The 64634-nt window shown below is 61.4% G+C and overlaps 4 protein-coding genes across 4 annotated transcripts in view; all 4 read right to left on the bottom strand.

Moving 5' to 3' along the window:
- Nucleotides 1-380, bottom strand: part of TMSB15B (thymosin beta 15B) — a 2640-nt gene extending 2260 nt beyond the window's left edge. The window contains exon 1 of the mRNA XM_044452687.1: nucleotides 304-380. The gene's annotated coding sequence lies outside the window, so the exon portion shown is untranslated. The remainder of the gene's footprint in view (nucleotides 1-303) is intronic.
- Nucleotides 381-1627: 1247 nt separating this feature from the next.
- On the bottom strand, nucleotides 1628-2488 carry SLC25A53 (solute carrier family 25 member 53). The gene has a single exon (XM_044452709.1). The coding sequence runs from the start codon at nucleotides 2486-2488 to the stop codon at nucleotides 1628-1630; it is 861 nt and encodes a 286-aa protein (XP_044308644.1).
- A 1947-nt stretch (nucleotides 2489-4435) lies between these two features.
- Nucleotides 4436-11399, bottom strand: PRPS1 (phosphoribosyl pyrophosphate synthetase 1). The gene is made up of 7 exons (XM_044452671.1): nucleotides 11205-11399; nucleotides 10641-10824; nucleotides 9960-10058; nucleotides 9316-9440; nucleotides 6718-6891; nucleotides 5891-6050; nucleotides 4436-5771 (listed from the first exon to the last, which is right to left on the bottom strand). The coding sequence occupies exons 1-7, from the start codon at nucleotides 11324-11326 to the stop codon at nucleotides 5679-5681; spliced, it is 957 nt and encodes a 318-aa protein (XP_044308606.1). The 5' UTR covers nucleotides 11327-11399; the 3' UTR covers nucleotides 4436-5678.
- A 2573-nt stretch (nucleotides 11400-13972) lies between these two features.
- Nucleotides 13973-29427, bottom strand: FRMPD3 (FERM and PDZ domain containing 3). The gene is made up of 14 exons (XM_044452708.1): nucleotides 29280-29427; nucleotides 28927-29029; nucleotides 28553-28598; nucleotides 27997-28101; nucleotides 26489-26596; nucleotides 25894-26025; nucleotides 24832-24951; nucleotides 24307-24443; nucleotides 23452-23578; nucleotides 23046-23135; nucleotides 22222-22401; nucleotides 20194-20344; nucleotides 17641-18495; nucleotides 13973-16752 (listed from the first exon to the last, which is right to left on the bottom strand). Exons 1-14 carry the CDS (start codon nucleotides 29425-29427, stop codon nucleotides 13973-13975), a joined length of 5082 nt encoding a protein of 1693 aa, XP_044308643.1.
- Between the last annotated feature and the right edge of the window lie 35207 nt (nucleotides 29428-64634).

Genomic DNA, 64634 nt, shown 5'->3' with positions numbered 1-64634 from the left:
CCCGCGACGCCGGCCCGCCGCCCGAACTGTCAGCGGCCCACCGGGCAGAGCGCGCCGCAGCGCCGGCCTCGCCTCGCGGGAAGAGCCGAGCGCCACGCCCGAAAAAACAAAGGGCGACGCGCGAAGGCGCGCCCGCAGGACCCCGCCAGCGGCGGCAGCCGCCCCCGCCGCCGCCCCGTCACGCGCCGCCGCTGCCGGCGGCCTCCCTCGGGGCGGCCCGGGCACGGGGCCAACGAGGGGCACCCCCTGCCCCCCAGCAGCGCGCCAGCGGAAGATGCACGGGCGCCGCCGTCCTGCAACTACCTGCAAAGCGTTCCCAACTTCGGACCCTTCGAGTGGCGCGCTCTGAAGCCAGGCTGTCTGGGGAACCTTTTATATCCCGCAGCTGCGTCGCGCGGCACACTGGGAAACGTAGTTCATCTTCCTTGGCCTGGCTGCGGCCGCTACGCCAGAGGAAACTACGCACCCCAGGAGGCGCCAAGGAGCACCGCCCGCCGCTTTCTCCGGAGGGCGCGGCTGGGCTGAGGAAGGCGGCTGGGGCGAGGCGGCGGCGAGTAGCAGATGCGGCCGCGCCTGGCGGGCTGGTCCGCCGTGGCAAGACGGCCGCCCTTTGGCCAGCGTGCCCACTGGGCCTGAACGTGCTTCCCGCGTCGAGCACGGGCTGGCAGCTTGAGCCAGGCTGCTGCGCGTGCACGGCCACCTAGTCGAACACGCCTCCCAACGGTCTTGTGAGGCAGGCCTCGTCCAGACTCCGGGGAGCGTGCCGTGCGCTTCGAGCGCGGGATTTCGGCCTGATCCGGCGGCCAGGAGCGACGCGCGCGCAGCCAGGGCGCCTGCAGCAAGCGGCTGATGGGGCCCGAATGTCAGGGGGCCGCTCGCCCCGCCGCGGGCTGCCCCTTCCGCGCCGGCGGCGCCCTCGCCCCGCGGCCGCCGCGCTGCCGCGTTGCGCCCCTCTGGCGGCGGAGCCTGGACATTCCCAAGCCGCCTCTCCAGTTTCTTTCTGTCACCTTAGAAGGTAAAGCGGCACCTCCTGCCCACGCAAGAAAAGCTAAGGGGCGCCTTGGCGGATAAGTACGACCTCCAGCAGACCTGGTGCAGAGCGTCCCGTGTGTATGCTCTGTGGGGAAGAGGGGCTGAACTGGGCCGGTCCTGCCTGTGTGCTTTCCCCGCAGCGTTGGTTGGCTGCCCTGGGACCAGGCCCTCCCCAGCGGCCCTTCTGCCTGATCCAGTATCAGCCTGCCGCCTCAGCACACACCTGGCTATTTCAACAAAGCAATCTCTACCACTGTGCATTCTAATTCTGTGCCTTAGTTTAATTCATGCCAAAAGGAACAAAAGTGACCGAATGTATTAGCAAAGAAAGGTCTGCGGCCATGGTACGATTCCCTGTTTACACCTGAAAGACTGGCAAGCGAGGTCCAGGCCCAAAGGGCCAAAGGTAAGCTCAGCTGGTGTCTTGACCATCTTCTTCCGCCACAGTTGCATGTACTTCCTCAGCTCATCTGCAGCCCGGGGCCTGCTTCCGCTGGAAGAAGTCCCCCAGTTGGCGCTTCCGCCCACCTCCCAGACCCCCGGTCCAGCGGCTTGACTCTGGCTGACCTTGAGAAAGGTGGGCAGGGGGACATCCCTAGCCCACGACCTCCAGCAGGAAGTCATGCAGGGCTGTGGTGAGACCCCACGTGAGCCCTGACCGAAGAACCAGGAGGGAGGCCCCTCTGTAGAGCAGGATGGCTTTCCGGCTCCGCGTCCTCCAGACGGCGGCCACAGCTGCCTGGAGGTGGAGGGTCTCCCGCTTGCCCACCTGGGACTGCACATTGACAATGAGGACACTGAGTGGGGAGAGTAGAAGGGAGACGAGTGCGCCGTTGAGGCTGCCAGACACGAGTGCGGGGAGTCTGCTGGGCACGCCCTTCTCCAACAGGCTGTCGCGGAGCGGGTCCTTGAAGGAGAAGTACAGGCAGCTGCCCAGGCAGTTGCGGATGGCGATAAGGCCAAGGCCACGGCAGTAGCCCAGTGTCAGCTTCTCCCTCCCAGCATAGGAGCTGAACTCCTTCAGGATGCTGCCAGTGGTGGGGAACCGCTTGTTCTTCTGGCCATCCTGGAGCACATTCTGCACGCGCTCAAGGGGCCCGAAGACCAATGCTTCCAGGAAGCCTGACAGGAGCCCTGCTCTGGCTCGCTCTCCCAGCGAGAAGGGCCCGGTGGACTGGCTGGAGAGGATGCGGAGGAAGCTGTCGTGGGTGCCGAAGAGCACTGTGCCTTGCAGAGTCTTGGCCAGGAGAGGTGGGAAGACACCCCGGTAGAAGCGGGGCAGCCCCTCCTTGCTTAGCTGGCAAACAGCCTCTGTGATGGAGCAGGCGTGGAGCTGCTGCCGGAAGACGGTCTTGTAGATGGGGAAGGTGGCCAGCGTGGAAAGGAAGCTGGCAGCGGCTCCCACCGCATAGCTTCTGAAGCTGCACTTTCTCTCGGGGGGAGCACTCTCCTCCATCTTCTCAGGGGTGGCCCCACTTCTCTTTCCTCAGGGCTGCTTCACTGCTGCAGCTGGAACAGAGAATGGCTGTCACAGTTTGTGCACATGTATGGCGGTTCAAAGGCCAGATTCCTTGGCTGATCAGAGGACACCACCATCACGGTGGAGCAGGAGGCAAGGGAGGCTCTAGGAAGGAAGGCCCCCGGCCAGAAGCAGCTGCTGCAGGAGGTGTGCTAGAGCCACTGTCCAGATATACTGGGGGAAGGGGGGTTAAAAGCAAAATACAGAGCGCACGGTGTATGGGGAAGGCCCCAGAGCATTCTGCATGCACCCATCGGTCTAATGTCCATGGGCGAATGAAGGCTGCTGGGGATGTTTGCAGGATGCAGCCCTGCAAATGGCCTTCTCTGGCCTCATGGGCCCTACTCAGTGCACTCCTCCAGCTGAGGCCACATTTCGCCGGCCACCTCCATTTTGGTGCAAGGTAGCCACAGCCTCTGCCCCAACAAAGCCCCGCGGTGTTTGCTCTTGCGGCGTCCGTGACGTGAGCAAAGAGCATCTTGCCTCCCCCAGGGGTGCAGCCTCAGACCAGCAGTGATGCCCAGGCAGGGGAGAGCCCAGCCCCTCTCGCCAAAGAAGAATCATTCGGAGTCGGTGGTCCGTTACCTTCTCCAGTCACTGCTGCACATGTAGCTCTTGCGTCTCATTCCTCGCCGTGACTTTGCAGCGCAAGAACGCTCTCCACCCTCCTCGCTGCACCCGTCCGGGACTCCACCCCTCATGGCTTCCTGCAGCCAGGTGCCTCTTCAGCAGCAGAGATGCTGCTGCTGTAGCCCAGGCTTTGGGGTGGAGCCAGCCATTTTGTCACGGCAGCTTCCAATCGTATTCACGCCCGGGATGGGTAGCAGAGCTCCCGGAGGAGGAGACTCACACGCATCATAAAGGCCAAGCGGGCCTCCCAGTCTGCCGGCTGCCGTCCCTGCAGCTTTGGCGCTCTGTTCAGCCTCTGATGAATCTCACAGGCATGGAATGTTTGGCGACAAGCTGCAGCCAATTGCTCCAAATCTGTATCGCTACATCTTGTTGAAGTGGCTTTTGCAGCTGAAATTTAGTCTTTCTTTAGGGGTTCTTTTTTGGATCAAAAGGCCATGGAGAAATCATTCCAGAAATATGTTCCTTAGGCTAGAATGCACAGCCTAGGAAATGTGACCTCCCCCTCCAGCCGTTCTGCACATGCTCAGGGCATTTTTGAAGACAATGTGGCTGGCCCATCTGCCCGCATGTGAAAGGGAAGGTGTGCACAGGGGCTGCTCAGCCCCCCCCCCAAGGGTTAGCTGGGCTATCAATGTGCTGAAGTGCCTATTCTGCAGGCGTTTCCGAGGGGGCACATTTCACCCCATAAGGAATGGAAGGGTTGTAGCTGGCAATGTATGCTTGCTTTGTGTATTTCTGGAACAGTCCTGACCAGTGTCCAGGTGGCAAGCTCCACGTCCCAAGGCGTGTGGGGAGAACTTCCTTAGCAGGTCTAGAAGGGCCAGACCCATGACAGCCTTGGCCTGTGGGCACGCTGTCACGTGTCCCTGCCCCAGCCACGTGGGTGTGGAGCTCCAGCCCAATGTGCCACAAACTCCAAGCCAGCTTCGTTTACCAATGAGAAGCAGCCTGTGCTACCCAGTCAAGGGAGCGCCTTTGTCTATACCCGAGAGGCTGTTTTCTTAAATCACCCATCCATTAAAGCACGAGCTGTTTTCTCCTTGCTGCGCCTTTCGCACCAGCATTTTTTGCCTGATCCCACAGAATGCAGAAAGCTAACCACTGCCCAGCCTGTGCCAAGGCTATACACAGGCACCGTCTCCAGCACCCTTGTCCCTGCCAAGGCCTCACCCCCCCTTAGCCTGCCTTCCTTTTCTCAGGAAAACGGTGGCAGCCCCCTGCAGAAACAAGATCTGAGTAGTATTCAGGATGTTTTTGGTTTTAAATAAAAGTTTAATTCCTCTTTCATTGAGGTCTCAGATAACACAAATGTCAGGGAACCTTCTGTTGCTCCTGCGTCCTCCCCATCCGATTCACACCAGGGTGGAGTAGAGGCAGGAGCTGGAGAGAGGCAGCATGAAGGACCCAAAGCAAAGAAGCAACACACATGCGCTCATGTGCCAGACAGACACAAAGCAGAAAACCACAGACGTTCACAATGGTGACTCGACAGGGTGCCAATCTTGGAAGGGGGCTGTTTCATTCAAAAGGCACCAGGGCCAGCATCTGGAAAGGGCAGCCCCACAGCTGTTCTTCAGGTACCTCTAGTTCTATCTTCTGGCGCTCTCGAGGCCGGAGGCCAGGAGCAAGCGGCTTCCTTGGACGATTGCTCGTCTGCAAAGCCAGGCTGCTCGGTGCAGCCTTTGTTCTCCCCGGTACAGAGGAGAGGAGCAGTGGCTCCGAGCCCAAGCCTCTGCCACTCTCTGCTCTGCAACAGCTGAGCTCTCCCCAGCCCCATTGTGAAAGGGTCAAGTGAGCATTAACAGGTAGCAACCCAAAAGCATCAATAAATAAACCGACCCGCGCCGGCTGCCTCACTGTGGAGTCAAGTGGGTGGCGTGTCCCCTCCCCAAAGCTTCTGAAGATCCACAAACACCTCTGGGCAGCAAAGCGAGGCTGATGTGGGCAGAAGGGCTAATACTAGCAAAGCCTTAAACAGTAAACGACTGAATAGGGAAAGGCTGAAGGACGCCCTCAGCTCTTCTGAAATGGACTGGACAAGAGGCAGAAAGGCCAGGCTGGGCCAGCAGGCAAGCAAGGCAATGTGTCTCGCGACAGGCAGGATCAGCCACACGACTGGCCCCCGTCCGCACTTCAGAGACAGGACTATTTTCTGCCAAGTGGTGGCTGTTCACCTACTGATACAACACACTCCAGAATTTTTGCATGCAAAAAATTCTCACCCCCGTAATGTGTGGCAGTTTGCAGTATCAGTTCTGTTCTCTTCTGATGGGAAATGATTGAACAATTTCGTGAGAAGCCTAAGCTACAGAAGAGCCACTGGATGGTGGTCTAAGCGCTGGAAAAGGTGGCCCTTGTCTCTCAAGCTCCGAGAAGCACGGAGGCAGAATGGAAGGGAGCTGCAGTCAAACAAGCAACATCTTCTACTGAACCTTAAAATGAATTTTGGGGGGCGTTTTTTTCCAAAAAGCCACACAAACAGCAGCATTGATTGTTATAAAGGGACGTGGCTGAATAAGTAAGAAACAGATTCTCCATTGTGAGTCCTCCTGATGGCCTCGGCCAAGATCATGGAGATGTCAATCACCTGCGGAAGCAAGGAGGACAAGTCATGAAAAGTTTGGGGGTCAACACGGCCCTCCTCCCTCCAAGACCAGACCTTGCACACAGACGCTCTTTCCTGCTGCATCTTAAGAGCACGCATACCTGGATTTTGGGGCAGTGCTTCATCTTGTCCTCCTGCGGGATTGTGTTTGTGACAACGACTGCCTCAAAGCAGGCATTGTTGATTCGGGAAATGGCTGGCCCAGAAAAGATCCCATGAGTCAGAATGGCATACACTTTGGTGGCTCCAGCAGAAAGCAGCCTGTGAGGAACAAGATGACGTGGCAAGAGTTGCGCTGCTAGCTAGGAAGAGTTTGAGCTTCTCATCTTCAGAGGGAAAGCCAAACACCTGAGCATGGAACGAGGAGCTAACCGACCTCATGCCGTGAACCACCTACTGGTACCCAGCAAGCGCCCTGGGCTTACAGAAACTCAAGTTGATGGAAACTTTAATTAAAGGTATGATGAAAAATTAAAGGAAGACAAACTCAGCAGGAAAGGATTGTGAATTCCACCAGACAAAGGCTGACTAACAGTGTAAGTGCGGCACTTGTACCAGGATCCATCTTGTCCAGAATCCTGTTCCCACAGCAGCCAAGCAGCTGCCCATGAGAAACCGAAAGCAAGAAGTTACCTGCGACAGCACCCTTCCACCCACATTCCTCAGCAACCCGCTCTGAAGAAACCTTTTTGCAGTTCCTCCCAATCCCTTTTGGTTTGAACCCCATAAATGATTTCGTGTTATCAGCACACTGAGCCATTTCACTGCTCACCCAAGGCTCTCTTCTGATCAGTTACAGGACCAACTGGTCCAGAAACATTGGGTGTCGGGCAACCCAATTTCAGGATTTCCATCTGAACCCAGGATGGAACCCGCCCCAAAGACGTCCCAAGAAGCCACAGCTGTCGGGAGAAAAGCCTCCTCTTACTTGTCTGCTGCATGGCAGATGGTGCCGCAGGTATCCGCCATGTCGTCCACGAGGATGGCCACCCTATCCTTCACATCGCCCACCAGCACCATGCGATCCACTTCATTCGCTTTCTTCCGCTCCTTGTGAATGAGGGCAAAGTCCACATTCAGCCGATCAGCAATGGAGGTCACTCTGCGGAAAGAGGACAGTGCATCAAAGGACCCTGTTCGAAGAACAGGTGAACTCATGAGGGAGGCAGTAGACTCGCTGGCCGGGTGCCCCCTCCCCCACCTGCCTGCGTACGCCAGCCGCTGAGGAGCTTGGGCAGGCCTTGCGCTCACCCGTGCGTGCCGGGCGCTGAGCTGGATGGACCCTGGGTCTGATCCCGCATGGCTTTTTGTATGTTCCAAGGAAGGGCGAGCCGTCAGGACAGGTACCTGGACTTGACAGGCACAGCACAGCACAGCGAGATGGACTACAGTCCCTTCTCACCAGCCAACCCATTAAGCAAATATTTCCTGATGGGTCCATAGCATCAAAGATTAGAGTTGGAAGGTGCCAGAAGGCCACTGGGTCCAGCCGTCGGCTGTTGCAGGACGCCACGTCACCCCATGCCATTTCGATGACTGTCCAAACACTTTTTGAATGTCCCCAGTGAGGGAGAGCCCATAATTTCCCCACGTAAGAGGCTCCGGTGTCGTACTGCCCTGACAGTCAGGAGGTTCTTCCTGGTGTCTAGTCTAAATCTCGCTTCTTTTAACTTAAGTCTGTCATTCTGTTGTGAGCCGCCCTGAGGCTTCGGCGAATGGGGCAGCATAGAAGCCTTCTAAGTAAATAAATCCTATGTCCTGCACTCTGGAATGGATGAGACGAGAGCTTGTCCCTCCTCTTTGTGGCAGCCTTTCAGGTAATTGTAGAGTGCTATCATTTGTGCCCTCAGTCTTCTCTTCCCGAGGCTGAACATGCCCAGTTCTCTCAAGCTTTCATTTTGCCCCCAGTTCCCGAATCATCCTTGTTGCCCTCCTCTGCACCCTTGCTAGGTTTTCAGCATCTTTTTAAAATTTAGGTGCCCAGAACTGGATACAGTAATCCAGGTGAGGTCTGACTGGTGCTGAATACAGTGGAACAAGAACTTCACATGTTTAGGAAGTGATGCTTCTGTTAATGCATCCCAAAATAGCATTTGCCCTTTTTTGCAGATGCATGACAAAGTTGGCTCATGTTTAGCACATGAACTAGTTTGCGAAAGTGCCACTGATGAGATTTTGCAGCCAGTTGTGGATCCATCCAATTGCACTATCTAGCCAGCTGTTTGCTAGTTGGTAATCAGGATGTTGCTGGGCCCTTTGTGGAAGGCTTTGCTAAAGCTAGATAATGTCCACAGCATTCCTGCAGTCCATTTAGGAAGTTACCCAGTCAAAAAATGAAATTAGGTAAGTCTGGCAGGATTTATTCTTGAAAAATCCATGTGGGCTTCTAGTAATCATTGCATTGTCTTCAAGGTGTTTGGAAACTTTATTTAATAATTTGCTCTAGAATTTTTCCAGAGATTGATGTCAGTCGATCTGGTCTATACTTCCCAGGTTCATATTTTTTGCCTTTCTTGTAGATAGAGACAACCGTGGCCCTTCTTCAGTCATCTGGCACTTTCCTGTCTTCCGTGAATTCTCAAAGATGCTAGACCGCGCTTCTAAGAGTTCTTCCGCTAGCTCCTTTGTGACCCTGGGAGGAAGTTCATCAGGGCTTGGAGATCTGAACTCATTTAGCCCAAGCAGAAGATCCTTGACCATTTGCCTGTCAATCTTGGGCCACCTTTTTATCCATTAATTAAGCTCTATAATGTCTCTTGCCTGACCTCCTCCCACCCCAAATCTGCCACCAGTTCCATGCCAGGAGAGAAAAGAGCGTGAGATCCACTTGCTTGTGTCAGAGAGGCAAAGGGATGCCACTTCAGTCTAGCTCAGGTATGTCCAACTCCATAGCCTGCAGGAAATCCCCAGAACACCCCACAGATGGGGATATTGGCTTTTGTGGCCCCTGCGGTAGCCTGGCAGCAGTGATGCTTTCAGGCTGTGGAGGGAGGAGGCAGCTTCAGCCCACCTTTCCTCATGACCACAAATGCTCCCCCTTCTTGTGCAGAATGGCCATGATGGGGCAAAGTTAAAGGTCCCCAAAAGCACATGCACCCCCTGCACCCCCACCAGCATCAGGCATGGCATGGCTCTCAGAGCCAAAAAGGCCCCCATCGTCTACCTGTGTGTTCTGGGGGAAGCACACCTGGGGGAAGTATCTGAACCACCAACCATATGAAAGGAAATCAAGGGGGTGCTCCCAAAAGACCCATATCTGAGACCTGTGTTTACACGATGCTTTGCAACAACAAGCAAACAACCATCGCACGTTCAAAACCCACAAAATCTTGTCCAGATCCGGTACAATACAGCTTCTTCTCTTGGCATCCTTTTAAAGGATCACAGCATGAAAAGGCAAAAGTAAATGAGCGTACAAGGTGAGCTGGCAGCGCTACAGGGCACCACCCTGAGGAAGTCCTGCCGCTCGACATCAGTGAGGCGACGGAGGGCCCTCCCCTCCCACAATGCTCTACAAATCCGTCACCTTTTGGCTCCCCCAGCATCTGGTGAGACGATGGTACAATTCTTCCACTCAACAATGTTCTCTTTGATCCACTTGAGCACAGCAGGCTCGGCATACAGGTTGTCCACGGGGATATCAAAGAAACCCTGGAGAGAGAGAAGGAGAAGCCCCGGTGCTCAGCCCAGAACTCACAAACCAAGCACTGCCCTGCATCTTCAGCCTGGCTTGTTGGTTGCATTACTGCTAGGAAGAGACTGCTCCAAGGCTCCAGCAGCAAGGCAGACTGCAAAGTGGTGCTGCCCAGGACTGATTCTGTAACAGCTTCCACAGGGAGCAGCAAAGAAAGGAGCCACCCCGTTGCACCTTTGTGCCCTCCACTTCCAACAAACAAGCAAGGGCAAGGGTCAGGCTCTCCTCTTCTCTTGCCCTTTCCGGAATCACCACCACTCCCTCCAAGATGCTCCATCCTCTATCCCAGATGCACTGAAAGAACTGTGGCTCCCATCCCGGCAGATCAACCCCCCTGCAGCCCCACAGCGGCTGCTGACTTGGACAGAGGGTGGCAAAAGGAGTGCTGTCCCCCCGCACCATTCCCACAGCTCTGACTCCTCAGAAACACCAGCTTGGCAAACAGTCCAGGCTCTCCAGGGTCCCGTAGTACAAACCTGGATCTGAGAGGCGTGGAGGTCCATCGTGATGATGTGGTCTGCACCGGCAACCGAGAGCATGTTTGCAACCAGCTTGGCAGAGATTGGGGCCCGGCTCTGAAAGAGAAAATAATGTATCAGGCTGGAACCTGCCTCTGCTGGGCTACAGTATACAGTACAGGGGCAAGCACTGTGGCCTGCCAGATGCCTTGTCCCCTAACTTCCATCAACCCGTGCCATCTCACCCAATGGAGCGGAATGAGAAAATGTGTAGGCCAACATTTGGATGATCCCAAACTGCCCTCCCCAGCAAACAACTTTTTTCCAGTTAGAAAAAGAACTGAGAAAACCACAACACTCTGGAAATACACCTTGCTTTTGCTTCTTTAGCAGAAGCATCAACAGACTCATCAGACAGTAAACCTAGACATACTGAATGCAGCTTCAGCATCCATCTAAGATGCTGGTGGAACTGGCTGGGTCTCTAAGGCCAAGGAAACATGGAGGGAGCCAAGTATGCTCTTGAGTAAGCGTAACAGACAAGCTTGGCGCAGAAACACAGACAACTGGCACTGCCTCTCTCTCTGCTTTTTACCGAATAAAAGCTTTTGAAGGCCCTCCATCTTTCCCAAAGCACTCAGCACAATGGTCAGCAGCCATCACATAAAACCGATGCAGCTGCAGCCTTCCCAGGCCCACCTTGTCTTTCTTGTCCTGGCGAGCGTAGGGGAAGCAGGGAATGACGGCAGTGACGCGGCTGGCCGAGGCGATCTTGCAGGCATTGATCATGATCAGAAGCTCCATCAGGTTGTCGTTGATCTCCCCACAGCCGCTCTGCACGATGTACACATCCTCGCCACGAACGCTTTCGCCGATCTCCACGCTGCAGCGGGGGAGAGGCGCCCACCGATCAGGCCCAGGAAGCCGCGGGGCTCGTGCTGCCGTCCGGGGCTGCCCGCAGCAACACCCGAGCAGGCGGAGGCGCCCACCCGACTGGCCCCCGCGGCGGACCCGGGCGCCCGCGCTGTCTCCAGCCAGGGCTCCCACGCCGGGCCGCAGCGCGGCGCTCGGCCCCACCACCGGGGCCTGCCTTGGCGCCCCTCCAGCCGCCCAGCGCCTGGCCAGCACGCCTCCCGCTGGGCTCCAGGCCGCGAGTCCCGCCACCCTTCGCGGGCCGCGCCTGAGGGGAGCGCCGTCCGGAAGGCGCGGGGGCCGCCCGAGGCGGGAGAGGGCCCGCCTGCCCGGCCCCCGCGCGCCGCTCACCAGGTCTCCTGGTTGGAGAACTTCTTGGTGACGACCTTGCCCAGCTCGAGGCCGAGGCGGTCGGCGATCTTCTGCGAGAGGTCCTGGTGGGAGCTGCCGCTGAAGATCTTGATGTTGGGCATCCTGCCGAGGAGCGACAGCGACGGCGAGAAGCAGGCCGAGGGAGAGACGGGAGGGCCGCCGCACGAGGCGGCCCGCGCCTCGGCCGCCCTGCCCGGCCGCACCGGCGCCGCCGCCTCGGCCGCCTCCCTGCGCCTCTCCCCGGGGCCGGACGCCGCGGCGCCCCCGGCGCGATCCAGCAGCCGCCGCCGCCTCCGCCCTGCTGGCGGCCCGCTCAGAGAGGAGGAAGGGCGGAGCACGAGCGCCGCCCAGCCTCCGCCGCCATCTTGGCACTTCCCGCCCCCCCCTCCGCCCCTTTTATCACTTCGCGCCCGCGCCGCACCACGCCCCCTGCGCCTCACCATGGGTCACACGGCAACGCGCGCGCGCGCCCTGCCGCCCACAGGCGGTGCCCCTCCCCGGACAGCGCGGGGGACCGCGCCGCGCCCCGCCCCCGCCCGCGTGCTGCGAGGAGCAGCCAATGGGCGCTGGGAAGCTGCGCGGGAGGGGCCGTGCCACGCGCGCCACACGCCCCCTCCGGAGAGCGGGCGCGGGCGGAGGCAGCCCGCCCGCCCGGGCGCCGCGCGCGTGAGCCACCGCGGGTCTTTCCGGAGAGGCGGCCGGAAGGGCGCGGGTCGGGGCCGGGCGGGCCCGTTGGCCGCCGGTCGGCCTCAGCGAGCCGCAGCGGCGCTGCCCGCCCGCTCCTCCGCATGGCGAGGCAGGCCGCGCGGGCCGCTGCTCCAGCCGCCCCGCGCACCAGCACCGGCGAGGACTGAATCCGGACCTCTTGCGTGCGCGGCGTGGGCCCCACTCCGCGCCTCCGCACGCTTCGTCTTTGCCTCCTGCTAGCCTAACCCCAGATGTTCCTCTGAAAGGGCGAGAGTAGCATCCCTGGTCGCTCCGGCCGGGGTTGATGGGATCTGGAGCACCAGGCACAGGCCTGCAGTAGCTTCGCCTGCAGGGTGCCGCTCTGGGCACGCGTGCCTGTAAACAGGCGGGCGCGGCGCGGCGCTTGGCACCGTTACCCTTCTCTGTACCGTCTCCCGTTTCCTAATGCTTTTTTTAGGACGGAGCAACCCGAAGTGTCCCGGGTTCAGCCGCAAAGTGAACATTCCCAGCCCCGCCCCCCACCTGTCCCGCCTCCCGAAAGGCTTTCTCTGACTTTCACCTTGCTCTTGGCTAACCTGCCCCTAAAATTCATGGTACTTTAAAAAATCTCAGACAAATGGTGTTTGTTATTAAGAGTAATATATATTTCATCTTCCTTGTTTGTAAAACAAGACATAAATTTGTATTATATATGTATACATATATATAATCTTATATAGTCTTTATTATGTATACTTTATACAGACATTTTAAAAAGTTTCCTCCGTGTCAGCAGAGAAGAGGCTTCGGGAAGGAGCCACAAGCAAGGGGGAGGGGCTCCGGGCTGCTGGACAGACAGCGCAGAGCATGCTGGTCCCACACCGACGGTGCCCCCCCTCCTTGCAGACGGGACGGGGCGACGCGGGCCAGAGCGCGTACCGCACTCGGTGGAGGATGCCATTAAAAGCAGTGTGCGCATCTCCGTCGGTCTCATGAAAAAGTAACTATTGCAAATGTACCTCGTATTAAAACTGGAGAGGGGAGCCAATCCATGGTGGCGAGAGGACCCCCCCCCGAAAATGCAGGGCCATTTTCTGAGCAACTGCCCACATGCCACATGTAGAAGCACCCCAGAAAAGGGTGCGGAGTCCCCATGGGTGCCCCCTTATGTGCAGAGTGGGATCTGCCATGGCTTCCAGGCAATCACACCTTCGCGTTCTCTCCGTTTCAGGGGAGGGAAAGGCGCCCCCCTTACAGGGCCCTGCTTGTTTGCATCAGGAGGCAGGACTGGTGGGTGTCGGGGCATTAACTGAAGCACAAACCAGCTAGGCACCGTTTCACCACATAGTCAAACGAAGAAACCCCATTACGAAGTCACATTTCTCCAAAACCGCATAGTGCCTGGGGGGGAGGGAAGGTGGTTTGTGAGAACCTGCTCCCTTGCCCTCCAGGTGGGGCTTGGGAGCAACGCCCACCTCGGGGGCGCTGTTGCAGTGCTGGGCCTGCACTGACCCAGACCGGCTGCCCCTGGCGTGATGCCCCCGCCTGCACACCATCCAGAACGGGCAGGAGGCAGTGGCAAGGGGGCTGGCGTTGGGCTTGCAGCCTTGCAGGTGAAGATGGGAGGGCTGGTGGCTGCAGGTCTGGCCTGGAACAAGTGTGCGGACGCCAGCTTGCTTGCTCAGCGAGCAAAAGGGAAGGCGGGGGCCCTCTGCGGGCCCCTTGGGGGGCCGAGAGCCTTATGCCCGGAATTAGCCGACAAGCAGGGAGGGCAGCTGCAGGCGTGCTCGTGGGCGCACTGGCTCGCCCCAGCAATGGCTCCAGGCTGGTGGCGCGAGCACAGGCGGGGCGCCCAGGCTCTGCCTCACATGCCTGGGCAACGGCCACAGGCCCTCAGCGAAGCAGAGGCACTGGCAGGTGGCTTCCTCTGCCGCAGGGAGAGCAGCTGGCCCTCTCCATCCATCCTGGGCGCATCTGATACGCACAGCTGAGCAGCTGGGCTTCTCCTGGGACGCCACCGCCTGCCCCGGCCCCCCGGAGCTCTCAGCACACAGCCCAGTGGGAGCCTGCCGGCTGCTGCCTCACTTGCTGATGAGTGTCTTGAAGGAGCGCGTGAGCGAGCTCATGACGGAGGCCACCGACTGCCGGCTGAGCTGCTCGGCCACTGGGTCCCCCCCCCGGTGGCTGGCTGTTCTGGCCGTGGACTCCTCGGCCGCCCTCAGCAAGAACGTGTAGTTCCTCACGACCTCCTCCACTTTGCCCAGCAGCGCCTGCCGCTGGGCCTCGGAGCGCACCACGAACATCAGCCGCACGAATGTCTCGATCAAGCCGCCCAGCACCTGGAAGCTGGCGGCGATGGCCGAGAGCATGTGGGCTGGGCTCTTGTCCACGGCGGCGACCCTCCGGCAGGAGGCCCGGAACTCCTTGAACTTGAGGGCCAGCTCCTGCTTGCACTCGACCAGCCGCGGCAGGGAGGGCCGGCCCTCCCACGCCTCGGGGCTCGCCACGCACTGCCGCAGGATGGCCAGGAGCTCGCCAGTGTCCAGCCGCACGGCCAGGAACCCGTCAGGCAAGGCGTAGGAACGGCCGCGCAGAGCGTGGATCTTGGCCAGGCTGCCCTCAAAACTGGAGGACCGCAGGTCGATCTCCTGGGTCTGGTTGTCGTCCGGGCTGCTGCAGGCGGTGGCGTCCAGGACTTGCAGGGTCCGGCTCACCACCGGGACAGCCTGGCTGTCGAGCTTCATGCCCGGGAGGAGCTGCATGGGGATGGAGTAGGAGAGCTCGTCCTTCTCGCTCCCGTCGTCGGCCACGTCGCACTTCCGGTAGTAGAAGCAGTAGCGGATGGAGCAGCACTTCTCGCTGTCCTCGGGCTCCTCCTCCGGCAGTCGGGCCGGGCTTGGGTACGTGTCCTCCTGGAAGGGGAAGGTGGGGTGCTCCTTGGCGCATTTCTCCTGCGCCGCAACCTGCATGTAGGAGGGGAGCTCTGCCCCCGCGGCCAGGGCCGGGGGCTCCGGGGCCGGGGGCATGGTGTCCCACTCCCGCTGCCAGGGCTTCTGCCTGGACAGGTGCACCCGCCGGTCGGTCTCGGAGGCCGGAGGAGTGTGCTCGAGCGTGTCTATTTCGCCGACGCTATACCTGCGCGTCAGCTTCTTGTAGTGGGGCGCGCCCAGGCACTCCCCGTGCGAGGCACACGTGGTCAGGCACGACGAGCCGCTCTCGGGCTCGGAACGGCAGTCTCTGGACTCGAGGCTCGTGGACCGGAACCGGCTGCCCTGTGAGGGGCTCCCAGAGCCGCTTCCCTGGGGCGCCCCTGCTGGCTGCCGCTGGGCGCTCTCCCTGCCACGCCTCTCCAGTTCGGGGGCTGCGAGTGGGCTGGGCTGGGGCCGGGCCCCCCGGCCAAGGCGCTTGCAGTCACAACTGCGCCTCTGCTGCCGTGACATGCCGGGCACCGTCTGCACCGGGCTGCTCTTCAGCTGGCAGGCGCAGTGCCCGGGGGCCGGCGGGAGCAGGTGATCCGGGAGCAGGCTGTCCCCTGCGGCCTTCGGGCGCAGCAGCTCCTCCAGGAACTCCAGCTCGTACTGCTTCACCTTCTGCAGCTGGAGCTGCCGCTCATCCGTCTCCTTCCTGAGCCGGGTGGGGAACGTGGCGGAAAAGAGCTTTCTCAGGCGGAGGGAGGCCTTGGGCACCTTGGGCTTTGCAGGCACGTCCAGGGGCTGCGGCGCGGGCTCTGGGCCCTTCTCGGCTCTCTTGGCAGGCACCGTGGTGCTCGCGGCTGGCCCCCCGCCCCGTGGGCTGCGGAAGGCACGGCCACTCCCAGCCGCAGGGGACCGGAGGCTGCCTGCTTCCTCCTGCAGGCCCCTGGCGCACACCTCGCCCAGCCCCTTCTGTCCCTTGCCGAGAGCAGGCTGCTTCTGGCCACCCGGGCTGGCTGCCTCACCCCTGCCCTGCTGTCGGGGTGCCTCTCGGTCCGGCGGCAGCTCCGGCTCCTGGTGGCCTTTGGGCTGGCTGCTCCTCGGGGCCAGCCTGTCCTCGCCCGCAGCGGAGGGGGAGCGACCGTCCACTGGGGCGCCTTGGGACGCCCTGGGACGAGGAGAGGCCTCTGCTTGCTGCTTCTGGGGGCACCGGGGGACGTCCAGGTGGGGCTGGCTAACTGTGGGCATCCCCTGGTGGCCACAGGGCTTGCCGCTGCCTTGTGGCCAGCAGCCAGGGCGTCCGGCAGGAGCAAGGCTGGCTGCCAGGGGGTCCGCTGCGGAGGAAGGGGCCTTGTGGCCAGCCACCGGCTGCAGAGCTGTGCTAACAGCAGCCGGAGCGGGCCCGCCCTGGGTGCCCAGGCCTGGCTGGGCCCTGGCTGGGCCCTTGTCCACGCACCCCTCCCCCTGCTCAGCGGCGCGCGAGGGCGCCTCGAAGGCTGCCGTGGGCGGGCTGGGGCCCCAGGGCTCAGGGGCCTGAGCTGGCGTGCCTCTACTCTTCGGCTCCCCCAGCGGCGGGGCCAGCAGCGGCTGGACAGCCAAGGAGTAGCTCCTGGCCATCTGCGGGGCGCCCTGCGGGCTCCTGGCACAGGCTGGGGTGGAGTTCTGCTTGGGCAGGGCTGGCCTGGGCGAGGGGTGCGTCTCCTGCGGCCGAAGGGCGTACGGCGGAGCGAGGATGCCCTGTGCAGAGCAGCTCTGGATGCGGAACGGCAGGTCCTTGCGGGCCAGGAGGCCTTCTTTGCTGATGTGCTGCGCTAGGAACAGGGTCGCATTCTGCTGCTGGTGCTTCATGGCCGAGACCATCTCTGAGACGTCGGTGATTTCCGAGGAGTTGGTTTCGTGGCCGGAGTCCAGCGATGACTCAGGGGTGATGGCAGCCACGACGATCAGCCCTGCGGAGAAAGAGGCTTGGCGCCGGAGTCGGATACTGCATGGGGGAGGATGCTATGGGGGCAAGCGATGCCCTCGCCTTGGCGGTGGTGCTGGGAGCAGAACCGGCGCCAAGTTCTGGGCAGCCGTTCCAAGGGCGCTGCCGTTGAAAGGGCACCCCTCTGGCCCACTGTGGGGGTTTTGGATGCACCCAAGTGCCCCCTAACCCCTTTTACATGAGACCTGTGCTAGCACCCATCCCAAATAGGAGGGGTTTTCTTTTCAGAAGGGGCTCAATCTCTGCCAAGACGGCTTGGGTCCAGGACCCCTGAAGGAACGTCTTTTCCCTGTATGCCCTCCCACCCCTTCAGATCTGCAGCAGAGGCCCTGCTCCGGGAACCCTCCTTGAAGGAGGTTAGGAGAGAGTATGTTTTAATTATGGTTTATTCTAAATCGTGAATTATGGGTTATTGTAAGTATGTATGGGGTGTTCTGTTTGTAAGCCATCCAGAGATATGTCATAACTGGACGGGATAAAAATACCCAAATAATTTTTTTTAAAAAGTGCATGCATGTCTTGGACTCCGCTGATGTCTGGAAGGCCTGGGGAGAGGGAAGCTGCGTCTCTGCGGAATACACAGGCCCTGCCCAGGGACCCTCGGCTGCCAAGTGGGGCCCTGCTGTCCTCCAGGCGCTCAGACTCCGTCCCCTTGCAGCGTGGCTATCTGAGCAGCTCCCCGTCCCTTGTTTTCCGAACCAGTGGCCCATTTCTGGGCACAGCTGGCCTTCTAGAAGAGCGAGTCCCACAGGGCTTGCCTGGCGCAGGGTTGGCAGGCAGAACAGGGATCGCCGGATCGCTCCCTCCCTGCCTGCATGGCTGCCCTCTGCCTTGGCGTGGCCGGGGCCCATACCTGTCGTCTGCGGAGGTGGAGGGTGTGGGCCGTCTTCGGAGGCAGCCAGCGCCTCCAGGGCCTGCAGGGTCGAGACCAGGGCGTCGTCCAGGTCCTGGGCACGGTCTCGGACGGTCCTCGTCTGGACGCTGTCAATGAGTGTCACGGGGATCTCATCGCAGAGGATGCCGCAGAGATGGCGCCCCTGCTCCTGGCACTGTGCCGCTGCCGCCGCTGCCGCCGCCGCCCGGCGCTTGGAATCGTCCTCGTCGGAGCTGTTGTCCCGGAAGCCCGGAGGGGGTGCGGCAATGGCAGGGAGCAGAGAGGTGGTCTCATCCCCTTCCTCATCGCTCCCCGGCGGGGGGAGGGATGTCAGGTCCACCATGTTGTCGTGCGCCGCGCCGGGATTGCAAGCCCTGCGGGAGGGGGGCTGCCCGCCCTTCACTCTGGCCTTACAGGAATCGCAGTAGAGCTGCCCGGAGCGGCTGTGCCCGTGCCCGCCCAGGGTGTGTGCCCTGGCCCGGCCAGCCCCGCGCTCCCGCTCCGGACCCTCCAGGTTGTCGCCGTGGGTGACCCCGCTGCAGTCCTGCCCAGAGCTCTTGGGCGTGGGATCTGACTTGGTCCGGGGCCGCGACTCCTCAAAGAAGATCAGGTTTTCGTTGGCGTCCGTCCGGCTCTTGCGCTCCTTCCTCTGCTCCCGCATGTGCAGGGAGCAAACGCTGATGAGCTCCGAGTCCGAGGCCACGGGACCTCGGGGGCTGCACGTTCCGGGGCTGGAGGCAGCACCACCCAGGAACCCGCTCTCCTTCTTCCCCAGGAGCCCCGCCGGGGCGGCAGCGGAGGCTGGCCGGGGGTTAGTGCGCACGCAGGCATAATCTGGAGCAAAACGGGCATCGGGGCGTCAGGGTGCCGCCTGGCAGGAAGGCTTCCCAGTGCTCTGATCTGTGCAAGGCTGGGCTGGGCTGGGCTGGGGGAGGAAGGGATGCTGCCCCCCTTTTCACCTGCGGGCCTGGAGTCCGGGGGTGCAGGACCCTTCGCTTGGCAGCACTGGTTCTGCCAGGGCTTTGCCTAATCCAGACGTGGCAGCCTCTAGCAGTTGGGGTGCCTCTTCCAGCTACGACCCTCCAAAGGCCACCCCTCCGCACTGCCACCAAATGCCTGTGCTGTGAACACTGCAGGGAAATGAGGCGGCTGTGATCCAGCTTGTCCTGCCAGCCGCGTCCCCGGCCTGCTCCGTTTCCTTGCAAGTCACTCTGATGAATGAAGTGGGGGCAGGAGCTGCAGACTCGTGATGGGGCACCCGGGCAAAGTGTCAGCCACACCTGGCTGGAACCTGTCTTGGGGGGGGGGGGGCTCGGGAGCCCCCGATGCTGCTGGACTGCTCTGCTTGAGACTGCTGGGCAGGGGTGGGCACAGCACCACCTCTCAGTGGAGGCTTTGCCCGTCCCCTCATTCCGTGCAGGCAGGGCTCTTGAGGCCGCCAGACAAGCAGCCCTCCTCGCTGCCGGGGCGCAAGAGGGGCTTCTCCTGCCACAGCCGCTCTGGGGGTCCCCTGCGGGGCTCAGGGGCCCTGAAGAACCCGGCGGAGCAAGCTGAGACATCCAGCAAAAAGGAGAGGCTGTCCTGGCCCAATGCTGGCGCGCCCGTCTCCATGCGGGGCCACATGTCGCTCTGCTGCGGCAGGACGCGGCACTGCGAGAGGCGTGGCAAAGGGGCCGAGGGCTCGTGGCTCCCGCAGCCACCAGGGCTGGGCCTCCTCCACTTGGCCGCCCCTCTGCTCCCACAGGGAGCCTCCCCTCGCACAGGTGGGCCCCGACACTGGGATCTACCTGCCGCCTTTCTATCCTCGCCTACAATGCTGGGGGCACAGTCAGCCTGAGAGGACCGCTGGATGCATCCCGGGTGGCCACTCCCCCACCCGGCTGCTCCACGGAATCACTCGGGCCATTAATTCACTCTCACGGTTCATCCCAGGCGCCTGCGGGTGCCCCTGACCTCTCAGTCCTCATCCCAGACGCGGGTCTGGGCCCCAATCCCCATGAGCAAGGAAGCTGAGGAGGGCGGCCCCCCAGGCGGGAGGGGGAGCATCTCTTGGTAGGTGAAGGTGGGTGCACCGCCCAGGTGCTGACCGGAACTCGGGTCTCACGAAGGACTACCCAGCGCGCTTCAGTCGGTCTGGTTTGGGTTTTAGGATTTGCAGGCAGCAAAGACACGACAGCGGCTGAACGATGTCAGGCCACAAAGTGCTCGCACGGCGCTTTCTCTCGGCACCGCTTCCTCGGGACTTTCCTTTGAACTCCCAGGGGCTGTTCGATGTACGAGGAGCGGGAACGACTCAGGCTGCTCAAACTGGGACTGTCTCTTCGCTCCTGGCACCCCTTTGGAGGCCCCCCCCCCACAGATGGGCAGCATTCCCCTTGGGCCTGGGCGCTGCTGAGGGTCCCTGGCCCACGGTGCCCCCAAGTGGGCTGGAATTTGGGGGAGGGGGCAAGGGCCATGAGGACAGCAGGAGCACCAGAGGGCCCAAGTGGGGCGCCAGCCCGCATAGGGATGCTCTCCGAGCTTGAAACGTACCTGCCTTGGTCACTGCAGGCGGAGGCGGGGGCAGCTGGCTGGTGGGCCGGGAAAAGACCATCCGTTTGGAGTCCACCAGCAGTTGGCAGTATCCGGCCGTGAGGCAAGCAAAGTTGGTGGCTTCCGGCCACTCCATCAGCAGCACCAGCGGCTAGAAGGGGAGAAAGTGCTGTGAGAGGCTGGCTGGGCCAGCGAGGGCAAGCAGTGGCCGCGGCTGGGGGAGGCACCCGCCGGCGCCTTCCCTCCTGTGGATGCCGGCCTGCGCAGTCTTCCCCGGGCTGTCTCCAGCACAGAGGGGCTTGTGCATCCATCACCTTCAGGACGGTGATGCGGTGTTGCCGACGGGGAGGTTTACGCGCCTGCCGGTAACACAGTCCCAACGCAGCGCACCGTTAAGTGGCAGTGCAGCTGCGTCGAAGAACCGTGGCAAGCCAGAATGGAACCGCGGCTCACGTCAGGGGCGCAGCAGCCACGCTGGGCTGCAAACGTGGGCCACGAACGAGCTGCAGCGAGCCGACGTGCCAGTCCCCAGCGGCTGCTGACACCCAGAGGCTTTGCTGGCTTAGAGTGAGGTGCAAGCCCAGAAGGGCGGGCGGGCGGGCAATGCTGAGCACACCTGGAAGCTGCCACTTGTGCAAACTGCAGCAGTCTGGCTATAAACGGGGACCAGGCGCCTGAACAGGCGAGCGCCGTTCTGGCTGCCTGCGCAGGCTCCCCGTGTGCTTGTGAGCCTCGGCCGAGGAGCTGCTTTTCGCCTGGAACTGCCTGCACAGCACGGGCAGAGCGCTGTAGGTGGCAGGCGCAGACCGGCTTGCTGGAGGATGATCCCCCTGGCTCCGATCCCCTGGAGCTGCCCGAGTTGCTCGGCTGCTCAGCCTCACCAAGGCCCGGCCCCTCCGGCGGAAGCAAGGCTCTGGTGGGCAGGGAGCGAGCAGGCCGACGAGGGCCAGCAGTGAGACGCCAATGAGGTGGTCCAGCTGCTGCCACCATAAATAGCAGGCGAATGGCTTCTCCGGCCTGGCCTGCCCGACCCGCCAGCACCTTTATAAATAATGCGTCCCGGTGTTTCACTCAGTTGGTGAATGGCTGGCCCCAGGCAGCCTCCCGGCTCTTGCTGAGGGGACGCTGTGTCCGTGACAACGGGGAGGGCCGCTGAGCTGCAGCCGCCCATTTCCCCCGCGGCTGGGGCAGCACCCCAAGAGGGGCGTGCAGGGCCTTCTGGGGTGACCCCGCTCTTCGAGTGTTTGCAGCAACCCCATGCTTTGCGGTGCGTCCCACTGCCTGAGCAGCAGCCCTGCGGCCACCTCGCCCCTCAAGGCACGGAAGGGGCACTGAGCGTAGCCAGAGCGAGGCCCCTCCAGACCAGCAGCAAGCTTGCCCCATGGCCAGCTGGAGGCCTGCGCAACACCCACAAGTGGGGTGTGAACGCAACACACCCCTCTGCTTGTGGAGTCCCATGGAGTCTCCTCTCATGCCTCTGCTCCTCTTTCTTCAAGCCCAGCAGGCCCAGATGTGCTGCCAGAGGAGCCAGCGCCGAGGGGCTCCGGGGCGGCAGGGTCCAAGCCTGCTGTGCCGGCCCGGCTCTTCTTTGTTCCACAAGTCTTTGCAAATGACGCATGGAGGATTAATCCTGCTCTGCCGACTGCGAAAACTGCTTAGGAATCCATTGGTTTGATTGTGTTAATAGGCTGCACTTTCTTTAGCTAATGCTGCGAGCCCCAGTGCAAATTATATAGTTAAAAGCACTATAAAACCATGGCAACCGAGCAAAAACTCCTGACAAGAAGCATCCGTCACTGCACAGGCCCAAGAGGGGGAAGGCGGGTGGTGGGAGCGTCTGTCCGCTGGAGGACCAGTGCCCTGGCTGAGCCTTGCCTCAGAAGCTCTGCTGCCCCGGGGGCCCGTACGGAGCACCAAGGGCCTCAGCGCCAGCGGTTCTGCTCAGGCCCAGCGGCACGGGGGGCTTGCGGTGGGGCTGGTCTCCCGCCCGGAGGGCTGGGCACGCAGGAGGCAGTGCGGGGCACTTGCCTTGGCCTCCAGGACGCTCGTCTCCACCCGGGCCACGCCCTGGTTCTCCCTGAACAGCTGGATCTTGCTGATCTTGCTGAACTCCGACAGCACCGTGGTGAGGTTGGTCTTCAGGTCAATGACGTGGCTGATGCCGTGGCGGGGGCCCACCAGAAGCATGGTCGCGGGCTGCTTCTCATCCTGTGCAACGAGGGGGGGCAGAAGCCGGTTGGCAAAGGGGCCAGTGGCCCACTGCCCGCCCCCCACTGAGGCAGGCCTGGGGCTCCAGCCTGTCTGCCCCCCGGGGAATAAACCGGGAAGGCGGCTGCAGCAGAGGATGGAGGGTTGTCTGCACTGACTGGCAGCCACAGCCACGCAGGGCTCCTGTCGGACGGGCCTGAGCCGCTGCACGGCGAGCAGGGCCTCTGCCCTGAGCCATGGCTCCTTGCGGGTGGGGACTGGTGGGGGAGCACGTGGAAGGCGTCCCTGCAGGAGCCGTGGGCCCAGCAAGAGTACGGCGCCATCCCAGAGGTCTGAGGTGGGGCGGGAGGGGGACCAAAATGGCGCACGGAGCAGCGAAATGCCCCCAAGGGCTCTGTGTGGGGGCAAAGACCACTAGTGGATGGAGCACCTGGGGCAGGGGAGAGAACAGAGGGGCAGAGGGCCCCACGGAAGCAAGAGGCGAGAGAGGAGGCTGGGGGGCGGGGGCTGGCTGTCCCCAGGGATGCCCCTGCCTCCCCTGACACACGGCCTTGGAGCCACTGCGATCATGGCCCCGCAGCCCTTGTGCCGGGGGGGGGGGGCAGGCTGCTGCTCCCTCCCCTCCCCTCCCCAGGTTACTGTACCAGCCCCACTGTGTTGAAGAGGACGCCTGCGAAGGTGGGCAGCTCGTTCAGAATGCGCAGGTACTGCAGCTTCGCCTGGGTGGTGGAGACCTGCGGGGAGACGCCACGCCTCAGCAGGAGCAACGACAGGGAGCCGCGGCCGCTCCGGGGGGAGGCGGGACAAATGGCGTGCCTCCCCCTCAGAACACCCAGGGGTTCAGAGCCCAGAACCGGGGCCCCCGCTGAAGCCGCTCCCCCCGACCCAGGCTGGCTCCCGCACCTGGGCTGGCGGGGCAGGGGACTGCAGCGGCCAAGCAGCCTCCCTGCAGGCTGGGGCCCCTCGGGGCTGCGCCCTCCAGGCCGTGCCTCCCGGGGGGAGCAGACAGGCAACCCCCGCAAGCCCGGCCCGCCCAGCACTGCCGCTTGCCTTGGTGCCACATGGGGACTGGCTCTGGTGGGCCTTCAGCTGCCGGGAGAGAGCGTTGCGCAGGCTCTTGTCCTTGATGCCCTGGAGCAGCGACGGGGGCAGGAAGGGCTCCAGCCCCCACTCCTTCCTGCAGTGGGTGGGGGGGGAGAGCAGCCGCCGCTGAGCAGGGCCCGGCCCCCGGCTGTGCCTTCACCTGGCGACCTGCAGCCCAGCCGCCCCGGGGAGGGGAGGGGTTGGGGGTGCGCTGCAGAGAGGGGGAACAGGAAGAGCCGGGAGATGCTCCCAGGGCAAAAGTGAGCCGTCCAGGGGAGAGGGCGGGAGGCTGCGGGGGTCGGATGGCTCGCTCCAGGTGCCGCAAGGAGCAAAACGCACACTTGAGGCGGCTGCAGAGGAGGCTGGCCGGCCAGAGGCGTGCCTGGCCCATGGGGGGGCGTGAGGCAGAGGGGTCCAGCCAGGTGAGGGGATGCGGAGCAGCGTCGGTGGCCCTTGGGCCCACCCTCCCTCCCAGCATTGAAGGAGCGTTGCCCGGCTGGCCACCCTCCCTGACCGCTTTCTGGAGCGCCTCGGCCCCGCAGGGGATCCAGCCACCCTCTGCCCTGTTGCAATCAGCACTTCCGGGAGGGTCCCGGGCCCTGTGCTGGGCCCTGCGCTGGGCACTCCAGGCGGCACGTGGCGCAGCAGGAACGGGGCTCCCCCTCGCCGCCACGTCCTTCTCGCCAGCGCCTTCCCCGCCTGCTGCCGGCCTGGATTCGGCATCCCCGCCACCCAGTGCCCCGCCGGGATGCGGATGCGAGGGGATGCGGCAGGAGGCAGCTCCCTGCCCCGGGGCCCAGCCTGGGCAGGGGCAGAACTCACTCCACGTTCTTGAGGGAGACCTTCTGGCTGGGCCGCGTGGCAGAAACGGTGATGTAGATGTGGAGGGCGGTCAGGCCCAGCAGCATCTCTGGTTTGGGCTCCATCCCGGAGCGCTCCCGGATCACGTCGTTGCGGCTCTGCTGGGGGAGGGGGCTGCTCAGTGCGGGGCAGCCCCAGCACTGCTCCAGGACGGCTCTGCGGAGCCCGCCCCACACTCTGGCCTGCGCGGTGCTGGGAGGACCCTTGCCTGCACCGGTTCTCGGGCCGCCACCCAATCCCCTCCCGGCCAGCCCCAGTTCCTGGAGACTGGGCTGTGGGGACAGGGCAACGGGGCAGGGCGAGGTGTCCCTCTGGAGGAGACTCACCTGGGGTGGCCACCGCATTGCACCAGGGCGACAAAAGCTGGCCGGCGCGCCACAAGGAGGGATGCATGGGAAGCTGTGTCAGGCCGAGAGCAGGAGCGACCAGGTGGGGTGCCCGGCTGGGCCGGTGCTCACCTGTCCTTTGGCCTCCGGCTCCCCTTACCTGGATATACAGGTACTCGAAGGCTGCAGGATCGCGCCGCAAGAGCTCCACGGGGTCTTTGGGGAAGAAGCTGACGCGGAACAGGCAGCGCATACCCTGGTAGTGGGTCCTTTGGACGACCTGGGAGAGGCAGACGCAGGTAAAGCGGGGCCACTAGGCATGTGTGGGCACAGCCTCCTCGGGCAGCGCTCCTGGCAGTGCTGACGGGGCCCGTGGGGAGCCGGTGGGGAACAGCGTGTGGGGCCTGGGGGTGGAGGCGCCGCTTGTTCTGTGCCCTGCACCCCCCTCCGAGGACCGGGGAGTGGCAGGCATGGGCTGAGGCGGAGAGACCCCCCCCGGCACTGCCACTGCCACGCAACGGGAGAAGCCTCGGCCAGCCCACGGGCGTGCGCAGCCCTGCCCGCCTGCCCAGCAAGGCGCCCCTGCTGCTCCCAGCCGAGGGGAATGGATCCCTCCGAAGGGGCTCTGCAGGCAGGTGCCTCGCCAGAGCTTGCCAAGCGTGCCCTGCGGAGCCCACTGGGCACGGAATCTGCTCCGGTCCGCTGGACGGCAACGCTGCACCCCAGGCAGGCCCAGAGGGCCGGGGTGGGCACGCTCCAGCTGGCTCAGCCCATCCGTCAGGCTGCAGACAGGTGCCTGGGCTGCGCCCGGAGGCTCTCCCACTATTGCTTGGTCTTTCACAGGGCAAAGAGGCATAGTAACCCCGCACCCCACACACACCGACATGCTGGCTGTCTCGAGCACCCACCGAGTGAGGGAGCTATTGCTTGGCCGGTTCTGCGCTCAAGAGCGAGCAGAGCAGCAGGAGCGGGGCCCCGGCGGCCCCCTCCTGCTGGCGGTTGCTCTGCAAGCAGGCCCTGCCTGGCGCAGAGGCTGCCTCTCGGCGAGGAGGGTGGGGCCCTGCGATCCTTCGAGGGGAGCCGCAAAACCTTTCTCAGTGTTGTGGACAGGAGAAGCAGAGCCAGTTCCAAACCAGCTTCAGGCCAGCTGGACCGGCTTGCCCGCTGCCCGGGCTGTCGTGCCACAGGGAGAGGCGCAGCGGCCGCCCCACCACTTGCTCACATGGGCCAGGGGCTGCTTGTCCTGGAGGAGAAGGAATTTATGGCTCTGCTCCGGGCTGGAGTATTCCAAGACCAGGGAAAAGTGCTCAATGTGTCTGAGGGAGAGCCGGTCCTGCAGCGTCATCATCACGTCCTGGCCAGGCGGAGAGAGAGAGGGAGGGGGGGAGAGAGCACCACGCTGAGAGAGGTGCCGGAGCCGAAGCGGGGGGGTGGCTCAGCATGGCCCCAGCGCCTGCTCCTTCCTGGCCCGGGGTGCTGGGGGGGTGCTGGCGAGGGGAGGGGAGGGGAGCTTCCCAGGGAGGGCTACTCAGCCTGGGGGCCAGGCAGCCCCCACAAGCACCTTTCCCAGCGGGGGGAAGGCAAAGTGCCAGCACCCCCATGCGGCCTCATCGACCTGCCTGCCGCCCCCAGGGACCGGGCCAAGTGCGTGCGCACCGGGGATGCTGGGCCAGGGGAGCGAGTGGCCCGGAGCAGAAGAGAAGCGCAGCCCCTTTTGCGGGCAAAGCCCATGGACGTGTTGCCAGGGCAGGAAGAGGAGGGGGCAGCCGGGGCCTCCAGGGCCTGGCCACAGACCCCCCCCCCCCGCGGCCTGCTACCTTCACGGTGGTCCGGCCGTCGAAGGTGAAGGACTTGATCTGCCCATTCTCGAGGAAGACCTTCAGCACGTTCGGGATGAGCAGCAGCGCCTCCTTCTTCAGCATGTCCTGGGAGGCAAAGGGCACAGGGGCGCCCCCCAAGTCCAGAGGCAGCGGACGACCAGCACGGCCGAGTGCGGGGGGGAACGGGGCAGCGAGGGAGGGAGGGAGGGAGAGAGGCCTGGTCAGTCGGCTCGCGCCAGTTCTGCCCCAGGGAACAAGGTGCCTACAGCTGGGCTTGTGGGGCAGCGGACGGGGCATCCACACGTGTGCCACGTGAGCCGGGCGGGGGGGGGGTGGCCTGCAGCGTTTCCGCCAAGGATTGTGCCTGCTGCCCCCCCTCCTCACAAGCCGACAGATTCTGGCCCCGCAGGGCGGTGGGAGCTTCCCAGCTCCACACAGACCGGCCAGGAGGGCAGCCCACCCTGGCAGAGGCTTGCAGTGCGGGCGGCTGGTCCACCCCCTCTCGTGGCATCCCACACACGGGCTGGGACTGGGCCACCCACCCGGGCACACAGCAGCCCCCCCCCCTGCAGGACACGCTTCTTTGTCCCTCGGCCAGTTGGGGCCTTTGCCGTCGCCCTCTTTCCTCCTGCCCGGCCCTTGCCCACCTTCTCCCACCCACGGCTGACCTCCCCGCCGGTGGAAGCACGCACAAAGCCCGAGCACGGAGCAAGCCTCTTGGCCGTCTGCACGAGGCTCCCGCGGGCCGCCCAGGCTGACCTTTCCGGCCCCGGACGTCTGGCTCCAGCCACGTGGCCTGAGCTAAGCCTTCCAGTCCGTGATGCCTGTGCTGCCTGGAAGGCCCTCCGTCAGACGGGGCAGCAGCAAACTCTTCGGCACTGGGCCAAATCTGCTGACTGAGCAGGGCCTCTGGGACACCCCGTCCTTCCAGCCTCCAGCAGCAGAGCCACCCGGAGGAACACGAACACGGAGCTACTCAAATGAGGTTGCTCAAAGGCCTCCGCCCGCACCAGCTGCTCGCGCAAGCCAGGAGACAAGCACAAGCTGGCAAGGCACGGGCTCCCAAGGCGCGGCTTCCTTGGGCCAGCCTGCACAGCCTGGCAGCAGGCAGGGGGCAGGCACGCACCCAGCCCTGGCCAGCCCCCCCCCCGGGGGGGCTGCCTCGCCCGTCCTCCTCACAAGCCACGGCAAATGCTCCCAGCCCTCGGAGCTAATCCGTGCCTGCCCAAGACCTTGCAGCCCCCTCCTGGACACAGAAGGAGCGACCCCCTTCTTCTGAGCTCTCCAGGAGCCTCACATCAGCGCCCCACACCACAGCAGAAGCGATTCCCCGCTGGCCTCCGGAGTCTGGCTGGCAGCACTTTCAGGGCCCGAACCCGTCTGCAGCCTCTCCCCAGTCCGGAGGGGCAGCCCTTCCTCAGGCAGGGGCACAGGGAGGCGGGGAGAGCAGGACGTGGGGGCGGAGAGGCTGGCGGGAACAGCGAGGAAGCTCCGGGGGAACTCACTGGATCGCTCTCGCCAATGGTGACCTGTTCTGAAAAGCGCACCTTCACGGGGTTCGAACGCAGCTTTGCCTTTTTGGCCGCGCTGATGAAGGCTGACTTCGGGGACTGGAAAGAGAGCACAGAGCCAGGTCAGGAGTGGCACCAGGCCGGGGAGAAAGCCGCAGGGGGAAGACGCGTGGGCAGCTGCAATTCCCTGGCGAGGGGCTGAAATGTGGGTGCCTTCCCTGCCCCATAACACCAGGCTCTTATGCGTCCCTGCAGTGTTCCTTGGGCCTCTCTAGTTCCTCTCCAAGGGGAACCACACGGAGAAGCTCCTTGCCACTTCCAGGTCAGGGAACTTGGAATGCAAGCTCATCTGGAAATGTCCGAGAATGCTGCCGTTTTTAATGGCTGCCTCAGCCAAGGCAGAACCCTGCAGGGAGGGGGCCTCTCCCTTCCCCATTCGCAGTGAACTGGTGGAGCGGAAAACACGCATGGCCTTCAGTAGAACAACAAGGTCTAGAACCTCGAAACAAGCGCTGCGCTTTACAGCCTCTTCCACGGGTCGGGCTCTCACCTGGTGGGTCTGCAGCACAGTCAGGACGATGGCCTCCTTGGCGCCTCTGTGAGGGAAAGGAGAGTGACCCATGTGGCTCCTGGTAGCTGCAGGAGGGAGACCCAGGAGAGAGTCGGGCCGGCCTCCTCTCCCCCTGCCCGGCCTGAGAAGCAGCGTCTCAGCCCCCGCCCCCTGGCTGGCGGGGGCGTCAGCGGATGCCCAGGGTCCGCCGGGGCCAAATGCAGCAGCACGGTTCTACACGGGCACTGTACTGTGGCTCCGGCAACACGGGGGGGGGGGTGTCTTACGCCAGCGAAGGGCCAAGCTGGGCCAGTGGCCAGAGCATGTGGCCAGTGCCAACCGTTCCCCCTCCATCTGCCGGCCTCCTTTCTCACCTCACCAGCTCTATGAACCGCGCTCTGGGGGCATCGCTCACGTCTTCATTGTTGATTGCCAAAATCTGGTCACCTGCCAAGAGCTTATCCTCAGAAGGTCCACCTGCCAGCAAAACGGTTGTTGGCAGCAGGCCGCTGGCTGGGGGGGCTCCTGCCCTGCTAGGGCCCCACGCTGCCCCTCACCCCCTCCAGAGGGGTGTGCGTGCCTGCCTCTCACTGCCCACAGCTTTGCTCCTGCCCCCCAGGGCCTGTGTGGGGCCCCAGCCCCAGCCCCGGCCCCTCAGCCTTCTCCGGGAAAGACCCTGCCCATGCCTCCCCCCACCTGCGTGACCCCCAGCCACCCCCCAGCCCACCTGGGGTCACGGAGCGAACCACAACTGGCCTCTCGCTGCCAGCCACAAAGCCAAATCCGTAGAGCGGGTCGCGGTGGATCTTCACCTGTCGGAGGGCATCTGCCGGCAGCCGGCCACATTCCATAGCATCCCAGGGCCCCTCCTGCATCACATGTCTGGCAAGCGGCAGAGAGACAGCGGAGCCGGTCAGCCCGGGCACAGGCTCCGCCAGCCAGCCCCCGCCTGCCCTCCTGGCCTCCGGCTGGCTGCTTCCTGGAGCTGGGAAGCAGCTCGGACCCTGCCCGTGCCCCCACCCTGCACGGGACTCTTGGCGCCATCTTTGCCCCGCATGGCGCCCCAGAGGGGGTTGGGCCATGCCTGGCTCCGCCTTCCCCAACTGGGGTCCTTCCTTCCACGGCATTGTCGGGCCCTCCTTCGCTGCGTGGATGGGGGGTGGCCTTGCAAGGGCGGTGGTGGCCAGCCTCAACCGCTTGGCCCAGTCTTCCTTCCCCCTGCCAACAAGGGAAAATGAAAGGGCCACGATCCATTGCATCAGGCTGGCCCTGGGCTTGCAGCATGGCAGGACTGGGCCCTGCAAGCGGCCCCCGCAGGCCTGTGGGGAGGCGCACTTCCCTCGCTCGCTCTGTGGAGGCGAGGCTCTGGTCGGCCAGCTTGCCGCCGAAGGTGGGGATGCTGACAGGGCCCGAGAGCTGCAGGGTGTCTGCTGCAGGCCAGAGCCTGGAAGGGGGGACGGCGCTCCGGCAGGTATGGGCCCTGCAGAGCAGCTGCTGCAGCAGGATTTCCCCCCCAAAGTGCCTCTGGCCCTGGGGCAAGACCTGGCGGCCTGCTTGGGCCGCCAGGCAGCTGGGGGAGCCCCTCCTGCCAGAGGACATGCTGCATTTCCACGCCGACGTTCTTCACTGGGGAGCAGCACCCAGTCTGGAGAGGACCAGACTTCCTAGGACCTGTCACGACGAGGAAAAAAGGCCCCCAAACTCTCAGGGGTTCCTCTGAGTGAGAGGCGGAGGATCCGGCTGCCCGCCTGGGAGACAGGCGTGGGAAAGGGCGCAGTTGTGGTGGAAGCCTTCCTCTTCCTCCTCCTCCTCTGCAGAACAGATCAACCCCAGATCTGGGCTGGCAAGCAGCTGTGGATGTCCTGCAGCCCGCCCCCCCCGCCCCATCTTCCTCCTCACAGGGCTGCGTGGCTTTTGTGGGCTGCCCCCTGACAGCCACCCCTCAGGACACTGGGTGATCCAGTGCAGAGGGGCTTCCTATCCCAGACAGCCTCTGGCCAGAGCTGCTCACCAAACAGCGGCTGTGGGACTCCCTGGGGGCGCGTCCTGGCCTGTGGCGAGACGCCTCACTGCATCCAGATTGGCCGATGCCTCCTCATTCCTCGTTCAGCACAGCAGTCGCAGGACCGAAGGTGGCGCCTCGTGAGCAAACTGGGCTGCCATTATTTTCCAGGCAGGGCTCTAGCGCCTTTAACAGCTGCATGAAAGATGCTCAGATTTTGGATGCATTCAGCGCTTTCCCTCCAGGACATGACCCACCTCAGCAGAACGGGGGGGGGGCAGTGGGGGACCTTGCTGCAGGGCCCTCCTGGGCTCCCTGCTGCTCCGCCTTTGAATAACGCGGACAGATGTTCACCTCCTGACGGCTTCCAAAGAAAAGCCAGGCTCTTAAGCACAGCCACCAGGGTGGCAAGGAGCGCTGATGGCAGCAATTCCTCCTTTGAAGTCTCCCGCTGGAGCGTATGATGATAAGTACTTAAGGGAAAGTAACGATTTCATAACATATGGAGACACGATTGACCAACTTGGAGGAATTAAGCCACGGCAAGAACTAAAAGATGAAGGGAAGAATATAAAATGGCTTCTTTCTGGCATCAAGACTGAAGAGAGAAATCCAAAGTTGGAAAGGTACTATAGGAGACCTGACAGACTTTGAAAAGCTGCTTACACAGCAAAAGAGATCATGTACTGGGGATGAATCCATGAGCAACTCCTCCAATATGATACCGAGGCTGAGCAAGTAAAAACGTGCATTTTTACAAACTGGGTGCAGAATTTTCAGGAAGAAATGTGGTCCCATCAGTGGGAAACCTTGTGTACAGAGGATATAAAGTGTACAGCCAGTCAAGCCTTGAGGGAAAACTGGTACAAGATGCATTTCGAGGGGCATGTTACTCCAAAAGGGAGAGAGAAAATGGGCAGAAATTACATCAGGAAGTGCTGGAAATAGATGCATTAGCAAGTAGATGGAAGGTTTCACCCTATGTGGTCATGGGACAAAATAAAAAATGGGAAGAAATACTTGGGGAAATACAGAAAATTTTGAGAATTTATTTTCCCATGGCTGCCAAGACTAGGTTGCTGAGCACTGTACCAGGAAATCTGACAAGGGGTACGGTAGGGTTATTCAAATACATGATGACTGCACCCAGAGTCATAATTTGAGATGGAAAGCAGGAGAAAACCCAACTACTGAGGAGTGGAAAAAGAAACTAGCGCGCGATGCAGAGATGGCAAAACTGACTGTGTAAACAGAAAGCCAGCCAAACAATATAGTGACCAGTGGAATCTGTACTATGCACTACTGGCTTTATAATGGGAATAACGAGAACAGCAAAACCCACGTACAACGGAGTGCCAGGCTTGGCCTCACCCGCCCAGTGGGACTCGGGCGTTCCAGGCTGAGAATGGAGGCACTGAAAGGCCCAAGAACTTTGTGCAGCGACTTCCCCTTCCCCTTTCCTTCTCCAGTATAATTTTATCTGGTAAAAAAGATGAAGTGACAGGGAAATTCAGCAGGGCTTCCAGTGCAAGCTGAAATCATCTGGGCCCCTCTGCATTACTTGGAGGTGGTGGTGCGACTGAAGGCAAAAGCTTCCTCCGGAGGCTCTTTCTGTTTACATGGCACATGGCAGAAGAATGTCAAAGACAAGGGGCAGCGGAGAACAGGCGTGGGGCTGATGGGCATGGGAGGCGCGCCCAAGCCATTCCAGGGCCCGTCATGGCTCCTGGAGGGGGCGAGGGTGTCCCCATGCGGGGCAATCCCTGCTGCTGCCTTTCTGTGGAGGACCGGCAAGACCGGCACCGCCGAAGCGCTACGCATGCCGCTGGCCCTCTCGCCCCTGCACGCAAACAGCTCTGGAGCCTCCAGGGATCCCAAAAGCTCCGAAAAGCTGCGCCCTGCCGCTCTGGAGGCAGGGGGCTGTGGGCTACTATGTATAGACGTGGGCTGAGGGAACTGAAGGACACGCCATGCCGGCAAGGTGGGGGCACACGACAACGGCGAGCAGGAGCGCCCCTCTGGAGGCGTGCTAGGAAAAACAAACGCCATCGAAGCGCGAAGACGCACCACGCGGGCAGAAAACCCTTTTGCAGCTGTTCTGGAAGAGGAAACCCCCCTGCTTTTTGCTGTGCTTTCCTTTACCATTTTAAAACTGTTTTATTTTAAAATGCCCAGGTATGTTGAACTAAAGGCAGTGCTGAAATGTTTTAAATAAATCAGAAACTGGAAACTAGCCCAACCAGCCCTTCTCCATGCAGGGCCCTGCGCACAAGCCAGCAGGGCCGGGCTATCCCAGCTGACCTGGGCAGGAGCTGCCACGGGGGAAATACTAAGGAAGGCCAGGATAAGTGAGGGGATGGTGAGTGGAGGGGCGCTGGCCAGGCTGAGCTGGGGTGCTGTCAGGATTTGGGCAGCTTCAGGGCTCCTCCCACTGCTGGCCAAGCGTCGCAACTACAGCCCCAGCAGTGGCAGGATCGGTCCCGGGCTGTGCTGCACTGCCAGGGCCTTCAAGAGCACCACCTGGGAGCCTCGGGGAAAGAGCAATTTAGGAAGTGGCTCTTCCTCCAGAAGCTGCCCAGCCACACTGGCTTCTAGTGCGCTGAAGCTCCCTGGTGCCCTGATCCCGTCTGCTGCTGCTCTTGCCCCTGTGCCTGGACCGTGCCTGCTCCAGGGGGGTCCCTGCCCCCGTGTGGCCTTCTCGGCGCCTGTCCTCCGCCTCGCTTCGACTGTGCTTCACCGTCTGGGCTGTGCTGCGCTTGCTTCCCCGCTGGCTCCTGCTCTGACCTTGGCTTGCTCTGGATAACGGCTCGGATTTGGCTGGTGACTAGATTTTGGCCATATACTTCACTGACCGTTCAGCTTCCTGCCGCCCACGCCCCAACCTGACCATTAGCTGATTTTATGCTGTCTCAGCTGTTATTGTTCATATTTTACTAAGGTTATGTTACTTTGCTGTTTTTTGTGAGCTCTCGGGCTACGGGGCGGCGTACGAATGCAACACACGCATAAACAAACACCTGCACACTCCTCAACTGGGCTGCCAGGCCGGGCCCCATTCTGGTGGTCCTGCACCTGCCAAAGATGGGCAGAGGCCCTGGCTGCTTCCCCACGCACTGGCTGCTTTCGGCAGACTCCCCCGCAGGGTGCCTGCCCTCCAGGGGGCACTCTGGGGAGCAGGGGCTCCGCTCACCACTCCGAAGCCACCGCTCGCTCGGAGGCCACAGGGCCACTCGGCCTAAGGACGAGGAAGCCACCGCAGCACTTCTCCCTGCATCGGCTGACGGGGTGACTCGAGAGGGGCGATGCAGCAGGTGGGGGCCCTCTTGAGTGGAAAAGGAAGCAGCACGCCCCCCCCCCCACATGCGGTGATGGCACTGGGCTAGGGCGGCAGCTGCACCTTGGCCCTGGCCTGGGTTCCGCGCTGGGGCAGGGACAAGCCAGAGCAGGTGGGGAGCGGCCACTGCCAGCCCCTGCAGGGCTGCCCAGGCTGGGCTCCAAACGCCCCTGGGTGGAGACAGAAGTGACCGGGTGAGGACAACCGAACTCCCCCAGGCCAGCCGCTCCCTGCGCCCCAGCCACAGGACGGCCTCTCGGAGATCAGCACCACTCCAGGTGGGCTCTGACCTGCATCCGGCTGGGACCACTTCACCACCTGCAGGAGCTCAGTCCAGTGACATGCTCCATCTGCCTGTGGCCCCCAGAACTTTCTGTGGGAAGGCTGCCCTTCGAGAGGCTGGAGAGCCTCCGAATCGAGCCCACGCCTTGGCACCAGCTCTGGCCATGGCCCCGCCGGCTGGGCACTGCCCTCCGTGAGGCCCAGTTCTGCTGGGCGGTAGCCCAGGACAGACTGCCGTCTGGAGTCTTCCCCAGGCCTGCCTGCCAAAATGCTCCGTCTGTGGGCAGGCAACTGTCCTGCAGGTGGCACCCCCTGGCCCCCTCAGCAGTGTCAGCCCCCTTGGGGGAGGGCTGGGGCAGGGATGGCAGCGGCGTGGCCGCTTGGCAGAGCGATTGCCGAGGCCCACGCCGAGGCCCGGCTGGGTCAGAGCCCACCTGCACCGGGGCCCTGCACAGGTGTGCAGGCTGGGCGCCAGGCTCCTCGGAGTGCTTGCTGGGGGCAAGGCACAGGTGTGCCCCCCAGTCCCCTCTGCCTGGACCCCCTTTCCCCAGGAGGAAGGGAGCCCGGCTGGTGTGCTCCCACGCGTTCAGATCTTCTCCAGCCACGCCATGCTCCAGAAATGTTGGCCCCTGCATTGCTTTCAGAGTCATCCGTGACTGTGGTTTGCTTAAAGCTGTGGCTCCCTCTGTTCTAAGCTGTGCAGAAGCCTTCCTTGTGGTGATCTCGGGGAGAGGAGAGCAATTATTCAAAGGTCCTACTCCACCTGAAAGGTTTAACCCTCCTTGCCCACCCCACTGCCCCTGCCCCTGCCACGATGTAGTGCTGAAGTGGAAGCCAAGCCTGTAAGGGAGCCACAGAAGTCTGTGGGGCGGTGCACTAGAAGCAAGGGCACTCCTGCCCTGGCCTGCACTGGGGACAAAGTTCCTTCGCCTCAGCTGGAAGGGGAAAGCTACGGCACCCCCTGTACCCCTGCGGCCGAAGCCCAAACAATCCGTTCTCTGGCGGCGCCACCTCAGCTCTGTCCTGCTCGGAGTCGGCCAAGGGCCATCCAGAGGCACAGCGGGAGAGCTCATCCCAAGGTCCACCGAGCAAGCAAGAAGGCTCTCGGAGGCCATTCAGGCTGATCCAATGGCAAGCCAGGGCCCAAAGCCCAGAACCCTCCCCGCGGACAGAAGATGCCTGATGGAGGCAACAGGAGCCGCTCTGAGGGTGCTGCCCCAGGAGCGCAGCGATGCTCGTGGCTGCCCCAGACCCCCCAGCAGCTCCCTGCTCTTTGGGACTCCCACTTGCTTGACTGATGCGGGCAAGGGGCGCACTGGGGGACCTCGCACCGACACCTATTGCCACCGAACAAGGGCCAAACACGCTCCCAGAGAATGCCGGCACTTGCAAGACCCCGAGGCGGTACGATAAAGAACAAGAGATGAGGAGACTCCACGAAACGGATCTTCTTTCCTGCAAGAGGCAGGAGGCAGTTTCTTGTGCTGGAAGGGAATACGAGTACGTCAGCACAAGCCAAGTGCCGGGCGATAGACTGCCTGATCAACCGATCTATCGACTGCTCCGACAGACCACCCCGAATGCACAAATGACAACAGTGGAGAACACGTGTTCTCCTCCCTGCTCTCCCACAACATCCTTGCAAGAAAAGGGCTAGTAAAACAATCACCTGTTCCCTGCCTTTTCATCCTATTGAATGGTTTTGCTGCAGGACCAAGTAGCTGGCAAACCCATCTGCTAAATCCCAAATTGTCTGTTTCTAATCAATCTGGTTGCAATCAGCGCGTCCCCCTCTCTGCATCTGCGGCTTGCAGGGTGACAAGCCATCCATCGCAGCCTGGGATCCAGGGGTGGGAGGGCTCCAGCGCGGCTGGCACCGGGGAGTGCGGCTGCCCACGAACCCGGGCCACACCCCGGGCCACAGCACCCAAGTCACAGGGAGGGGGCGGCCCCCACGGAGGAGGCACTCCGAGGAGCACGATACTCACTGTCTGTGCCCCACAGCTGGTGGGAGAGATGACCTCCGGCCCCGGCCCCTCCTCTCCTCCTGCCCGGCATGGGCGATGGCGGCGTCTGTGCAGAGAGGGAGGGAGGGAGACTGTGAGCACTCAAGCCTTCGACATCCAGCGCTGGCTGTGATCGGAATCTTAAAGACGCTGCCTGGCTCAGCCCCAGACCCATGCCGGGAGTGCGCGGGAACACAGGCACTCACGCGGTTGCGCCAGGCGACTGCCTGCTGCCAGAGGTCCAGCCGGCTTGCGGCGGGCGGTGCTGCCGCGATCCGGGCAGAGGCCTCGCCCGCCGCGCAGCAAGGGGCACCCGCCCCTCCCCGGACTGCTCTTTGGAGAGGGTGCTCCTGTTGCAAGGGGGGCGATCCCCCTGCTGCACGGCACCCCAAGCAGGCAGCAGCCCTTCTGGGGTGGGTGGGGCTGCATTTGCATTGCCCAGGAGAGGCACTCCGCTGCCGCCCGTGGCGGCCTTCGTTCAGGCTCCTCCGAACGTCCTCGCTGGCATCGCCTCCCACTCGTGTCCCACTGCACGGACCAGGCAGTGGGCGAGAGCAGCCTGCCCAGGGCACCCTGGGGGGTCCTTCCAGCAGAGCAGCGGCAGGGTGCCAGCGCCGCCGGAGCCGAGGCCAGCTCTTTTGCCTCGGCGACCGTCTCTGCTCCTGTGTGCACGCTGCCTCCTTCCCCGTGTGGGGGCTCTGCAGAGGCCGTGGCCCAACCCAGCTCTGGCTGGCCGCCCCAAGAGCGCCACAGAGCCCAGAACTCATCCTGCCAGCCATGCCTCCCGGGCCTGACCGAAAGAAGGGGTGCAATCCATCGGGGGCTGAGAAGCCGAAGACCGAGGCAGCCCGGAGCAGGGCAGGCATCCTCTCGGCTAGTCCACGGGCAAGGCTGAAGGGGCACCGGGTGCTTTTCCAGCGCTGGCCTCGTCAGGATGCGACCGGCCAAGAAGCAGCCTCTTCTAGGGACCCTGGGGCAGGGAGCCCTCCTGGAGGACCAGCAGCCCATGCGAACGGCAGCCCCTTGCTTACCCCACCGTGCCCCTCATGGCAAGGAACTTGCAGCCCCCCTCCACCCACTTGGTGCTTACGGTGCTACCCACCCGCCTCGTGTGCGGGGAGACGTGTGCGGGGAGAGCTGTGCTTTGCCGCGCCGTCCCACCCGCGCGCCACTCTGGACAGCCAACGTTGCTCCAGAAAGCAGCGGTGCAGGGGGACGGGAGCCCCGGCAGCACCCCCAGCCGCCTGCCCCGGAAGAGCCTGCGACGGCCAAGCTCCTTTCCTGGGAAGTCGCGCACCCCATCCAGCAACACGCACCCACAGTCCCCTGCTGCAAACGAAGCTGTTGTGGAACACAGCCCATTCACTGGCCCGGCGGAGGGTCTCCTGGCCCGGCCCTGAGCAGGAGCCCCGGTCCAAAGCACACTTTCGCCCAAGTGCAAGGACCATTCCTCTCCCTGCACATACATGAGCACGTGTGCACTTGCTTGTGTGTGCCTCCATCGATCTATCTGCAGTGAGCTAGTTATCTGCCAGCGGAGGAGCACACTCGCGCACCTGCTCAGGAAGCCCACAAAGGCACAGTGACCCTTTCCACCTCTGAAGTGCTGCCGGACTCTGGCATACCTAGGAGTAATGGGCAGGCCTCGTCCAGGTAACACGGCTCGAGTCCTGCTGGCCAGAGGCGGAGCCAGAAGAGAAAGAACAGCAAAGGGAACGGGAGGAAAGGGGGAAGAAATGGGCATGCTTCATTCCCTGCCCACCAGTTCACCTCTAAGATCCAGAGTCTGTCGCAAATTCCCTGTGGGTGAGTAGCTCCTCCGGCAGAATCCGCCTGGCGGGCTGCACCCCGGGCGCTTCCGGGGGAGTCAGCCATGCGCGGGCCAGCAGGGGGCCAGCTGCCAGGGCAGGCTAGAGCGGGTCAGGGGTGCTGGAGTGGAGCTGGCCAGGAGGCTGAAACGAGGGTCCTTGGGAAACAGGGAGCGTGTGGTCCTTGCTGCGCAACTCGCATCGAAAGCATTGAAATGGGTGTTAGTTATTTGCTTATTGCTTTTGTATGCCGTCCTATTAAATAAAAATCTCAGGATATCTTACAATATTTAAAAGAATAATTAAAACAACAATTTCTAATAAATAAATTGAAACAGAATAATATATAAAACAAAACAGTTAATCACAAAACGAGAGACTGAACATTAAAAGTTATTGGTTTTTAAATGCTGTTTAAATAAAAAGGTTTTGGCCTGGGACCAAAAAGAGTATTGGCTCAGCGCCAGGCGTACCTCTCTGGGAAGTACATTCCAGAGTCTGGGCCCCACGGCAGAGAAGGCCCTACTCCGACTTGGTGACCGTTTTACCTCTCTTAGAGAGGGCTCCCAGAGCAGGCTTACCCATTATTTCACTTTTCCCGATCCAAATGGACAGCAGTGGAAGGTAAATTCAGCCTGTGACGGGCCTGCTGAAGGAGGGGAGGGAGGGAGAGCCCCGGCTGAGTCCTCTGCTGGCCCCTTGGCAGTGGGGCAGTGGGGGAGCCCCTGACAGTCCCAGGAGATCCCTCCTGGGCAGGGACAAGAGACTGAGGGTCTCACTCTGCACAAGGTGGCTGCCTCCATCTGATGCAGGATTTCGTTTGCACAAAGAAAAGGGTGGGTTGGACGGACTAAATCTGGGGGGAGAGCCAAGGACAAGAAGCCAGCGGGGGGGCTGCTGTATCCAAACACAAGGTCACTCCAGCATGGTTTGAGTTCCCTGGACAGCAAAGGGGATTCACCAGAAAAGAAACCCTATTTCTGCGCAAGTTAGAGGCCGGCTCTCTTCAACCTGCAGCTTTCCCGGTGTCCCTCCTGTGTTCTTCATTTAACCAAACGGAGGTTGCTTTCAGTCACCTCAACAAAACATCACATCCAGAATTGAGATGCATTGTATTTTGCTTGTGCTACTTCATAAAGTTCTCGGCAACACCCCGTGGTGTTACACTGGCCACAACCCAGCACACACTTTGTTGTTGTTATGTGCAGTCCAAGTCATCTGCGAATTATGGTTAGTCCATGAATGAAAACCTTCCCAAACGCCTTGTTCATGACAGACGCATTCAGCTTTTGTAAATTCAGCACAGACTCAGGTACACAAAATCCCACTGAAATAAATGAAATGCCGTATGTCTTTACCTGGGTGGAATTATGTCTACTATATACACAACTGGTTTGTATTAATCAACCACATACACAACCATCAAAAGTCGCATGCATCCATACTACATACTGTTACACTGACAGCTGCAGGTCTTGATCTCATAATTTGCACTAACATGGGAATCCTCTAAAAGCCTGCGCTGAAGTCCTATTCAGTTCAATGGGACTTACTTCCAAGTAAAGGGCTATAAGGGCTATAAGAGGGCAAGCAAACTTTCAGGCCTGGATGATAAAAAAAGCAGGTTTTGCTTCCTTAAGCTAGTATCTTCTGATTGCCAAATCCAAGCAATCTCTCTCTTTCTCTCTCTCTCTCGTTTCCTTTGTGAATTCCCATGGAAACCCCCCTGCTTGAGGAAGCACACTCAGGCTCTGTGCCCCATATCTGAGCCACTGGTCATGTGACTTGCTCTTAACATCAGCCCTGAAACCCACAACTGCCCCCATCTCCAATCCTTTGGATTCACACCACTGTAAATTCCCACCCTTTGGAAGCAAGATGGCCTCAAAGATTTTCAGCACAGCCTTAAATACTGCCACTATCTGGACAATGAAGGAAATCTGCGCCCACCTTTTGTCCCTCCACGCTTGGGTCTTTTGGCTGCAGCCCACCTTCCCCAAAGAAAACTCCTTCCTGCCATAAGGCGTGCGCCATGCAAAGGGGCACCACAGCGAATGGTGCCGCTGGAGCTTCCGGACTTGCGACTGCGTCTGCTTCTCTGCGCTAAGTGACTGGAGCACGTTGGCCCAGCTCTTCTGTGGCCGGTGCACACAGCCCAGCCTCTCGCCTGCAGCTGCACCACAGAGAGCTTGTCTCATTCCTCTGGCGGTCCTTCGGGGCTCCACTCCTTGCTCTGGGACTTGTTGGAAGCCTTTGGGAGAGGCGGAGGGAGGAGCGCAGCAACGAAGGGTGAGCAGCCCGAGGCAGGCGGAAAGGCGAGGGTGGCTCTGGAGTCATGCTCGCAGGATGAGGCGCAATGGGGAGCTGGGGAGGGGCCCTCCTGAGCCTCACCCACCCTTTGGAGCAAGAGTTCAAAGCTTCCCGGCACCTGCTGCACAGGGAGGCGGCGATTTTGCTGCTGCACAGTTGGGCCGCCTAGAAGGGCACGGAATGAGCCCTCCGGGGAGAAGGGCAGGCTCCCCCGCTGAGAAGGCTGGGCTGCATGTGTGCCAGTGGCTTGCACCATCCTCCAGAGCCTCTTTAATCAAAAGTGCCACATTTGTGCCACCTTGCAGAGGAAGAATTGCCGAGCCCACAAACCACACCGGCGCAAGAGGCTACCCCAGGGTCAGGAAGGGGGCAGCAGAGCCACAGGCCGGGCGGGAAGGGCTCTCCGGCCTGCTGCTTGGGCACAAGGAGCACACGGGCAGCCCCAGGAGGCCAGCGGCCCATGGGGGGCAGAGCATCCCGAAGTACCGGCTCTGCTCTGACCAGCACGGAAGAGCAGGCCAGGTGGCAGCTGCTGGCCCCTCGCAGGACGGAGGAGGGGGCGAATTCCCTCCTCGGCAGCCCAGGCAGCTGCATTGCCACACTGGCGTGTGCTGAAATGTGGAGGAGCAGCCTTCCAGGGCGGGCAGTGCCAGGAACGGCGCAGCGGAGTTATTAAGCAGTCCTCCCGCCCAGTGGGGTGGAGATCACACGACTGGCTCCGATGCAGATGCTCTTTCATGGCGGCCCAGGGCAGGCTCCCTACCTCTCCAAAGGCAAGGAGAAAAGCTGCCACTGAACGGAGAACGCTTTGATGGGCAAAACGGAGCCCCTGTTGTCTGCCAGCTGCTCCCAACTCTGCTGACTTTGGCTGTAGCTGCCCTCAAACTCTACTGGAGAGAAACAAGGAGACGGCGGCTCAATGCTCCTCAGCTGCTGCACCCTCCGTCTGCACGACATGTTCAGCTTAGGGCAAGCAGCTGAATAGCTCTGCAGTGACGGACTAGTCCATGATGCGAAGGGTGCTTGCCAGTTTCCAGGGCCAGCAAGCACCTCTGTGGGCCAGTGGAATCTTGCACTGAGCACGGGGGCAAAACGCAGCCTGTCTCAGCCATTCTCGCTCAAGCGAGTTGCGTCTGAATGACTGCAAGAGGGGCAGGGAAGGGAGCAGCTCACGCGTGAGCCACGTGTGGGAATGGTGGGCTGCCCAGAGCTAGATTATGTCCGCAGCATTCCCACAGTCCATTTGGGAGGTTACTAAATCTAAAAATGAAATTAGATTAGTCTGGCAGGATTTGTTCTTGAAAAATCCATGTGTCCAGTTCTGGGCACCTACATTTTAAAAAGATGCTGAAAACCTAGCAAGGGTGCAGAGGAGGGCAACAAGGATGATTCGGGAACTGGGGGCAAAATGAAAGCTTGAGAGAACTGGGCATGTTCAGCCTCGGGAAGAGAAGACTGAGGGCACAAACGATAGCACTCTACAATTACCTGAAAGGCTGCCACAAAGAGGAGGGACAAGCTCTCGTCTCATCCATTCCAGAGTGCAGGACATGGAATTTATTTACTTAGAAGGCCTCTATGCTGCCCCATTCGCCGAAGCCTCGGGGCGGCTCACAACAGAATGACAGACAAGTTAAAAGAAGCGAGATTTAGACTAGACACCAGGAAGAACCTCCTGACTGTCAGGGCAGTACAACACTGGAGCCTCTTACGTGGGGAAATTATGGGCTCTCCCTCACTGGGGACATTCAAAAAGTGTTTGGACAGTCATCGAAATGGCATGGGGTGACGTGGCGTCCTGCAACAGCCGACGGCTGGACCCAGTGGCCTTCTGGCACCTTCCAACTCTACTGTTCTATTATTCAATATCCTGTCAACTTACAGTTCCATCTGGCACACAGGTTAAACAGAACTGCCTTATGGCATTTGAAAAGCATTGCAAAGCAGAACTTTAAACGAAAAAATGTAGGGGTCCACCATTTCTGGAAGCGACGTTCAGATCTACTTCTCTCGTATCACTGGACATCTCCCCCCTACCACTGTGTCTTCAGCCACACAAGCTCCGTGTCCTGGGTGGTTAGATGAGGCTGTAAGAGACTCCTGTCCCATCCCACACTCCTTGAGTGAATTCCCGTTGCGAAGATGGCACACAGCTTGCTGGGAAAAACTTGGCCTCCTGGTGTTTGCTCATCCCATGGCCCTCAGAGCTTCACTTATTTTTACATCTATGGAAAAGCTGCTCTACATGCACAAATAATTTAAAACATTTTTTCAAATGTACAGAATGGGGAAAAGCAGTGCTAAACGATGTATAAATTATTAAGAGGGCAGCAGTGTGTGTGTGTGTGTGTGTGTGTGTGTGTGTGTTGGGGGGAGGGCTTGCTTCTCCTGTCAAGCACAGTGGCACAACATGCAGCATCAAGTTGGCGCATTTGCTCGGTGGCCTGTGGGCTGCCGGCAGTCAGCTCGTGCCCCCTTCCCATCCAAGATGCGCAAAGATGCTTTCTTATTGTGCAGATTTGCAATTCTCCTTGGTAATTGACACATCAAATTTCATAGCATCTTAGCATTCCCTGCACATAAAAACACTGTCATTTGCAGAGTTCTTACAGATGCCAAAGTAACGTGCTTGATCGGCCCATGCAAATCAACTCCGATTGGAATCATTCATTATTTAATCTGATATGCACCATGTTCGCCCAAGAAGTTTTCACACAGATCCATCTTCTGGGTTTCAGATATTAAAGGCAGCTGAGCGATATGCATATGCTAATTCCCTGTGTTTACATAAATGGAAACAGTTAGACTGATGGATTGTGGGCCATTGCCAAGGAGCTCGTTCTGAAGGGGCGACTCACCAGGGAAAGGTGAGAGCAGCCTCGACCAGACCGGCCTTGCCACGTTTGGTCATGCCACAAAGGGGGGCCCTTGTTCGCACCTGCTTCTCCACACCGCACGCTTATTGTCAGCACCATTTGTCCTCTCTCTCCCTCCCCGACAAGCCCAGCGTTCAACGGAAGACAGAGCGCTGCCCAGAACCGGGCACATGCAAGTCCCCCTCGGGTGAAGAAGAGTGGAGCAGGTGGGCTTGGGGAGGCCCGAGCAATGCCCGCTGGACGAGCCCCACCCGGGCCGTGCTCTGCAGCCTCCCCTGCTGCAAAACGCTGGGGCGGCTCACTGCCCGATGGCCTCTGAGGGGGCAAGTTGGCTGGACGAGCTGCACTGGACTCAGCCTGGGGGTCATTCTCAGCTTTTGAAGCTCTAGACCAGGGGTCCACAAACTGCGGGCCAAATCCGGCCCGCCATGCCCATTTATCTGGTCTACCTTTTGATTATGCAAGCCCGGGGGCAGCCGGCCGGTCCCGCGCTCACCGCTGCCGCCGCCACCTTTCAACTGCCCCCATTGAAAAAGTCTGAGGACCCCTGCTCTAGACAGTTGTGGAAAATAGCACCTGAAGGACCACCTGCCCACCCAGGCACTACCCAAGGTACCTCCATTCTACATTTCAGGCTTTGCTCTGGGACCAGCACCAGTGGAGGCTGGCCAGTGTCGGGGGCTGTGTGTCTCCCTCTGGTCAGTCTGTCCCAAACCATGACTTTGCTTAAGAATCTGTATTGCTTCACACAGGTCTCGGGAGCATACACAGCCCACAAAGGAGTATGGTGAATCTGATCAACCTCTTGGTTCCCAAAGCTCTGTCTTGCACCCTGACCCTGGAGGAGGTCTGCTTGTTGTGATTTGAACTTGCTTCAATTTATTGTTAAGAAATGCAAGATCAATTCAAATAAATACAAGACTGGATGAAGTTCTCTGGCAGAGACTCTGCCAGTGAAAAAGATGGTTGAACTAGCCCAGGCTTATCAGACACCCGAGGGAAGAAGGCATCCAACATCTGGTCCTCCAGAGGCCCTCCTCACCCTCCTGCAGAGCGGACACCTGCCCCGTCCGTGAGGCCTTTGTTCCACAGGAGGGCAAAGGAAGGCCACGGAATGGGTCCACGCTGGCCCAGCCGTGGAGGCCACTCCCAAGAAAAGGCCCCACAGGAGGCAGGGCTGCATTCGAGGGGCCACTAAGCCCTGGGCGCCTCCTCCCCCCACCTCCCTCTCCTCCCAGCGCTGCCCCACACGTCCAAGTCAGCCTCTGCACTGCACCCTCAACCAGCCCTCGCCAGCATGTTGCCTTCCAAAGGAATCCCTGGCCATCGGCTATGCTAGCTGGGGCGGATGGGAACTGAAGTCCCAAACAGCTGGAGAGCACTGGATGGGCAGGGTTGCTCTGGGCCCCTCTCTGTGGGTGCCAGGATTCCGCGCCGCCCACCTGGCCTGTGCTGCCCCCATACCCAGACACCTCTCCCCCCGAGCCAGAAACTGACCTCTGGCCACGGGGCTCTCAGCTTGTTCTCACAGCACAGCTCCTGTCCTGCAGGTGGATGGTGGGAAATGATCCAGTCAGCCTGGAGCTTCCAAGGCACCAGGCAGGTGGCTGTGCGTCCTCCCCCCGCCCACACCCCCCTCTGCTAGTCTGCCAATGCTCCTCGTTAGCCAAGCAAGAGGAAATGGAGAGTGCATGCTCCTCTCGCAACAGCTGACTGAAGTCCTGAACTCTCCGTGGGCAGAGCAGACGCTGCAAAGGCTGGCAGCTGAAGCGAGCTGCCACTCCCCTCCAAGCCCTGCCGGGGGGCAGCAAGAGCCCTGGCTGCAGTGCTCGGCTGCCCGTCCTGCACAGCACAGAGCAGGCACCGTCTTTCCAGCGTGATGCTCGCAAGAGGCTCCGCTGCACTGGCAAGCTCTTCCCTGGCCCGCTCTGGATTGGATTTGCCCCACATTAGCAGGCTGCCCAGCTTCTGGAGTAAAAGCAGAATAGCTGCATCGTGGAATTCTGGCAGGCAGCGTGGCAAGGGAAAAGGACCTGTCCAGCCTACGGGGCATGCCTCACCCTCGCTTGCCGCTTCTTGTAATCACGCCACAGAGGAACTGGGTTACAGACTACAGGCAGCCCGAGTTACGAACAGCCCATGCCGACAAATGAATTGCCACAAAGCCTATTGATTTTAAAAAATTACTGTGGAAAATTGTTGCCAGCATGGAGAGGGAGGGAGGCCTCCAAAGTGCGCCTTCCTCCCAGACCATCTGGAGGGGGAAATTTCTCCAGCGCTTCCGTGGTGCAAAGAGGGGGGTGGGCGGGCAGAGATACTCATGGCGTTTCCACTGTTACGGGGTCCTGCGCCCCTGAACTCTGCAAATGTGCAGGGCTGACTCTACGGGATCTGACCTACCACCAACCTGACTTAAAGACGAATTTCCGTTGCTCAGGGGACGGAGCTCGTTTGTAACCCAGGGGCTGCCTGTACACAATGCAATGGGGACAGTGCTCCCTGCCCCTCCTCACCAGGAGACCCCACGCCCCTTGCCTATCTGCCTGCCTCGAGAAGTGTGACCTTCCCTCTGAAGCCAGCTCAACCGTGCCTCCATCAGCTGCCCAGTAACTGACAGAGGGTGGCTAATGCAGTTTCTGACGCGCCAGAACAAAATCCGGTTGGCTTAGACTCTGAACTGTTCCTCATTGCAGGGAGAATTTTGTTCCCCCAAATCCTTCCAACTACTTTCAGAGCCTCAGGCACCCGTTGCCCTGTCAGGCTCTCCGGCTCCGCGGGGGAAAGGCTCCAACACCCCCAGCATCACATGCACATGCGCGCATGGATCTGGATCTTTTCCAGGCAAAACAGCCAGGCGGGGCTTCCAGATTCACCCCACGCTTGCTTATCTAGCACGCCAGTGGAAGTGCTCTGCGAAACAGTCCCTCCGCAGCGGCTGAAACTTTCCAAGGAAGCGGACCAGCTGGAAGCAATGCTGGGCCGCGTGTGAAGAGCAGCGCTGGAGCAGGTGCCAGCCGGGCAGTGTGCTGCCAAGCGCCTCTTGCTCTATTAGCTCTCTGCCCAGCAGCAGCCCAAAGCAAAAGCAACGACTGGTGCTCAGCACCGGGCGAAGAAGCAAAGCCTGGCCAGCAGGACTGGCCCCTGCCCCCTTTCCGAATTTGGGAGAGGGTCTCCCGACCTGGCACAAGAGCAGCTGCCTTGGGACCTCTCGGCACATCTCAACCCCTCTCGATTTGCAAACCCCAAGAAAGTGACTGGCCACTGCAGGGGAGACAAAGCTGGGAATGAACGTTTACCTTCAGCTTCTTCTGCTAAGAACCAGCCAGAAGAGATGCTCCCAGTCCTCAGAGGAAGAAGCAGACAGACGCAACCGGGATGTCCAGAGGTGCAGGGTGGGCCCGGGAGTAAACATTGCCCCCAAAGGGGAGGGGGCAGGGAGCCTGTGCTGCATTTGCACCCCACAAAGCCACCTCTGGAAGGTGGCTGCAGGTTCCCAGCCCCACATTCACTAGGGCAGCTTCGCTTCCTCCTCTGGCAGAATTCTGTGCCCTTTCTCTCTGACCTCATTAATTTCCATCTCTCTGGAAGGAACACTGCTGTTAATTAGCAGTGATGATAGGCTCCCTCGCTGTACAAGAGAAGGGAGGAGGGCCTCATAGGCTTTAGGGACCCTGTAAGGGAAGAGGGTTAACAAAGGACAGAAGGGAAGCCCTGCCCTCCACCTGTCACGATGGGTTCACCCTCCAGGCCAAGTGAGAGAAGGACAGGCGGGCCGTGCACAGTCTCCCCTGCAAACACACTGTCTGAGCAAGCAGTGGGGCATGTGCAGAGGTCTGTTTGGAGAGGGCAGCCCTGGGCCCCGAGAACCACCCAAAGGAGGGGCACCTGCTCAACCGCAGCTGTGACCAGACGCCTCAGCAGCCGCGCCAATGCTGTCCGCCCAGGCACCAGGCATTCTGCCGCTGCTCTGGTGGCCAGCTCCTGCCAGGAAGACCTGCTCTGCTGTGGCACCTGGGCTGCGCCCCAGCGTCCCTGGGAAAACGCCAGGCCCCGAAGCGCCACGGCGAATGCAGCCGGCAGTCCTGCAGCTGTTCAGGCCCTGGCTTGAAAGGCCTGTTCGCGGCACCCTTGCTCACCCAGCATCGCCACCTCCAGCCAGGCCTGGCCGGGCCAGCCTGGGTACCAGCCTCCCCCGTGAATCTGCTGCCCAGTCAGGACGGGCTGCTGCCATGAGCATCACCGCTTGGCTGGCGCGGTGCCGCTCCTCTGCCCCACTTCCCGCTGAAAGCTCACCGTGCTCATTTCCTCCAAGGGGTGAGAAGCCCCACTCCACCTCATCCAAGGAAGGTGACACAGAGGGAAGAATCTAGCAGAAAGAACACCGAGGTGTCTTCCCCCAGCCCATCCTGGCTCTCCGCAGGGGAGGATGGCTGTCGGTGGGCTCCCGCTTCCAGGGAGCATCACGCCCCCCACTCCCTTGGGCATGGCGATGGCGGGTCAGCCTCCAAGGGCAACGTTCATGGGACACGCAGACCTCCTCACCCCACAGCCTCCAGATGCTGTTGGATGGCAGCCAGGGGCCCTGCTCGTGCCCATGTTGCCTGGACTGATGGACACTGTAGTCCAAAGATCCAGAAGCCCCTGGCTGGGGATGCTAGGCTTGGCTGCCAAATGGGGATTCAGGCTCTGGGGTGCAGCCCACCCCTGCAGAGCAGGCCCATGAGCAGGGGGGCAGGAGAAAGAGCCCCGCACGCACGCACGGCTCACAACTGCAGAACAAATCGCCAGGAGCCAGAAGACAAATGAGGAGTGTTTGCAATGCTGATGAAAACGAAAGCAATGGAGCAGGGCTGTTCCGCAAGCAGCACTGGGGAGGGAGTCGTGGCAAACGTTTCCTCCGGCACCAGCGAGGCTGCCGCCGAACACCAGCTGCCGCCAACCAGGGACGTGGCTGCTCACACTGCCCCGCGCACTGGGCGGCTTGGGCAGATGCAGTTCCTGCCAGGACTGTGGGCTGCCCGCGGCTCTCCCACCGGGCATCCAGACTCCCAGCAGGAACCGAACCCGTGGCCTTCTGAAGACCCAGCAGGGGCTCTCCCACACCCACCACAGCCCTTCCCAGGAAAGCCGCTCCCGGGCCGCTTGGCGCCACCCAAAGCGATGCCGTAGCTCTTGACATCCCGGAGCGCTGGAGGCCGGGGGCCATGCGGACCACCCCCTTGCACCCTGCCCCCCCAACAAACATGCGAGTGGCCTCAGAGGAAGGCAATGGCAGCCAAACCTTTCAGGGGGTGCTTCCGGTCAAAGACCCATCGACCTCACACAGCGCTAACGGTGGGTCTTTTCACCCGCTAGCTGACATCTTTTTGTTTCTGCTTTTACTGTTGTTCTAGCTCGGTGATCTGTATTATTGTTTTAGAACTGGCAGACGCCAATCTAGATGCTTCAAGTGTTTTTCCATGAAGGAGAAACAGAAATAATAATGGCGTAATAATGATCCGTAAGGTTGAAAAGCCGTGGGGCTGCCTCTTTCCTGGGGCAATCTAAACTATCTGCCAAAAAAACCCATTTCCCACTGGATGATGGGTCCTCTTGGCTCAGATGCACTCCGGCCCCCCTTGGGGAAGGGGGCAATCTGGATGCTGTGCAAAGGGCCGAGCAGACCGAGGACAGAAGACAGGGGTCAGGAAAAACCTGGGGCAAAGCGAGAGAAAGAGCAGCCCTTCTGGTCTCTGCATGAGGTGCTACCCACTCCGTTCCAAGATCTGTCTGCTTGTTTATTTGCAACTGTCACTCACAGAACCTCTCTGGAAACAAATAAAAACCGAGATTCCCAAGCACATCCAACCTGAGGAAATGTTTTTGCAAGCAAACTCAGAAAAACAGGCCTCTCCCTCCACTCCTGCCTGCCCGAATCAAGAGATGGTCAAGAAGAGCCACAGCAGGGACGGCAGGACAACCAGGGAGGGATGCCAGCAGTGTTTCCCTCTCTTGGGCAGCATCTTCTCCGCTGCGCCTGCCGGCCTTGTGCTGGGCAGCTCCCCCAACCCCAGAATTGCTCTCACGGGCTCCGAAATGGGGCCCCGCACGGCAGATGGCCTCACAGCCACACAGATCCCTTGCCAAGGAAACCCCAGAGCTGTGGGCTCCCCCAAATGGCCAGGGAATGGCAATGTCCGGTGGCTCTCCTGCCCCGAGGGCTCCAGCACGGCTTGTATGCAGACTGAGGCCGGCAGGGACGATCCCCAGTAAGCAGCAAATGCTCCAGGTAGGGGAGGGGTGGCGTGTTAGAGGGGAATGCAGGAAAGGGAACACGCATGCAGGTCTGCAGAAGGATCCAGTGGCATTTTGTCTTGGAGAACTTCACTCTCTGCGAAAACCACAACGCATCCCCAGAAGACCTTCAAGCAAAGGGGACAGGCAATTCGCTTTCACCCTCTCTTCCCCTCTCTTGCCTCCATCATGCCTGCCACAGCAGTGCGGCTTTGATGCAAGTCCTCTCCAACACGGTGCCCGAGGCCAAGACGAAACCCTCAAGGCAGGCAAAGGCAGCGCCATCTGTCTCCACCGGGCCAGCCACAGCGGACTGGGAAACAGCGAAAGGCTGGGAAAGAGAGCCAGGCAAGTGGCATCCTCAGCCGGCCACCTGGATGCCCAGGCGCGTGGGAGGTCACAGCTGGCAAAGCAGCTGCAGCTGCGGGAAGGCACCTCACGCTGCAGCGGCATCCATTCGTCACCAGAGCCATGCCTAGCAGCAGCTGCAGGCTGCAAAGCTCCCTTGTCGTGGCAGCTCAGCTGAATCTCTGCGCCTTGATCAACTGCACTGCCAGTTAACAGGCTGGTGGCCAAGCCTGGGCAGAACTGCATCCTTTCCGCTTGTCCTTTCTCCAGCTGTGGCTCCTTTGGTCCCCTTTCTCAACAATTGCCTTTATTTTGTGTGCACTTAATGGATTTAGAACAGCCAGGGTTGCCTGGAAACTAACTATTCATTGTGGCGAATTCTTGAACTGTTTGACTGCTCCCAGCATACGGTTGCCTGAGAGCCAGTTCCTTATCGAGCCAAGGAAATTTCAAAATGCTGGCAAAATATTTGCTTCGCTCTTTCAGACATTTTCATCCAGAGGACGAGCAACTCATCAGAAGCTGCCGCTTACACTTGCTGTTACCTGTGCAGAACTTCCTCTCCCAAACCCTCAGCGATTTCCCCTTCCTTTCTTGTCCAGATGGCAACACGGCCAAATAGCTTCTGTTTTCAGCACCTCTTTTCGTCCACAGCAGGGCCCCCGTGCTTACGTTCACTTGGATTCATCCTGACCCTCCCACCCTTTTACTCCCCTAATTCAGTGCATGGGGGGGACCTGCCCAAAACAACACTGCCACAGCACCCTCCCTCACCACTCCATCCGTGCCGCAGCAGCTGTGCATCCACTTTTGCGGGGCTATAAAACAAGCTGAGCAGGAGCCCCCAAAACGTCTTTGTGAGACGCTGGCATTGTGGAAACAAGGGGAAGAAGGGAGCAACCGGCCCGCTGGGGGGAGAGGAGCAGGAACGCCCACAGCCAGGACAACAAGTGGACAGAGCAGAAGAGGGGCACTGGCTGCGGGAGGAACCAGCTTGTGCAGTTTTGACACCCGGGGCTGAATTTCCAGCACAGCAGAAAACTGGAATGCTTATTCGGCAAGTGCTTCCCACCCCTTTCAGGAGGCCTGCAGCCTGGCCTGGCTGCAGGGGCACACGCACAGCCGAGCGGCCAGCTTCCTTAGCTAGCTGTCTTCAGGAAATGAATGCCGGGCCGTGCAGACAGCGCTTTCTGCGCACGACCCGACAGACCGAGGCCTGCACAGCTCATAGCAAAGCTTGCCCTCTGCCCTCGGCACAGGTAAAAGGCTCCGACCTGCCACGCCTGGAACTGCCTCCCACACGCCCCCAGCACCTGCTCGCCATTAGCCAGGAACCACCAGTCAAGGAGGGCTGCTTGGGCATGAGGAGCGTCCTCAGGGAAACCCAGCAGCCCCGGCTGCCGTCCCAGTCCAGGTGCCCCCCCCCCCGTCTGCCCCGGGCTGCCTGCCACCTGCAGTGCACCTGACTGTAAGACCGTCCATCTGCAGCTTGCCTTCTTGCCGGAACGCAGCCCTCCAAAGCAGCGGACAAGGACAAGACGCGAACAAGCGGTAAGCACGAGACTTAAAGAGGCGGTGCAGCAGTGGGGCAGCTGCGGGAGGATCTGAGCACCGGCTGCAGCTCCCGGACGGGTCTGCAGGGACCATGAGGGCGCACCATTTCCCGTCCAGCCCAGCTTGTTCCTTGGAGCTGGATCCCCGCTGGGGTGGAGGGGCTGTGATCGGTGCTGGCTGTGTGGAGCAGCAGCAGAGATGGGGTGGGGGCTCCCAGGTGACGTGACATGAGCGCAATCCACCATCAGCCATTCGCGGGAACCCCATGTGGTTCGTCCCTCCCTCACCCGACACTTCTCAGTGGAAACGCCCATTAAGCCCAACTGAGCTGGGTGTGGAAACATGCCAAACCCTCAGGGGCACCCCGTTGCCCGCCTCCGTCCTTCCAGGCAGAATGAGCTGGTCAAAGCACCCCAATTTGCCCCATGGCTCCAAAATGCCAAGTGCGTGAGAAGATCTTGTGGAACTGCCTTCCAGTGCATGGACTGGCATGCATGAGATGGAGAGAGCGCGTGGAGCCCCGAGGCCTTGCGGGTTTCGGTGCAGTGTGCCAACACAAGGAACTGGCCCAAGACCTGTTGCTGCAGGAGGCAAAGGGGGAAATGGTGCACCTGCCCATTCCACATGCAGAATGCAACTTGCAGCCGAATCTCACCTTGATGTGGACGATGGGCGGCAGCATCAACCGCACTCCAAGGCATCAAGTCGGCTTAGGGGGCGTACGGTGGGCTGCACAGGGCAGACAGCCCCCCAGCATCTCCTGACGGAGGCAGTGGCCACGCACTCCCTCATGGGAGGGCAGGCCCCTATCCGAGGACTTTCTCACTGGAAGGCTGTGCAAGTGAGAAACGAGGTTGGCGTGTGGAAGAGCGAAAATGGATGATCTGCAACCTTCTCTCAGCAGACACCATAAGAACTTCCCTAAACAACTGACGTAGGGAAATCCAGCGGATCCCAGAAGAGCTACTGAACTAAATCTGGACATTTAATTCAGACATTAAAGTCTGAAATGAAGCGCTTTTACATTTGCATGACACAGAAATCTCAGCAAAGGCTCAGCCATGAAGTAACTCAGAATTCCTAACATTGTACTTTGCGAATAATAAGGTTTTGCTTTCAATGTATTGCTTATCATAAAATACTTCTGCAGTTTGGGAGATCTGGGGTTTTTTCTTGGTAGCGATGGCAATGAAATCACTTTTATTACATGAAGCATTTCTAAGCAGAATTGTTCCCATGCCTCATTTTCTATTTCATTTGCCTCTACCGTGTTCTTTGCACTTACTTGTTAACACATATTTTCAAGCCTTAAAAGGGAGTTCCGGCGATCCACTACAAGCCCCATCATACAAAAGGGCTTTTTGCAAAGCAATATCAATTGTCTGGAAGTGGAGAAAAATCAAAGCCATTCCTGGAGTTTATTGCTCCCTGCTTGTGGCTCTGCCCACCCCAGGAAATTCCAAATGTGTCAAACAGCTTCGCAGCACACAAAGAAGTGCAGCAGAAGTGCAGACACACTGCAGCGGGGACGAGTAAAGGTGAGCCCTCTCATCTCGGGAGCGAGGCAAGAGTAGCTGCCCTCAGAGCTGGGGGCAAACCACCAGCACCACTCCACGTGGAGTCAAGAGGCCCTCCTTGCACCTCTGGCCTGCAGGAAACGCTCTGGCCCACTCAGCCGTGGAGGGCGAGGCCTCGTGGAGGCTCCCAGGAGGGCCATGGGGCGAGTCCAGCCAACTGCCACTCCGCGAGGCACCAGCAGGCAGAGAAAACCCGTGAGGCCCCACTTCGCCAGTGCCAGGGGCGCTGCCTGAGCGAAGAGCTGGCTGAGGCGGGTGCAGCACGACACCGGCTTCATGCGGGGTGCCGGCACAATCCCTGAGCCGTCTGCTGCTCCCGCAGGTGATCTGGGCATGGAGCTCCCCAGAAGCAAAGGAGAGGGCAAGCGCAGAAGCCCCTTCCTCCCCCTCGCCAGCCAAAGGAAAGCGACCCCGGCAACCCCCAGGTTGAGCGGTGGCTTCACTGACCCATCTGTGGCATCGGTTTTGCGGCAGCACCAATGGTCTTGCGGCCATGGTCGTGCCTTCGGGCCAGACGGCGCTGCGCAGCCGGGCAACGGAAGGGGCGGGGAGACCTCCTCGCAGCTCCAGCCTTGGCAAAAGGGCGCTGCCCATTCACCCGCCCCGGCAAACCCTGAGCACTGGAGCTCCCTGCAGGCCTCGCCGGAAAGGAAGAGGAGACTGGCACCTGGCCAGCTGCCTCGGGCATGGAAACCTTCCGTGGGCAGGTCTCAGGCGCTCCGAAGACCCCAGGGAGGAAGGCTGGGAAGGCCCCTTCCCCATGGCCAGGCAGCCCCGCCCCTCATGCGTCCCTATGGTTCCACAACAGCTGCTGCATCGCTGCGCCCCACATTCAGCCACCTTGCGTGGTGGTGCGTGTTGGCCGAGATGGAGCCATGAATCCGTAGTCCCCAGTCTGAACTCCCCAGTGGCCGTAGGCAAGTCACTCCCTCTAGGCCTCACCACACACACCCTGCAAAATGGGCAACAATGACACATTGTAGGGTTGCAGTAAGGGTTGCAACCAGGGAATTCATGTGAAGTGCTTTGAATGCTAGATGACCAATGTGAAGTGCCGCATAGATGATAATGGGCTTTACTCAAAGATGCGAGCAAAGCAGCTGTCACACGGGAGTTCTTGGGAAGCCGCCTGCGGAAAGCGCCCCGCAGGCCAACCCCTTATTACAAAAGCAGCAGCGAGCAGCTGGCCGCCGGCTCATAGCCACCCTGTGGCCTCCCTGCCCGGGGCACGAGGGCCCTGTGGCTGCACTTGTGTGGGAGCTCACCCGCCTGCCCCCAGAAAGGGCTCCCAGTGCAGGAGTGCCACGAGTGGACCTGCCTGCGGGAGGCCCCCCGGGTTGCCCCTGCCAGGCGCCCAGCCTGCAGGAGGGTCCGGAGGGCATCCGGCTGGAGGGCGACCCCCGATCCTGCTCTCCAGCAGTTGCTATGCAAGCGCCAGGCGGCGGCCATATCTCTAGGCGGCAGCAGCAGCCCATCCGGCATTTACGGGAAGGTGCCGGCAGGACAAGTGACGGGGGAGCACGGTGAGCGAGATCTCCAAGCGACAGAGAAGCAGAAGGAATGCTTCCCCAGTGGTGCAGGTGGCTCGAGCCAGACTCCAAAGGAGAGCCTGCAAGCCACCGGGAAGGGCTTGCAGCCTGGGGAGCCATGACCGGGGCTCCCCCAGCAGACGGCAGTGGCATTGCCATCGCAAACGCGCGCCCCCAGGCCTGTCGCAGTGGCCCAGCACTCTCAGGAGGCAGCGGCCGGAGAAGGGGCCCTCTCCCCGGACCAGCCACACAGGTCAGAGCCCCGGCTGTGCCCCCCTCCCCAGTCCCCAGCAGCATCTCCAGGGAAAGAGCCAGGCCTGGAGCCCCGGAGGCCGCTGCTCTCAGGCAGCGTGGACCTCACCCAGTCATTGCGGTGGCCTCCAGACACTCGGGATTGCAGCCCCCATCACCCCAGGGGGGCGCGCGGGTTGACACAGGTGGGGCAGTGTCTCCTCTGCCCAGAGACCCGGGCCACCTTCCCCTGGGGCGCTGGGCGGAGGGTGCGGGGGCTGCTCACGGCACACCCCCGGGCCAGCCCGGCCTCACTGCTGCCCTCCCGCGGCCTGTGCTTCTTGCCTAGGCCAGGCACTGCCTTCCAGGCTATTCAAGGCATACAGCAGGGCCCCGGCGGGTCCGAGGAGGAGGCCTTCCGTCTTCCCTTCCTCAACAGATCTTTTGGACAAGTAAAGTGCTGGAAGAAATTGTGGGAAAACTAGGAAGAACGCAAGCAGGTGATGACCATGACCTCTGGATTCCCCGTCATGTTCGGCAAATGGGGCTGGATGCTGGTGAAACGACGCCCGGCCTGAGGTACCTTCAGTCCTGGGAAGGGCTGCTCGGATGGCCCACCTGCGAGTGGATAGGGGAGGGGAGGGGAGGGGAGGGGAGCCAGGCCATGTGAAAGGCGATAAAGCACACACAGGCTAACCTTTAGGCAGAGTGTTTGATAAGGCTAAGATTTGGTTGACAGATGGTGTTAAAACACTGCATTCTCCAAACTGTGATTGAAGCAGTACCGAAATAGTACTGAAATGTTAGTATTCTTTACTGAAATTCATTGCTACCAATACATTGCTGAAATACAGTGTTTTTGATAACATTCTTTATGGATTGGTGCTGCTGCTGATTCCATTTTGAAGAGCTGAAGTCCCCGCCAGGGGCTGCTTTTGTGGAAAGCTGGCCTGCAGAATCCAATCTCACCTCACCTAGCCACTCACCACGCATGGGTGTGCAAGCTGACAGGAAGAACACGGGTGTGTTTGGCACATGGTGCTGGAGGAGTTTGGCCTGACAGAAACACAGACAGGCAGGTCCTGGCTCAATCAAGCCAGGACTTTCCCTAGGGGCAAAACTGACAACACCAAAGCTGCACACCGTGAGAAGGCAAGACTCCCTGGAGAACACGAGGATGCTGGGAACGTCAAGGGCAGAAGGCGGCTAGGAAGGCCGACTATGAGGTGGCTCAATTCCATAAGGAAGCCACAGTCATGCAGACATAGGAGCCGAGCAGGGCTATCAAGGACAGGAAATTCTGTAGGGCATCCGCTCACACGTTTGCCATACATCAGAGATACCCGACAGCACATGGCGGCGGCGGCGGCGGCGGCAACGACCTCGCCATCGCCCTGTCTCCCCCGGCACCTTCCCCTGCCTCAGGTCCTTTTGCGCAGTCCTCCATCTCCACCTCTGCAGGCCGACGGCCAAGGCTGATCTCGTGTTCCTTCCCACAACACACGCCAGCTGCAGGCCGGCTGCGCTACTGGCAGGGCACAGGCCCCGGGTGCTTCCAGCGTGGCCGGCAGCAGCACCCTCTGCCTTGAGCTGCGTTGAGGAGCCCGTCCTCATGTGGGGAAGGGTCTGCTAGGCAGGATTAGTTCAGGGCACTCTGCTGCTCTCACTGCCACCCAGGGATTTTTGCTGCTGACTACAGGAAAGGGAGGAGCTTCCAGCAGGAGGCAGCAATCAATATGCTTGGAGACAAGTTCAGTCCGTATATGCCAAGCAAGCCCCACCTCGGCAAGGACAGCTCTGTGAGGAGCCAGCCGGGTCTGGCCCAGAGGTTGGCCATGGAGCCTGCTCCTAGGGGGAGATTTCGCTTGGAAAGGCTCTGTCCATTTGCTCCTCCCTGACCTACCTGTACGCTACAGCCTGGCTTCCTCACAGCGGAAGGAACGGTTGGCCTTCAAGGGTGACCCAAGAGCCCCAAGTGGGTGCCCCAGCGTTCCCCATCCCCACGTCTTTTCTCAGCCGCTGCAGAGTGAGTCCCCTCCTCCCGCCCACTCACCACTGGCTCCTGGGGCAAGCAAAGGTAACGGCTGCCTCACCTTGCCCGGGCATCCCAGCTCCCACCACGGGTGCCAAGCCCAAACCCTTGCTGCTCCCACAAGACGCTGAAGGTATCAGTGCATTTGGCAGGCTTGCCCGACCTCTGCAAGCGGCACACCACAACTGATGCTCACCGGGGGCTTCAGCCTGCCTGTGCCCGGCGCCCACACGATGCCAGGGCACTGAGTACAAATGGTTCTCTCCTCGCTGCTTAGGAATGGGGGGAAAGAGCAATCAACGAGGGTCCCGGGGGGGAGGGTAAACGGCGCAGGAAAATCAGGAGGTGAGATGTGGTGGGGCAGAGCACCTGGGGGGGCAGAGACGGGCCCGACGCAGCCCCCAAGCCTTGGTTTCACATTCTGCATGGCAGTCTTCGATCCAGGGGGAGGTCTCTGCATGAGCGACATGGCCAGCTGCCCCCTCTGTTCAGACCAGAGGGCACACTCCCCCCCAGGCAAGGACAGCCTGGGCCCACCAGCCCCCAGTCCTCAAAGAAAACATTCGCTCAGCTCTGGGAATGCACCCAGCTCAGAGCCGGACAAGCAGCACCAGCGGCTCACGTTCTCGGTTCATAAAAGTACCCAGAATGGTCCCCGTCAAGCAACAACAACAGCGGTTTCAATCATCTGTCAGGCAAGAGAACGGCTGCCCTCACTCCCAAGAAAAGAAATAACTCCAGAAACCAGAGCTTGAATGCCCGGGGCCTCTTCCAGCCCTCTGCGCTCACAAGGGGAGCGGGCCTTCACCTCCATCCTGGGGGAACTGAGGGGGGGACCCCCCCCAGAAAGCTGGAAGGGAGGAAATGGGCTAAGCACGGGACTTTGGCCTGTTCAGCTGCCGTCTCATTCTCTGCTGTTGTGCCACAAAGGAAATCCTCACAAGAACTCAGGCTGAAAAAGCAAACCAAGACAGCAGGATGCCACCTCCTCACCTCGCAGCAAGGAACAGAGCAGGATCCAGACCCTCTCTCCCCCACCCCCACCCCCACGTGCAGTCAGACTGGCCATCCGCTCCTTGGGCTGCCAGGGATCATTCCATATTTTTGCTGGTCCCTGGTGAGCAATGCTCACTGGCTCCCAGCAGCAGTTCCCTCCCTCCGTCAACAGAATGGTGCCATCGGATTTCAAGGCACATTTTCAAAGCTGCAGATGGCTGAGCCCTCCAAGGGGCGCGATGAGGCCACCTCAGCCACGGCCACCACCAACTCCTGCCGGTAGAACTGGCCTGAATGGCACAGGCGCTGCAGTTGTTTTCCAAAGCAGCCCATTCTCCTGTAACTTACCAAAGATCATAAAGGAAGTGAGTGCCAGGGCCCACCGGAGCACTGCCCAGCCTCCTGTTCTGTGCTCTAACCATTAGTCCGCTTTCATCCCAACACAGTTCAACCCACCAGGCAAAGCCCTGTTTGCAGAAGGGCTGGCTGAAACCAAGGCTTTAAAGTCAGATCAGTGAAGAGCTCTGGAAGAATTGCGTGTTGGCTGAAGATCTTCCAGGCAGCCTGAACCGAAGCAAAAAAAGCAGGAGGCTGGTACACTTCCTTCCCCACCCCACCATCTGCTGGTTGGACTGCTCTGCTGTTCCTGTTTGCGTGGCTCATCGTTGGTTGCCCCCCAGACCCTCAGAGGCAGTTGCTTCCCACCCTCCGCAGCTGCCGCATGCAAACGCTCGCTCAGAGCACCCCGGACAAGCCTGCACAGCCGGCACTCCTGTGGCCACCAGCACCTTCAGACCCAGGGCAGGGGCCAAAGGCAAGCGGAGGCCAGCCGGAGAGCTGCTGAGCAAGCGGGCAGACCTTGGTGGCGCTGCGTGTGCATGTGCCGGGAGGCGGCTCTCCCCCTGGCTTCTAGGAAGCAGCCCAGGAAGAGGAGAGAAGGTGGTGGGAAACACCTCCAGCCAAGCAGGTGCTCAGGAGGACCTGTGTGGCTGCCGTCCAGTGAGCTACTCCTGAGGAAAGGTTAAAATAACCCCGGGAAGCAGCAGAGAGGAAGGGGATCTCAGTCAAGGCTGTGGACACTGAGTCAGCAACTAGGCACTTGCTTCCACAGCAGCCCGCCCTCAGCCCTCAACTATCGGATGGAAGCCGGCTTGTCTGAACCCAGCCAACACGCTCTGCCGGGCAGGGCGCAGCAGCGAGCCAGAGGGGCCTTCACCGGCTGCCCCAGGGCCGCATCTGCCTGAGCAGCACCGGCTGCCGCCTCGCCCCGGGGGCCCCCAGCCCACCACCCAGGCTAGGCAGGGTCTCTCCAGGTGCCTGGAAAGGGCTGCCCCCAGCTCCCTCAGCAGGAGGCAGTGCCAAGGCTTGGCCCAGGACGTGCTGCATGCCAGGCCCGGGTTGGTGCCTCTGAGGCAGGATCTGGCGCCTACGGCCCACATTTGTGCAGCGCAGCACTCCCTGGCCCTGAGGCCACCTCTGCCCCCCCCCCAGCCTGCAAGATGGGGGCTTTTCCTCCGCCCACATCAAGCAACCCCACTACTGGCTCCCGCTGCCCAGCACGGGCAGAAGGCGGAGAGCAGCCGCTCGGAATCGTGCCCCAGGCAAGGCCCCCGCCGGCCCGCCCGCCCGCGCCCTCCTACTCACTTGCGCTCGGTGGGCGCCGCGGTGTCTGAAGGGGCCACAGTCCTCGCAGCCACGCCCGTGACCGCTGGGCTGGCCCGGGGCCTGCTTCTTCTGAGGCAAGCGGAAACGGCCCGGCCCTTGGAAGCACCAGGTGGGCGGCCCGGGGAAGGCCGCGGGGCGGCTGCCCGCGCCGGGAGCAGGCAGAGCTCTCGACGAGGGGCGCCCCTCAATGCAGGGGGGGCCCACGGCCGCGCCTGGGGCACGCGACCTCTTCTGCAGGGCTGCCGCCGGGCGCAGAGACCAAGCGGAGCCGCCGCCGCCAGTCCCCACGGAAGCAGAACGGAAGGGGGCGCTTGCAGCGGAGGAGCCCCCGCTGCCGCAGGCGAAAGGCGCCTTCCCGGGCACGGCGGGGAGGCCGAACCTGCTGCGCGCACGTGCGCCCGGCGCCCGGGGCGGCAGCAGCACCGCCGGAGGCCCTTCGGCGCCCGGAAGGGGCGGAAGGCACGAAGCGGCGCGAGCGCGGCAGGCGGGTGCGCGGCGCTCGAGGCCCGGGGGGGACGGCGCCCCCCCCCGTCTTCCCGGAGAGCGGTCTGCGCAGGGGCAGGCGCGCGCGCGCCAAAATGCTGCGGCGGGGAGGCGCGCGGGGTGTCGGGTCGAGACGCCGAAGGGCGCGCGGGGGCTCTCGGCAGCGGGGCCAGCGAGGCTCCCCTCTCCCGGGGCCAGCGGCGCAGCAAACGCCGCGAGGGGGTGTGGTGCGGCGGCTCCCCGCCCGCCCTGTCGCCGGGACCGCCGCCTTCCTGCGCCAGCAGCGCCCGGCGCGCCCCCGCCGCCGCTCTCCTGGCCTCCTCGACGGGGGCAGCCGGGCCCTGCAGCGCTTCTTGCCGCCGGAGCGTTCTGGCACCCGCGACGGCGTCCCCTGGCCGGCGGGAGAGGGGCTCCCTTGGCGGGGCTTACCCTGGCTGCTGCCCTTCGCGCTACGACGGAGCGGGAGCGACGGGGCGTCCGTGTCCCGGCTTCGGCGCCTCCATGCTCGGCCGCGGCTCGCCCGCTAGTCCGTTGTTGGTACTGCAGCGACGGGGGCGGGGATGCGCGAGCCGCCGAAAGGCTGCTGGGCCCGGGGGCGGGGGGCGAGGCGCGTGAGCGCGGGGGCGTGCATGGGGAGCGCGCGGGAGGCAGCGGGCGCCCCCGCGCTCCTCGGGCCGCGGGATCCCGCAGAGCGGCCGCCCCTCGCGGGCTTCCTCGCCGCGCGCGCGCCGTCGCCTCGCCCGAGTGTGGAAGGGCGCGCGCGAGGGACGCCCGGCCGGCCGGCGCCTCCCAGCGCGGCGGGCGGGCGGGCGAGCCGGACAAACGCTGCGGGCTTGGCGTCCTTGGCCGGCGGGGCGCCGAGGCTCGGGCGACTCGCCGGACCGGGCTGGCGGGGCGTCGCAGAGGGAGCTCGCTTCAAGACGCTTTCGGAGCCTTCCCCCGCGCCGCGCAGCCTGGAGAGCAGTCCGGGGTCGCGGAAACCCTCCGTTCTGCCGGACCTCTCCGGGGGCGCCCGGAGCAGCAACCTGCCCGTCGTCCCGGAAGCCGACGCCCCGCTCCGGACCGAACACGTGCCGAGCGCACCGGCTTCCTAGCCCAGGGCCCCCCCAGGTCAGAGCGAGGGTGCGCTTTCTGTGGCTCCCCCGCCCGCTGAGTGCAGGGCTGAGAGTCGAGCTCGCCCCAAGCCCGCCCACCTTTAGGAGGAAAAGGCCACGTCCAGCTGGATCTCCCAGTAGGGACTGGGAGGGGACTGGAAGGGTCTGAGGGCTGCGGAGGCCCTGCTTGGGTGCCCCATGCCAGGCAAGGCTGGGAAGCCTTCTGGGGGAACCAGGGAGGGGGCTGGCACAGAGGGACCCCCCAGCTGGACGGACGTGTGGCCTGAGTTGGTGACAGGCATCTTCATAGCTCAACCTTTCATGGACCTGCCTGCTGACCAGGCACCCCGAAGGGTGGAGAGGTGGGCAGAGGGCTTCCATGGCCTGCCTCTGTCCCCCAGGCCCATTTATGCCAGTGGAAGGATGGGGCATGCGGCGGGGGGGGGGGCAGGCTCACCAGGAGCCCTGGGACAGCCATGTTTAGGCTCAGAGCAGGAATGCAGCTAGAAACGAGCTGGAAGCAGCCCTTGCCCTTCTCAGCAGCACCCAGGAGGGGAGAAGCAGGACAGATGCGGCGACTCTGCTGATGACTGGTGCCCTGCTCTGGGGCTGCGCTCTTGGCCCTTGTGCTGCCTGCAGACACAGGCTGGTAGATCGGGGCAGGGGACCCGGCAGCCTCTGCCCCTTGGCCTGGAGACCTTGGCTGAGGCAGCCGTCTGGGTTGCCTGGCCCTGCCGAGACAAGTTATTGTCTGCTCTCCTGAGAAGCAGCCGAGAGGCCACAGTGCCCGGCTGGGCTTCCCCAGCGAGAAGCAGGTCACGGGCTGTCCTGGGACAGAGCTGTTCGCGAATCCTAGCCTTTGGGGTCAGCAGCCCCGCCGCTTGCTCATTGCAGGCTGCATCCTTTGAGAAGGCCGTCTAGCCCCTTCTTGAATGGCCCGAGGGAGGCGGGAACACGTCTCCCCTCTTGGCAAGTTTCTCATGGTGTTAAACTGGACTGTGCTTCCCTGGCATTTCTAGCACGTGTTTCTAGTCCTGCTCTAAGGCTACAGAACATGCCCACTCGGTTTTCTGTGTGGCAGCCCTTCAAACATTTGGCAATTGCTGACACAGCCCTCCGTGATGTTCTGCAGTCCAGGCAGAGCTGGGGGAACTGCAGCCCTCACGCCCACCTGAGCCGATTCCAGCCTTGCAGGCCCTCCTGTTTTGGGGAGGCGACTGCTGGGCAAACCGCCTTGCGTTCTCTAAGTCTGAGGGCCACAGCCTGCTCCCTGTCTTCTCCCAGGGGATGACCGTTCATTCCTGTCTCGTGTCCCCTTGCAAGGCTCTGTTCCAGGACTGCTCTTGGCCGTGCTAGCTTTCAGCTATGACAGGAAGCACCGAGTTGTGGCCAAGGCCTGATCACGGAGTGCTCATTCCTGAAACTTACATCTTGTCATTCTACAGATTAAAGTAGCGTTCAAGGCAGCAAAGCACATCCTCCAAATACAAAAGAATTTAGACATGGAAAAGAGCCCGTCGAATGATGAAAACCTTGCAGGCAGTATTGCAAAGGCTGAGTCTAAAGGAAAGCCCGCATGAACAGCTGCAGAAGCCAAACAGCTGGGGCCAAGTGGACCACTTTGTCTGGGAGATAATTCTGCCACCAGGGTGCGGCCTGCCTCTCGGGCATTCCTGTACCTGCAAGCAGGGAAGGGTCTCTCTGCCACTCCTTGAGTGTGCAGGCAGGAGCGGGTGGGAGGATGGGGCAGGCTGGATGGCCAACTTTGGGACACTCCGGACTTAAGCCCAGGGAGCCTTGCAGACCAAGGACACCGCTTATGTACGCACCCAGTGCTGAAGCTTGACTTCCCCTCCTCTGCCCACCAGCTCTGTCGCTCAAAATTCCCTGCATCTCTTGCTGCCTTGGCAGCAGGCCCTGGACCGGCAGAGCATGCGAAGACAGCCGGTGACTGACAGGCTCCAGAGACTCGGGGGCCCTCTCAGGAACAGCATCAGGCCTCCTCCAAGAAGCGAGCCCATCCCCATGCAGCCTGGGCCACCAGGCCCCTGCTGCGAGGAGCGGGCTCCTGCGGTTCTCTTGCTCCTTGCCAGTCTCCTTGGCAGTGCCCCGGCAGTCTTTCACAGCTTGTGCCCTTCCTTCAAGGGCTTTCTAGACTCGGAAAGCAAGGCAGGAGGGCTGGGAGAAGCGGCTGCGAGGAAATGGGTAGTGGGGGGAGAGGAAATGGGAGTGGGCAGGCTCTGGAGGCGGCTGAGCCAAGGAGGCCTGAGCCAGGCAGGTGGGAGTGTGCCTGGTGTGGTGAGGAGAGCAGGCTTGGGGAGGGGCCCTGGGACCTGCGTGCCCCTCTCCGCCAGCAGCTTCACCAGAGGCCTGGGCAGGCCAGCAGAGGGGACCACCTGGAGGCTGTGCTCTGTTGTCCAACCTTCCATCTGCCAGAGGAGGGGCAGAATTCCCATCTTTCTCAGGTGGCTTGGCCAGAAGGCTGGGATTAGTCTCTGGAGAAGGTGCCTTCTTGCACTTCCTGCCTCTTTCGGGCTCAGCCCAGCTGCGCAAGTTCAAGGCAGCTGTCACCTCCTCTAGCTGTGGCGGCAGCCCCAAATTTGCCTTGCATGCCCAGCGCCCCACTTCAGCCAGGAATCATCTGATGCCCTTGCAGGGTGGCAGGCAAGGGGGCTTCCCCACCCCTGCCACGGCCCCGGCCTCTCTTGCTGTGCAACAGAAGGGCCCGGAGAAAGGTCCTGGCTGTGCATGGGTGAGATGACCCTTGTGATCGCCTTTCCAGTTGTTTTGGGGGCATTGCCCACAGGTGAGCCCCAAAGGGATACCTGGCCACCTGATACGAGGCAGAAGAGCCTCTGGTGGCTGTCTGGGTTTTGAGTCAAAGGGGAGGGGCTGGGGGACTCTGGCACTTCGTGAGTGGAATTGCTCCGTGGGCGGAAAGGCCCAGGGTGCACACATGGGGTGCGCTGCCGGCTTGCCTGCAGTCCCAGGCGCCTCGGAGCCGTGGCGCCCTCCCGCTCCTCCTGTGCAGCTGGGAGGCCCAAGCCCGGCAGCAACCCTTCCCTGTGGCCTTCCAGGGAGCGCCCGTCTTGGTGCCGGCTCGTCCGATGAGCTCAGTCCCACTGGCCCACGGCTGTCCAGCGAGACCCGGAGCTGGTGGCTGCAGGACCGGTCCGACTTCAGAGAGCAGCAGCGGCAGAACTGCCCCTCTAGGCGTTTCTCCTGAGCAGCCATGAATTAAACATGCATTGATATCAAAAGGGAAAGATCAACAGGCAGCAGCAATAAATCCCTTCCTCTCATTTTCCATATTAAGCCGGCACACAGAGGGGCAAGCACAGCCTGGGGGGTGTGGGGGAGGGCCAGTTATTAGCAGGCAGCGCTGCTCCTGCCCTCCCTCCCTCCCTCCCTGCACTGCATTCGCCGCCACTGCGCTGAGCACGCCCGATTGGCCGAGTCCGTTGCTCCAAGGAGCTGCCCCGCTTCTGCAGCCTTTCCATCTGCCTCTGCTGTGTCGCGGCCATGGGGGAAGTGGCCGCTCCTGTGACCAGAAGCCACTCCGGGGGCGGCCAAGGTGATCGCTCGCTGGATGAATCCTCACCCGTGGCCAAATGACATCCCCCAGGCGGGCAGAAGAGAGTGGCTGCCCAGCGCGAAATCCTGCTGGTTCTGGAGCAAGCGG

This window comes from Varanus komodoensis, unplaced genomic scaffold, assembly GCF_004798865.1.
Source record: "Varanus komodoensis strain SLA01 unplaced genomic scaffold, ASM479886v1 scaffold74, whole genome shotgun sequence".
Lineage (NCBI taxonomy): Eukaryota > Metazoa > Chordata > Lepidosauria > Squamata > Varanidae > Varanus > Varanus komodoensis.
Note: the sequence above shows the minus strand (reverse complement) of the source record. Positions and strands in the feature narration are given on the sequence as shown.

Bases quoted from the DNA above. Each gene is read 5' to 3' on its own strand.
- SLC25A53 (XM_044452709.1), bottom strand. From the start codon at position 2,488: ATGGAGGAGAGTGCTCCCCCCGAGAGAAAGTGCAGCTTCAGAAGCTAT.
- PRPS1 (XM_044452671.1), bottom strand. From the start codon at position 11,326: ATGCCCAACATCAAGATCTTCAGCGGCAGCTCCCACCAGGACCTCTCG. The intron at 9,441-9,959 runs GTTTGTACTACG...CTCTCTCTCCAG, and splicing joins TCCACGCCTCTCAGATCCAG to GGTTTCTTTGATATCCCCGT. The intron at 6,892-9,315 runs GTGACGGATTTG...CTCTTTCCGCAG, and splicing joins GATGCTGGGGGAGCCAAAAG to AGTGACCTCCATTGCTGATC.
- FRMPD3 (XM_044452708.1), bottom strand. From the start codon at position 29,427: ATGCAGGAGGGGCCCTGGGATGCTATGGAATGTGGCCGGCTGCCGGCA. The intron at 26,026-26,488 runs GTAGCAGGCCGC...CCGCCTGGCCAG, and splicing joins ACGGCCGGACCACCGTGAAG to GACGTGATGATGACGCTGCA. The intron at 23,579-24,306 runs GTGAGTTCTGCC...CACCCACTGCAG, and splicing joins GTCTCCCTCAAGAACGTGGA to GAAGGAGTGGGGGCTGGAGC.